We start from the raw sequence: 72,089 nt of genomic DNA, 5'->3' as shown, positions 1-72,089 counted from the left end.
CACTTTTCTTTTTACGTCATATAAATTCTGTTGAAAGAGACTGAGTCTTCACTTAGGTTTAATATCACCATAAAACCCACAGTTTTGGTTTGTATAGCAGTATAGCTAAAGTGGCAAATGTAATTGCAAGTTTGATTACTTAGTGTGGCTGGAGATAGATTTCCTTCTGGTTTGTGTGCAAAATAAAGACTCTTAGGATTTTACTGATCCCTCTTTGGGAAGAAATGCATCCAAACTCTAGAGGCTAGTCCTCCAAGAGAACTCAGCCACCTTAGTTTTCCTGACCTTTATAAAGCAGTGATTTGTTACCAGATGAGAGGCCTAAAAACAACAAGAGCACACAGGATCTCAGATTTAGGCTCTTTTGGTTGGGCACAAGGGGACTGGCTAAGCAAATCATCATCTGCCAGCATAGTGGAAAGAATAAACAGATGCACTGTAAAATTCTCGGGGCTTATTTCAAAAATATTTTCAGAAGTCTGATTATTCAAAGATGAATTTAGAGCAGCCCTGGATATAGTACCACATACCCTGAGTGTGACTCTCAGAGCTGTGGTCCTGCCCCAGCCTCATCAGCATCACTTGGGAGCTGATTTGAAATGCAAATTCTCAGTCCTCACTCCAGATAGACTGAATTAGCCCATGTGGGAGTGGAGCCCAGTGAGCCATCTGTGTTTTAATGATGCTTACTCAAATTTGAGAACCTCTGCCCACCATAAAATCCTCTTCTTTGATATGAGCTATACCCCAACAATACCTCTCCCCTCCAAAAAAAAAAAACAAACTAAATTATAGTGTTTGGGAATGCACTTGCATGATGAAACTATGAAAGAAAGTAAGGGAATAATTACTCTAAAGTCAGGATACTGGTCACTTCTAGGGAAGAGAGATGATGGGGGTTGTATAGGAAAAAGTACATGGAGGGCTTCTATGATGATGGTGTTACTCATTTAAAGGAGAGTGAACACACCCATTATATATGTATATAGCATGGGTTTTAGGAAGGCAGACAATGAAAATATAACTGGAGATCTGACACACTCAAATCCTTGCCCCCAGCACAGAGTAGCTATGTTGTTCTCTTCATAAAAGTAGAGTCTCAAGCAAATAAAACCCAGCATAGGTATATTGTGATAAAATATGGGGGTATTTTCTAACACTAACCACCAATTTTCCTACTTTCCAGACATCAACTGGATGTCCAACAATGCAATTAAGTTCTGAAACTAGCTACCTAGAGTTAGTGTCAGATTCCACAGATTTAAGGGTTCAGTCCCACAAGACCATCCCCCATTAGAATCTAGTCACAAATCCTGAGCCACTCGTGCTTCGGGTGTTTTCAAGACCTCCCTCCTCTTCATGTGCAGTAATTTGCTAGAATGGTTCATAGAACTCAGGGAAACATTTTATTCGTTTTCCAGTTTATTATTAGGATGTAACTCAGGAACAGCTGGATGGGAACGATGCATAGGGTAAAGCGCAGGAAACAGGCACAAAGCTCCCATGCCCTGTCTGGGTGCACCACACACTTTAATGTGTTCATCAACATGGAAGAGCTCATCAAACTTTGTTGTTCAAGTTTTTATAAGGCATAATCTCCAACCTCCCTTCCACTTCCTGGAAGACAGTGGATAAGACTAAAAGTTCCAACCATCCAATCGCTTGGTCTTTTTGGTAATCAGCCCCATCTTGAGACTATCTAGAAGCCTCACCCTATGCTACCTCATTAGCATAAACTCAGGTGTAATAGAACTGGGCTTATTATGAATAACTAAAGACACTGTTATCACTCAGAAAATTCCAAAGGTGTAAGAGCTCTGTGCCTGGAATAAAGGAACAAAGATGAAATATATTTCTTACTATACCACACAGAGAAAAAAGTCTGAGTGGGGCAATATGTTGGAAAGAATTTTCTCAGTTAAATGTGACAGAAACTCAACTTTGATGATGCCAATGAGTTCAGGGGACCCCAGGCTTCAAACAATGTTGCTTACATACTTTTGTACTCTTTCTCTCTTTCTCTCCCATCTCCTGCCTCTGCATCTCCTGGCATGTTGTCTGCATTTCTTTTATTGCATATGAACTTCCTCCATGTGTCAGCATGTGGGCAGAATACATAGAGTCAGATAATTCCTCACTTAAATGATTTATCATCTCAGCTTAGTAACCTCAGAAGAAAAAGAGCTTCTCTCTCTCAGTGTCCATAAGTAAAATTCCAGAGAAGGGCCCTAATTGCTTTGTGTGGGTCATAAGACTAACTTGCTACGGCCCTGGAGTTAAGATATTTTGACTGTCTGGTCATTGGCAATGTGTTTATACCAGTGGGTGGCTGGGGTACCTGGGATGAGACAAACACACCAAGATCACATGGAATGCTAGAGGATAGTTCTCCAAGGAAATAAACAAGAAAAGATTCCAGGTGGCTGAAACAATAATACATGGCTGCTACAAGTAGACTTGATGGGAACCTCATATGAGGGTGCTTTGTGCCAGGAACAGAGGACCGTGTAAAGTAGAGAGCTAAGTTAAACAAAAAATTGATTTTAGAAAAAATTATTTTTTATAATTAAGAATAAAAAGCGATTGAGCAAAAGGAGCTGCAGCATGGAAGACACAGATCTGAGTAACATCATAAACTGTGTTCCCCAGGGACAAAGGGGAAGCCATTTTTTTTTAGAGAGAAAGTTCCAGCCCAAGTTTCCAATTTTATGTGAATGAGGTTTCCAATTCCTGCAGTTCTGATTAGACAGGGCAGGTCTCAGTCTGTTGGTAGAAAGATGAAACTAAGGCTTCTCTGCAGTTGTTGATTCTGATGGTGTGAACAAGCGGGGGATATAGGGGAAGCCGAGTTCAGTCTGAGGTTCTTCCCAGTACACAGCAAATGGACACTAGATTCTTATTATTCATAAAGTTTAGGCTTTTGGTCAACAGTGGAGAGGCCCCTCAGTGGATAAATTCGTTCTCGGGTTTCACATCAAATGAATCTTTTTTTCGAGATCCACAAGTGAAGCAGCTCCAAAGACCAGATGTTATTTGAATTCAGCCATTTAAAAAAGACACATGTGTTCAGTAATGGGATGAAGAAAACTAGAGTGAATGTTTAAGGGTCAGCCTTGACCATTCACCTTGACTCATTTCTATCTCTCATCTAGCCTCTAAGTAATTCCTTGGCTTTCCTAGCTCATTGCTGCCTCAGCGGTATGGGGCTGTAGGGGCTCGGTCCTTTCTGCCGACACAGTAGAGAATTACAGATCAGCGAAGATTAGAAAAAGTAAGATTTATTGAAGTATGTTTTAAGATAGAAACGGGCTATACCAGAGAGGGCTGTAGCCTTGCAGAGATGGGGAGGTCTGTCTTATATCTGTACTCTGATAAGTGATTTCAAGGATTGTGTTAGCTGATCGGTGTGTGAGGTCATTTTGATTGACAGTTGGCTGTTAAATAACCTATTGTCAACTGTGCATGTACCTTCCCAGAATTCGATCTGTTATAATTAAATTTGTGAACATCTGGGTATATGTATGACATAATAGGAATGGAATAATGAGGCTAAAGTGAAAAGAAGGTCAGAGTACTCCTTACTGTGCAAGCATTTGTGGCTGGTCTATACTGGTTGCTATGCTATTTTCTTGTACTCCAGGATATAGCGGTATTGTTATTTTAAAAATGTTGTTTTTTTCTGGGAGGTCCTAGGGGTGGCCTTTGGTTTAGACTTTCAGTGTCGTCATTCCTATGGTTACAGAGCTGGGCCTTTGCTTCTGTCATTCATGGCTACTTCACTGCCTAACAGTATCTCCAGAAATAAAGATGCAGAAGACTGTTGCAGAATGGGCACTGGACTATTAGTCCAGTTCTAGTCCTGAACTAGGACTGGAGGGCCCTCAGTCCCAGCTTTGCCCTGACTTGATCAAGTTCACTCCCTTCCCAATTAACATGGCATTAGACCAGACAATATTTAAGTAGAGTATGGTAAAAACATGGGCAGGGCTGGGGGTGGAGAGAAATGAAAAGACAGAACACCTCTGAGGAAGCTGGATTTATTTATCATCACAAAGATATATTACAGATCTGCAACTTCATTGAAAAATAAAAATGACAGAATGAAAATATACTTGGTATTATTTTATATTGGCCCTATAATAAAGTTAACCTTTTCTTATATCTCTTAACTTCTTTAGTGAGAGAAGTGCAAGCTACTTTTCCTTATGGGCCAGGACAAAAAATAGCTTTGGGATAGAGAGAGTTGAGGTCCCTTAAGAGGACACATATCATTTAAACCAAAGAATACACGTAAGTAAAGGGTGAATAATCCAGATTATCTATGCAAAGGTGATATAGAAATACCCTTTATGTTTTGAGAGTTGGAGGTGGGGGGGTGGGAGGATGGGTGGAAATAATGCTGCTGGCCTGCCCTTTGGTAATCACTGGTGAGAAAGGACAAGATGGAGGAAGTTCTCTAAACAGTGATATCTATTCTGATTCAGAGCTTCAGGGGCCAGCTCTGGATACACAGAAACTAAAAGAGCTGGCTTAAAAGGGCAGCCACGTGGGGAGCCCTGGCAGAGCTGAGTGCAGAGGGAGGGCACGGCCTTTGGTGAAGAGCCCCTGTGGCCCTTGCATGCATTGGCAGGCACCTTGAGGGCTCCTCACAGTGTACAGGAAGCATTTTAAGATGGACCAACTGTTCTTCAACAGTGACACTGCGTGGCAGAGAGAAGTAAAGACAGCACTAGAACAATAGTCTCCTGTTTGGCTGAGGAAACCTGGCTAGCCAACAAAACTTGAACAACTTGAGAGGGTGCACCTCAGAAGAAGACTGACCTTTGTTGTTACTAGGCTAGGCTGGGACTATATTGGTGTATGGATACTGAAGGGGAGCAGAGTTTGCCACCCCAAAATATGTCTTTTGGGAGATATTGATTATTTTAAGCTGGTTATTTTTAAGAAACAAAGGACTCAGGAAGAACATTTGATCTCTCCCATCTAAAAAGATATAGATAGAGGACCTGCTTCAGGAAGGGAACTATTATCATAGATAACTATAGTTTAATCTGAACTAGATGTAATAGACAAGGAGGAACCAGCAAAGCCTATTTTATCAGTATCCCACTGTTAATGATGGCACAGCAAACATTTGTTTACTAAACATTTGTTTTCCATTTCCATGTGAATCCCCTTTGAAGTCCAAACTATTACACACACATAAGCACACACACTGCCCATTTTCTCCTTAGCTTAAGATAGCATATAAACCTCAACTGTCCAATTTGTCCTCAAGTCTCACATTCTTATGGAACTCTTGTATGTACATATGTAATTAAATTTGTCTATTTTTTTTTCTCGTGTTCATAACTCTCATGTCAATGTGTTTATTAGACCAACCAGAAGAACTAAGAGGAAAAAGAGGGGGACATTTTCCCTTCCCTACCATACTTTGAGTTGCTGGAGCAGTTCATAATGGTTAAATGCACTTTAAAATAAAGATTATAAATAGACCTAACTTATGTTTTTGAGAATCTATAACTACATCATTTTAACTTATAGGTTTTCCTGGAGTCCCTGAGCCTTGTACTCTAGATCACTGAACACAAGTGTTACTGTTGGGATGATGTAAAATTTGGTGTTGCTCCAATGTCATGGCAAAGGTCCTCAGTCCTTCTCTTCAGATCCATTAAAGAATTACAGATCAGCAAGATTTAGAAAAAGTGAGATATTTTGAAAGTACATTTAAGAAGGAGATGGCTCATGCCAAGGAAGGCTGCAGCCTTGTGAAATTTGGGAGATGAAAAAAAAAATAGAGTACGATCCAACACAGGGGTGATTTACCAGTGAAGAGCTGTAACCATGCAGAAGTGGGAAGGTCTGTTTATATTTGGGCCATCATGGGAGGATACAAAGGTAGTACTAGATTATCGGCACATACATGAAGTCACTTTGACTGACAGTTGGCTGCCATATAACCCTTTGCCTAATATGCATGTGCTTACCCAGCAATCAGTCTATCATAATTAGATTTATGAACTTTGGGGCATATGTATGATATTATAATGATGATATAATGAGGCTGAGGTTTGGGAAGGTGATGGTAGTACTTTCTGTGCATGTGTTTGTGGCTGGTTTAAGCCAGCAGTTTTTATGGTCTTTGTGCCTTGAGATAGAAGAGTAATCCATAATTATAAAATGGGTGCTTCTGAGAGGTCCTTAAGGGAAGTTTGTATGATTACAAAGTTGAGCCTTTACTCCTGTCGCTCATGCCTGCCTTACTACCTAACACAAGTATTGTTTCATTTCTTCTTTCTTTGCATGACGTATCAACTTGCTCTTTGAAAAGAAGGAAGAGGAAAGGGTGGGAGGACCCAATTTATTATTTCAAATGAGACTACACTAGGGTCATTTTCCTCTAAGGCATATTTCAGCTGAAATAGCTACAATTTTACATGGACTATGTAATATTTTAAGAATAACCTGGAAAAGTTATTCATGCTGTTGTGATAGGAAAAAAATTTCCTCTACCTTTTTAGTTTCTTTCAGTTGGTTTTGAATTAACAAATGGACATGAGACAGATTAACAAGAGAAAATAACCAAATTTAATTACATATGTATATGTGGGGACCCCACATACTTGAGAGAGTCAGAGATCCCATATATGAGAGATCCAGAGACAGAAAGGTACAATGAGGTATATATGATATCCTGAGCTAAGGAATGAGATTAGGCACCTGAGGCATCAATCAGAGGGAGGAGGGTTATTCGCAGATTGATAAGAACAGACGCTTGGTAATCAAATGTTTGCTCTGCCATATAAGTATATCTCTGATAATAATTGTTATTATGGGCAAGGACCCTAATTTAAATTCTTTTAGGTAGTTGAGGGGTGGGGCAGAAATTTCTCTTAGCTCACAGGGAGGTGATTGACTTTAACTTAAAATAAGCTACATACTACAGAGGCACATCTTAGGGTGACTCATTCAGAACCCCCACATATTCAGTATGGACTTTTGGTTGATTGAATGTTTCATCTTATTTCTAGCAGAATGCTATAGTATCAGATTCTCAAAGCACTTATAGATTTATTAGGAATACTACTGTATAAACTAGTTAAATGGGTATATTCATATGGCTTAAGGAGTCATTCATTCAAACAATGGGTAGTATGAGCCCCACTATGTGCCAGGCATTGGTCTGAGAATGGAAGATAGAGTAGTATAAAACAGAACATGGCCTCTGCCTCAAAGAGCCTGATTACCTAGAGAGAATTACAAGACATTAAAGAATAGAGAGGAGGAAAATCTGAGCCAGACTTAGTTGTCACCACAGATTTTGAAAGGCATAAAATCATAGATGAATGCCAACAACTAAACATAAAACCAGTCCATGAAATCAATAAATCATATGCAGTTAGTGATGCTTAGATGGTAAGTGTGTTGAGCTTTGGAGTCTACATTACTTGGGTTTGAATCCCAATTCCGCCACTTAGCAGCCACGTGTGATTTTGTGGATGTCATTAAGCTCCAAGTGCCTCAGCTTCCTCACTTGTGAATTGGAAAGAATACCTACCTCAGAGAGGTTTAAATTAGATAGTACTGGCAAAGTGTAATCCTAAACAGAATTGCTTAATAATTTGAGCTTTATCGTAATAATGTTAATGAGTCAAAAATTTGTAGACCAATAAGATGATGGATTGGTCATTTAATAAAGAGTTGCAGGTTTAAAACAGATGAGATTTACCATATTTCTCTAATTCTCTAGATCATGACCTTGGCTGCATATCAGAATCACCCAGGGAGTTTTAAAACAGATGTCCAGACTCTAGTCCCAGAGTTTGAGGCAGTCGGTCTGGAGTGTGCCTTGAGCTTCAGGATTTTTAACCATAAGTTAATGTGCAGCCAGGGTTGAGACCCACTGTTCTAACTAAATATGGGGAGTGAGCTGATCTGTTTTTGGGTCACAGGTAACCAAGGCAGTTGCTTATGACTTTCCCCTTCTACAGAACATGGGCTCTCCCTCAAGGAGACTGCCTGGCTAGAGAGAATTACAAGACATTCTGAGCTAGATGTCTTAAAGACAACCAGTGGGAGAGGGAGTCAATTCCACCAACTGTTGCTAAAAAAATGACTGAGGAATCTATAATTTTAACTCCATAAGGCATTTGTGAGTCTTTGCAGTACTAGGGCATGCTCCTCAGCCAGCAGCTGTGGGATGCTTGGAACAGCTGTAGTTAGAAAGGCGGATTCCAGAGATAGCTCTGCCATAGTCCAGCCAAGACTCTGGACAAATCAGTCTGCCTGTCCCATCTCGGTTTGTTTTCAGTGTGAGTTTATGGAGATGAGAATGTTTTCTTGCATGGCCCACAGAGCTGTTCTCATGTCAATGAGATCATGTCTGTAACAAACTTTGTAAACCATAAAATAATATGTGAATGAAATAAAATATCCAGCAGAAATTAGATATTTTTGAATATCTAATTTTAAAAAAAAGTATCAGCTTTTTGAAACTGTAAAAACTGCTGTTTTGTAAATTATAGCTTCTGCTGTACAGAGCTAAGTTTTCCAAAGCTATGATGATTGAGACCGTTTTCTATAGCAATTCTATAGACTAAGATTCATAAAGGCAATACTTCAGTGAACTCTATTTCTTATCCTAATCAATAATTTACGATAAACTCTTTGCAAAACACCATCTAGGGTGTGGACTTGCAGGGTAAAATGACTCATTTTTGTGGAGAAATAATTACCATAATGAGTTTTTGTAATGCAAATATAAAGCACAGGTTCTATACAATTTTACTGAAGATAAAAAGTAACAGGAATTCAAATTAAGGCTTCCAATTACTAATTAAATTGAGTGGTTTCTTTGTTCTGTTTTTGTTGTTGTTGTTGTTGTTTGTTTGTTTGTTTTTAGTAGAATCATTTCCCTCCTCGTTATGGTAATTTTAGAGAACGATTTCTTTTTGTTAAAGAACAAAATTCAACTGAGTAAACTTTAAAGTTCTTATTGGCTTTATTCAGGGATTTGTGAATCTGACAGAATCCAATCTAGCAGACAGAAAGGAGCTCCAAATTACATAACTCAAAAGTATTTTATAGACCAAAGTGAGCAGGAGCAAGGATGTGATATGGGGTGAAAGCTGATTGGTTATTGCAAGGTTACTTTCCTTATATGTAACCAATGGAAATCTTGGAGCTGGGTCAGGTAATTTGTGCCAAGCAGGCAAGCACCGATTTGTTGACTTAAGCCTTCCTTCTCTGGGAGAGCTGAGCATAGAAACTTAGTTAAAAGTTAAAAGTTTTGGTTTGCTGAGGTGCAGTTTAGCATGAGCAACTCTAACGTGGGCCCAATGTGGTTACTTTAACCCTTTCCTAAATCTGATTTGGACTGCCTAGTATGTGTGCATTATTGTGTGTTCTTTTGGATTTATATGTGAACAGTTGGATGTAGATGTGGAGTTTGTAGTAGGGACCATGAGAGAAACCTGCAGGCTGATCTCTTCATCTCATGCTGCAAAAAAAAAAAAGAGTTATATGAGAAAGGCAACTGTTCATCTAAGGAAAGGTTAAGGGTATACTGGGAGGGAGCCTAGAGCACAGACTTCACCTAGATCACAATGCCCAGTTTAAACCTCAGCTTCTATTCTTACCAGTTGTAAGACTTCATGCAAGTAATTTAACCTCTCAATGCCTCGGTTTCCTCTTCTGACAAATGGAGGTAATAGTAGGACCTACTTCATTAGGTTTTTATGAGGATTAAATAAGCTAATATTGGTAAAAAGCTTAAAACAGTGGCTGTAAAATAGTAAGTACCACATAACTGTTAAAATATATTTTTTAACCCAGGGTTATATCATCAGTAATTTACTATAAGATGTATTGGTATAGACTATAGGGGTGTAAATTAACTTTAATCTACATCTTAATGGTGAGAAATTGACAATGAAATATTGTATCTGAGAGACTACACCCTAAGCAGAGCTTCAAATATTGCTAGGTAAATCTGTACCAGAAGATAAGCTATTTGATTTATTTTTAAGAAGAAAAGAATAGCAAATGATGATAACAACAAAAAAGCAATTTATTAATAATATGCTTTCTACAATGTCATTTACTTAAAAGTACATTCATTCATTCATTCATTCATTCAACAAACATTTATTAAGAATCTACTACATGCCAAACACAGTGAGAGGCACTGATTTACATCTTTCTAAGATGGATGCAAAGCCTGCCCTGTGGGGCTCCAAGATGAGACCTGAAAGATGAGATGGCACCTGCCAGCCAAGGCAGGTGGAGATACAATTCCAGGCAATTGGAACAGCAAGGACAGGGCCTAGGGGCAGAACATACTCTACAACTGACAGACAGCTTGGATGGTTGGATAGTAGGAAGCAAGAGGATAACAAGCAACAGATGATTCTCTGGGCAGGTTTCACTTGATCTCCCTGAGGGATTGAACCTGCTGAACCTTGAAATTGCCTCCCCTTGATTTTCATGTTACTTCTACCCTTGGTTTTCTTCCATCTTATACTAGGTTGAATAGTGTCTTCCCTCCCCAAATTTATATCCACCTAAAACTCAGAATATGACTTAATTTGAAAATAGGGTCTTTGCAGGAGTAATTAGTTGATTATAGTAGTTAGACAGATTAGGGTAGGCCCTAAATCCAACAATTAATATTCTTATAAGAAGCCCATGTGAAAACAGAGACAAAGGCCATGTGAGGACAGAAGCAGAGATTGGAGTGATACAGCTCAAGCTGAGGGATGCCAAGGATTGCTGGCAACCACTGAAGCTGGAAGATAGGTGTGGAACAGATTGTCCCTCAGAACCTCCAAGGAACCAAACGTGCTGGCACCTTGATTTCAGACCTTTAGTCTCCTAAACTGTGAGACAATTTCTGTTGTTTTAAGCCACCCAGTTTGTAGTCTTTTTCCTAGTTTCTTCTTCTGAGCATACCCTTAGTGTGATCCAAACTTTCCATTCTTTGTTAATACTCTCTCCTTATACCCTCTCCCTGGCCTCTATTGGAAAACAGCCTTATTCTCCATCCAAGGCAAATTGGAGAGAAGTGTGGGAGTTAGCTAGGGCACTTTCCTCCTTTTCAGCTTCCACATTTGATTAGGAACTAAGTCGCATGGATACTGCACTCTTTTATAAAATTATTATTTTTTAGAACAATGAAGAAATAATACGTACATATGATTTTAAAAGCTATAGCATGCATGGGTAGATATACAGACCAATGGAACAGATGATATGTTTCAAAATAGACCCAAATATACATGAAAATTTAGTAAATTATAAACATGGTCACTAGAGAAATTATTAACTTAAAAAATGGTATAGAGACAACTGAATAGCCATTCCCAAAAATATAAAATTAGATCCCTATCTCATACCATAGACTAGAGAGAATTCCAAATGGATCAGTAATCTAAATGTAAAGAAAGTAAGGCATAAAACTACTAGAAGAAAATATAACTGGGTTTGGAAAGAACTTCTCAAAGCTGCTATAAAATAAGATCCTATGTGATAAATTTGACTTCATAAAAATAAAGGTGTTTCTCTTTGGCAAGATATTAAACATCATAAGCAAAGTCAAAAGGCAAATGACAAATAAATGGAAAATATTTGCAACTTATGTTTCAGACAAAAGACTAACTTCTTTAATATACTGAGTGCCTAAAAGTCAAAAAGAATAAAATGCCAAACCTGATAGTAAAATGGATAAAATCACAAATAGATGATTCACAGAAAGAGATATACAGATGATTCTTAAATATATAAAAAGATGTTGAAATGCACTCAGATAAGATAAATGCAAATTAAAACTATACAGAATGTCATTTCTCACCTATTGGATTGGGAATAATTCAAAAGCTTGATAAAACACTCTGTTGGCAAGGCTTTGAGAAAACAAGTATGGTCATGCAATGCTAGTGAGAATGCAAATGATACAGCCCTTGGTGAAGAGAACTAGCAATATTTAAAGATACAACCCCTGGTGAAGAGAACTAGGCAATATCTAATAATTACGTATTTACTTATGAAAACTACTTCTAGAAAACTGCCTTAAAGTAAATTGCCACAAATATGAAGAAATGCATGTACAATGTTGTTCATTACAATGTTACTTGTACTATTAACATAATGGAAACAATTCAAATAGCCAATAACAAATCAAACTGTAGTATAGTTACTTGATGGAATACCATGCAGTCATAACAAAAAAAATATAAAAGATTGCTATAAACTAATATGGAGTGATTTTTCAGAATGTATTATTAAGTGAAAAAATGATGTGCATATGGTAGATTACCATGTAAGAAATAAGGGAATATAAGAATATGTATATATATTTGCTTGTTTTTGCAAAAAAAAAAAAAAAGGAACTCAGGGAAGATAAAACAGAGACTAATGAAAATATCTGCTTATAGAGACTGTAGGAACACAATGGAGGAAAGGTATGAGAATGGCATTTCTTTGAATATACCTTTTTATATTGTTCTGACTTTCGAACCAAAAAAAGTGATCTATTAAAAAAAAGTAATAAAAAGATTTTAAAATCATACTCTAAGTTGAATATAAAAAGCAATTGAATCTCTGCATCAAATTATTATCAAGATTTCTTTGCAGTCTCTTTTGACCTTAGACTACATTTCACTAAGAATGTACAGAGGACCATGTTCAAAGTTACTTGAATTACTCTGTTCCATACTAAACACAGTACCCTGACTGCACATCCTTGGTGTACTTATAGTCTAAAGAAAAAAGAGACTGCAAAAAAATCTAAACTCTACTTCATAGATTTATGATAGTAATATTAGAGTTGTAATTCTAAAGCTATTTTATGTATGTTCTAGAGTAAAGCAAAAAAAGTAAATATTCTAATGTGATTAAGAGCCAAGATTTTAGGTATGTTCTTGGTTTTAGAAGCTACCTATTGAAGTTTTCCAGTGAAATTTCATGATATCTGAAACTTTCTTTTAAATGTTTCAGAAAGAAAAGCATTTTACAACCATAAAACAAAGGGAGTGAAACATGAGCAAATAATGAATCTAGTTGAAGGGTGAACAGTGATCATTGCATAATTCTATTTTCATTTTTTCTAAGTTCAAAATTTTTCAAGATAAAAAATTTTGGAATAAGTAATATATATTATTTAGCATTTTATAAAATATTTTTTCTATTTAACTCTAATTAGAATATACTATATCAGTAAAAATAAGCTAGATTTTGCTTCAGTAAGAAGCAGCATCAAAATATTAAGGGTTTAGAAAATCAAAGATTTGTTTCTTTTTTTATCTCTAAGATTTTAATGCTCAGTTTTGATAGACAATTATGTTTCCATCCGATTTTCTAATGTGTAGCAAAATGTACTAGCTTAAAAATGGGCATTCTTCAGCTTTCTTCTATACTTTTTTGCCTTTCAAAACTGAGCACTGGGTATTTTTGATATAAGTAATATGATATTATATGTACGTTTTAGGAATAAACTAAAACCATGATGTTTTAGTAACTCATAGTATACTTATAAAATGAAAAGTTTTCTATCAAACTACGCTCTTCACTGGGAAAAATAAATAAAAGAGACAAATGGGTCTACACAATGTAAAAATTAACTTTGGTAGATTTCAGTGTAGGACAGTCCAAAGCAAACATATTTGCCTTATTCTCCCAGAGCTGCTCATCTTCCGAGTTAAGATTTTAAAAATATTTTCAATTGAGATTATTATATTGACATTTGCTTCTCATTCTGTGTCAGAAGCATCTGGACCACTGATGGTAGGTGAGTTTGCCATAACACTTGCAGTGACTGCTGTGGCTGTCCACACGTGTCAGTTGTGTTTGTCACATGGTCTACATCCTTCTCAGATTCACCTTGGGCTAGTAACTCTTCACCGAGTTGTATTTCTTCTAGGAAGAATTCCTGAACAGCTTCAGCATTTTTAAGATCAGGTAACTTGGAAAGTCCAGCTCTCTTCTTGGCAAGCTTTTGTTTCTTTCTTTGTTCTCCGTTCTCACATCCTGTTCTTGAAGCTGGAGTCACTCGTCTCTTGTAGCTCCAGATGAAGAAAACCCTGCACACACCTGTGATGATGGTGCTGTTCAGGCCCACCATCCTTCTCCACCGAGAAGAGGAATGGGGTTGGCTGGCTGAGGGGGCCCGGGAGAAGCTGTTGGTCGCGAACCAACATAATCAACACAGAGCCCATGCAAGAGGAGAAAGAGAGCTATGAAGGATCTCTCACAAATAATGAAGTAAAATGCTTGACTGGAAATGACAGACACAACTAATTAATCATATGATTAATCCCACTCATCCCTAAGGAGAATCAGAGAATGAGAAGTATCTGATGAGTAGCATTAACAGCTATCACCTCGTTCATATGTTTTATACCACAGTAAACATTGATAGATGTGGGAGGTAATATAGTGTAGTGGTTAAGAGCACAGATTCTACAGCCAGATTACCAGCTAATCTTGAGTAAATTACTTAATTGCTTTGTGCCTCAGTTTCATCTGGTGTAAAAATTGGATCAAAATAGTAACCGGAGAAAGATTAGGTGATTTAATATAGTTAAAACACTTAGAACAGTGGCTGGAATATTACTGTTATCAACAGCTGTTATTTTATAGTATGGAATTCAGTATAATACACTAAAGAAATTTCTCAATGACCCTACTCCAAATCAAACAGTACAAAGATTTATAGTGAAAAGTTTTTTTTCTCTCACATCTGAGCCTCATAAACCAGTTTTCTCCCCAGATAATTGTTACTAGCTGTGGTATTAATGTATTTATTGCCACATTAATGAATTTATTTGGCCCTTCATTTCTCTGCTTATAATAAACATTTCCTTTGTCAGCTAACACACGATGTTAAACCTTTCCAGTAGAGGGTGCTGGAGGGACTCTGGAGGAAAAATGGGCTTCTCTTCCTGGTTCTCTTTGGCTTTCTGTTCTTGCACCTGTAGTGCTGGATCAGTGTGTGGGAGAGCCAATGACGGAGTTAACCGCAGCAAGTTTTGTGGATGCCCCCGCTGGTTTCCCCAGGCCTGCTTAGCGACACTCCTGTAAGCAGCTTCCTGCCAGCTTTCCAATGACTCCCATTGGTGGTCCAGCCAGCTTCCCATTAAGTTCAACAGTGCTCTCACTCCTAGTGAATTTCATCAGCACCCTGCAGCAAGTGATTTCTCTCTTCTAGCCTCAGATTTCCAGTTCCCCTGTGGAGAAATTTCCAGCTTGTCATCTTTAGCCCGTGACTCCCAGCCTATCAACTGTGGACCAGGTGTAACCTGAGGCAACTCAGCAAAATAATATACCATCCAGGAGTCTGCCCCTTCTCTAAGGAGGTCTGGGTCCAGCCTTGAGGAGCTCTGCCTTCCAAGTTCATTCGTCCTTGGATATTCTTTCTCAATCCTAGGGTATTCATCAGAGTCCTCTTATTCCCATTCAGTAAATAATTATTCTTCAGATTAAACTTTCACTATGCAAATTTTTGTATAATTTCCATCTTCTGAATGGACCCTGGCAGAAAGAACAGCTTCTTGTCGTAATCTTCCAGAGATATTCTATGCCTGTGAAAAGTGTGTATACCTCTTTTTTTCTATAAATAGTGATATTATGTACGATGTTTTTTGAACTCAACTATCAATGTATATCAGCACACATAGATTTACCTCATTTTAAACACTTGTACAGTATTCCATGAGTAGATATGCCATACTTTATTTAATCAGTTTCCTATTAATGGAGAGTTAGATTATTTCCAGTCTTTTCTCTCCACAAATACTACAGTAGTGTTCTTATTTGGTCAGCCCACATGCCCATGTGCAAGCATATCTTATCTGGAAAAGAGTCTACCTTCCTGGAAAAGAGTCTACCTTCTTAAATTCTCTCCAAACTATCTCCATGCCCAGTGCTGCCACCATGATATAGGCATTCTTCACTTTTTAAAATTTATTTTTTATTAATTAGAATTAAGAAAGCATTTCACATACATTTTAATTATTTAAAGAACAAGTAGAATCAGTGAAAAATATATCTTAAGGAAGATTATCATCAGACGCTTTAAGACAGCCATGCCTATGTATATATATATATATATATATATATATATATATATATATATATATATATATAAACTTTCTCTGTATGTTCTCAGAATACAAATTTCTTCTTGAAAATCCATTATACATGTTTAAAAAGTTAATAACATTTTCTTCATACTTGTGCCAAATTGGCCGCTAAAGTAGTAACAAAAATAAATGAAAATATTTTACTACTTTGTGAATTACTCAGATATAACTTGATTCAGCATTTCATTCTTGCAGCAGTTAACTGACTATATCAAGTGCTTTCCTCTGACATTTCCACTTCTTTTATTATATCTGTTTTCTTGATCATCGAAACATCTTTCACTTTCCCTTCCCCTATTCTCTATCCAATTTTTTTTCTTCTCCCCTTTTTTTGAAGTGAATTACATTAGGTAAAATTTTTATACAGTGAAATTCACATTTTGAAGGTACAGCTTTGACAAATGTATACAGCTGTGTAACCACCACCTCAATAAAAATATTTCCATCACCTCAGAAAGTTCTATGTGTCCCTTCGTAGTCAACTCCTCCCTCCAACCAGGCCCCGGTAACCACTGATTTGATTTCTATACCAATAGCTTTGTCTTTTTCAGAATGTCACATCGATGGAGTCATATATAGTACACAGTTTGCTTCTTTCAGTTAACATGAGGCTTTTGAGATTAATCCATGTTATAGTATCAATACTTTGTTCCTTTTTTATTGCATTTATAAATGTACAACTTATTTATGCGTTTATCAGTTCATGCTTCCAATTTTTCGTAATTATGAATAAAGCTGTTCTACACATTCCTGTAAAGGTGTTTGTGTGGACTCGTGTTTTTATTTTTCTCAACTAAATATCTAGCAATGGGAAGCTGGGTTGTATGGTACTATATTTAACTTTGTAAAAGGCTACCAAACTGTTTTCTGAAGTGGCTGTACCATTTTGTATTCCCACCAGCAATGAATGAGAATTTCTGTTGCTCTGCATCCTCACCAGCATTTGGCCTTCTGTATTTCTGATGAAATTACTGCGATGTCTGTGATTTCTTAGTTCCATACCTTTCAAACTCAGATTCATCCTTCAAATTGAAACCAGAATGAGCCTTAAAAGGCCTTCCATTCTTAAGTGCCTCTGACTTCCTCAGGATAAACTCTTCAGCCTGACTCACATATGACCTTTTATGTAAGCTCTGAGCTCCTTCCTCACCCACTCATCCAATCACATCCCTGTATCCCGCTCGGGCAGCCAGATACAGCCAGTATCTACTATCTCCAAGCTACAGCCACTCTTCCCTCACTCAATGCTTCTGTGCAGCTTCATGCAGTTGTTTGGGTGGGGCATTTATTTTTTACTTTGAATTCCTAAGATGAAAGTACCCTCTGAATTTTGGGTACTGTTGGCCTGCACGTGACTGAATGTCTACCAAAGTAATTGTTTTTCAAGTCTTTTTTATGAAAAGTTTCAAAAATTCAGAAGAAGTAGAAAAACTAGTGCAATGAACATCCAGATTCAATTAAACAATGGTTAACATATTGTTACATTTGCTTCATTTATTAGTCTACATTCATTCTTCTTCTCCTTCTTTGACACCCCCTCTTCCTCCTCCACCACTTCCTCTTCCTCTTTCTCTTTCTTTTGCTAAACCATTTCAGATTTCAGATTTTTGCTAAAACATTTGCTAAATCCATTTCAGGTGTATGCAGCTCCTAAAAATTAGAGCAAGCTTCTTCATAACTATACCATTACCACACCTAAAATAAATTAAAAACGGCTTTCTAATGTCTAATACTATCTGTACTTTTATTTTTTCAATTGTTCTCAAAATGTATTTCACGTATTGTTTTCCAAACCAAGATCCAATCAAGCTTCATACGTTGCATTTATCTACCAGTGAATATTTAACTTTGTTTGAGTCTCAATTTGCCCAGCTACCTGCTTCTATTTACCTAGATGACTTAGTTCTGTCTCCACAATTTCAAGGAATCCCCCATGAACTCCCAGCTCGATTCAAGTTCTCTGTGCCTTGCTGTGCTTTCAAGACACCTATGCTTAAGTCTATTGGTGATTAATATTTTGTATCACAAATTTTTAGTTGAACTTTTCTATTTTTACAATTAGATGTTAAGGAGTGTCTTGAGGGCAAGGAATGGGTGTCCTTTGCTTCCCTGCTAGGTAATTACTAAAAACACATTTAAAAAATAAGTGACAGAATATAGTTCCTTGGTCCTTCCCTGTGAAGAGCTGAATTAAATAAATGGACTCTGGAGGGTTTGGGATTGGTAGGTGAAAGAAGTACAAGGCAGATATGACAAGGGGCTGAGAAGCCATTCTAAATACAGAGTATTATTTAGGGAGCTTTGGATATGAATTATATACGCTTTCCCCTATCTCAAGAGGAAAAACTCTAGATGTTTGCCATTAGTTGTAGATGAACCTAGAATCCAGCAACACTATAGACATTTTGGGCCAGATAATTCTAGAGAAAGAATTATAAACACAAAAATCAAGTATACTGCATCCTAATGGCCCATTTCTGTTTATGCAGTGGCTCTTCTGATGCTTTTCTAATGGTTTTTTTAAGGAACTATCCACTACCAGTGGGTGTCTAGATTGAACCATGACCAGCACTTTATGCCCATGGCCAGTGGAAGAAATCACAATTTATTCACTGAACTCTCTGGATGAAATTTCTCTCTGAATATTAGCTTTTGCTGCAGTTGAATTTTTATCTTTGTGGCAAAGTTTTTGATAAACATCTTTTAGAAACTTCCTTCTTCTCCACTTCCCATCACCTGTGGGGTTAATTCTAGAATCATATATTAACTTGGATTTCAAAGGAACTCAGAGACTGCACATGAAGACTATTTTAGGTAGAGTGCTTCCTCCTGAGTCAACTTGTCCCCTGGTAGCAGGCATCCTGCGGATTTCCTCAGTTCTGCTGTTGAGAATGGGAAGCTGAGGCCAGGAGCTGCCATAAACACAGAAGCCCAGTGACTCTTTCCGGTTCCTGGACGATCAGCAAGAAAACCCAGATTTAGTAAGAATTCCTTGGCAAGAAAATTGGGAATTTACTGGACATAGATGGCTTCAGAAATGTTTTTTTTATGAGCACACATTTTTTTAGGAGGCAGGTTGAAAAAGAGTTTTTTTTAGGAATGAAATTAGGTAAATTTTTTAGTTGTTCAGGGAGACTTTATTAGATGTTTTTATTAATGAGATAACTAAAGGCAAGGAAATTCCTCACTTACTCTTTTGACAATTTTATCAAGTTTTACAGCCAGTCATTTCTTCTTCATTCACTTCTGTCACCCTTACTGAAGAGTCTTCCAAATGGCAATTGGTCCTGCATCTCCCCCCACCCAAGTATTCATAACCACATGAAAGCATCAGTAGAGACATCTTTTGGGACTTGACCAAGACTGGGAAATACTAGTCAGGCATGTTGCCCTTTCCTGACCTTGTCTTCACAGCAGACAGTAATATATCAGTAGTATATCTAGCTAAACTAGCCAAACTCTATATCTCTCCTGCTGAAACCAGTGTGTCTTCAAAATAATACTGTAGGCAGTCACTACTGAGAAATCAGAATATCCAAATTTAAAACCTATTTGCAATGGTTAATGCATAGAAGTGTAAGGGTGAACATGGTGGAAGAGTCCAAAAAGTATGAAAGTCTTAATCTCAAATTCCTGGATTCTACTTTTCAATCACTGAATTCTATCTTTCCAGCTATTTCTCTCTCTGCTACTCAAAATCAAATAATTCTTCAACCACAATGAGACACACAATCTACAAATCCAATCCCTTTTTTTCTAATTATTCCTCACATTTTATTATGTCCTTCCTTGCTTCCTTACTCAGATTAAGTTCCACAGTCTATCATTATAATCACTCTCTCACATATACTTTGAATTCTTTTGCTCCTCTCTTCATGGTTAAAAATAAACAAACAAAAATGAATTCTCAGAACTACAGTAAAGTGAAGCCATTATTAACCTCATTTTGCATGTGGAAAAAAATGGATCCAAGAAAAAATTTTAAACCTGCCAAGGAACTAGAAGTTAAGCCCAACTATTGGCATGGTTTAATCCACTATCATTCATGGTAAAGCTGGATTGTTGCAATGGCTTCAGAAATTATCTCTTTCTTTCACCCATACCTTTTGCAACCTATTCACAAAACAGAAGCTAGAGTGAGCCTTTTAACATATCACATCATTTTTCTACTAAAAATTAATTTCTGTTATTACTACTGTTCCTCTCCTCATTTGAATCTAGCTTTAGTGGTTTCCTTGCTTTGGCACACTGGCTGTTCTTTCTGCCTATAAGGATTTCTCCCAAGTTCTCTGCATGGCTCACAACCTCCATTTCCTTTAAATCTTTGCTCAAATGTCACCTTCTCAGTAAGGTCTTCCTTGATACCCTCTTTGAAATAACATTCTTGTCTTTATTCTCTGGCACTCCTAGTTGTCTTTTTCTGATTTATTTTAACTACATTTTGCCTGATAAGCTATATATTTTACTTACCCATTTTTTTTTTTATCATTAGTCTTCCTTATAGTAGAATGTAAGCTGCAAGAGAGCAAGGATTTTGGATTGTCTTGTTCACTGATCTCTTCTCAACTCTTAGAACAGTGCCTGGCATATAAGAGGTGTTCAGTAAATATTCAACTCAAAATGCCATTGCTCGCCTCATAATCCCAAGGTCTCTAATAAATATGATTTTATGTTGCTTCTTTGTCCTTAGTAGGGGGAGGTACTAATAACTAGACTTCGTTGATGCATTTTGCTCAAAAACACTACAGAAAAAAATCAAATCCATCAAGAGGTCCAAGAAACCTCTGGACCCATCACAGTGTAAGACTGCTAATTTTTAGGTTTGTTTCGTTTGAATCCAAAAGTGGCTTGAATATCTCAATTTTTAAAACATGTATAATACAATTTAAGATTATTTATATAAAATAAGTTTTTATTCTCTTGAATTAAAAATATATATGTTATAGAGTATTAATATTCTATGAAAGATAATAACAAATGAAATATAAATACTTCTGGGATCAACAGTTTAAGAGTTTATGATATAGAACTCTGGGTACTGAAATGAGTAAATGAGCAGACTTTACTCTTAATCTCTCTACTATTTTGAAAATTATATTCCTAAAACTATTCTTTTTCTATTAACTATGGCTCCCATTTATGGTCTACTTTTTCTAAGTATCACCTGACACTGTCTTTTGCACACATCATCTTGTTTAACCATCACATTATCTTTTCGAGGGAAGTACCATTTTTTTTTATTCCCATTTCACAGCTGAGACAGTTGAGACTTAAGAAAATTAAGTCAAACAGAGTTTTGAGGTTACTAGTAGAAAAGGTTGGCAATGAGGTTGAGCAAGGCTTGAATTCTTTACCACCATTGTCTACATCATCTTTAACATATTAATGCCAAGACTCCTTCCCATTATCCTCTCTCATATCATCATAATTAGAGGGAATCTGTGGCTCTTTAAATTTAGGGCAATAATTTGGAAGGGAGGATTCTCAAATCCTTGTTCCAAACTTACTATACACATAGTTTTAATCAAATTACCTAACTTTTCTTACCACCTTTTTCTAAGTAGTAAAAAGAATATGAGTTTATTTCTGTTATTATTTTTCAGAGAGATAGAGAAAATAGATATGAACTCTTGGAAGGAAAGCTGTACTAGTGTTGTAACAATTAACTCACCAATTATGATGTCTTGTTTTTCTCAACTACCAGCCTGTCCCTTTTTTTGTCCTTTTTGTGTCTCCAATTTAACAATGCTTAATAAATGTGAAATAGTGAGCACACAATAAAAAACACTGAGTAAAAGACAGAGATATAAAGTCAGGATATTTGAGCAAATGTACCATGTACCGTGCTCTAGTGTAAGTTCCCTTGGTGGTTTTCTCTTTATCCCCTTGTCCATTGTCGAATGAAATTTGCCAGACTCCACGCTAACCCCCATCCCAACGTCCTTCTTAAAAGGTGTTCAGGGTTAAATCTTCAGTGCTGTAATCCAAAGGAAAATGACTTATTTTAAAAGTAGTAAAAACACCACATTCCTTTGGCACAGGATGAAGACCAGTTCAGCTCTTCGGCAGTAGATCATTGTCTATTGTTCTCCAAACAGTAAACCACTATTTCACACAGAGAGATTGTGGGCTGCAGTTCTCTCCAAGTCCTGGACTCCTCATGAATATGAAGTAAAGGCTCTGTCTGACCCAGAAAGTAGCAGGTAATTTCAGAAAAAAAAAAAAAAAAGGACAGGTAGGAAGAAAAACAAGCTTTATGTAATTTTGCTCTTGAAATTTCCTGCAGGTTTTAAGCAGGGTAAAATGGGGTCTCGGAAATGTAGAAGCTGCCTAAGTCGTCTACTGATTCCGCTTGCACTTTGGAGCATAACTGTGAATATATTATTGTATTTCCCAAATGGGCAAATTTCCTATGCATCCAGCAATAAACTCACCAACTACGTGTGGTATTTTGAAGGAATCTGTTTCTCAGGTGTCATGGTAAGTGTGACTTTGGAAACTTCGGATCTCAGAAGCAGTAGTTTTACTAAGAATTGCTTTGTTCCTAGTAAAAATAATGAATAATAAAAAAACCATTCTACTAATCCTGGTTTGGGATTTGGAAGATGGCTGGGGGTACAGAGGCAGGTAGTCCCTTAGGACTTAGAGAGTAGCTTTGTTTTCTGTAAGCTTTCATTTACATAGCTTTAGCAAGCAATGCAAGAAATTAGTCCTAATGAAAGTCTGTGGGAATCTGGCCTTTAAAAATATTATGTCCTCATGAACTCTGTGTGTCGATTTAAGTTATTTAATCTCCAGCGGCATCGTTCTTTTCCAGAACAGACTTTCTACCTGCACTCACAATTTTTCTAGCTTGGTATTAAGACAGCATGGAAAAAGCAGAGACTTGGAGATCCAGACAAATTTTCATTCAAATGTAAGCTCTGTCATTTGTGCCATGAGACCTTGAGCAAGTTACTCTATTTCTTCAAGCCTCAGTGTCCTCACTTTGAAAATGGAAATAATGACATTTACTTTTCAGGGTAATTATAGTGATTAAATAAAATCTCATATATGAAGTACCCAGGATAGAGATTGACTTTTAGTAGGCAGCTAGAGACTGTTGTGATTATAAACACTTGTTGAAGCATGGGCCATATCATCATTCAATAGTCCGACATTCTACCCCTAGTAATGCAGAGTATTTTTGAAAACTAAATTAAATTATGCATGGTAAGAATCTATGATTGTTTTCCTGGTGACTTTGTGCTCTTTAAAAATAAGTAAATCATGTTGGCAACTCAGAGAAAAATACACTTTTCCTGATCATATCATTGCTAAAAACGACATATTGTACACTGTATGCTTACTATGCCACCAATAACTAAAAGATAATTTATTATAATTTACCTCTACATCTTTGTGAGTATTTAGTTATAATATTTGAATAGCTACCTTGGAAAACAGTTTTCATGTTATTATTTTGCATATTAAACTAGTAACCTTCAAAATAATAATACCCAGTGCTACTGAAGCTGCTATGTGATAGGTACATAATGAATGGTGGTGGTGCTATGAATAAATGCAAACCTTTTGGAGAAGATTTTGAAATGACATATTGAGATCCATGAGAACGCTTATATCTTTTGACTCAGTAATCCTAAATCCGAGAATTCATTCTGAGGAAATAATCCAAAATAATTAAAGAAATATATACACAGATTTTTGTGGCAGCATTATTTATAATAGCAATAAATAAAAGCATCCTAGCATAGAAACAGTCAAATGGTATATTTACTTCATATGGTGATGAAAATTGTAATTATAAAGATGTAATGATATAGAAAATAAATATTATTCTGTAAGTGAAAAAATATAACATAATTGTGAATAAATTATTATTGCAGCTATATAAATATATATATATTCACTTACAGAATAATATATATATAGGAAAAACTGGCGATAAATACATAAAAATGTGAGGGTGGTGGAATTAAAAGTAATTTTCCTACATTATTCTGGATCCCTCTGTACTGCAGTTACAATTTACAAGAAAAGAAAGAAAGAGAGAGAGAGAGAGAGAGAGAGAGAGAGGAAGGAAGGAAGGAAGGAAGGAAGGAAGAAGGAAGGAAGGAAGGAAGGAAGGAAGGAAGGAAGGAAGGAAGTTTCTGTTTCAACACAGGCTATGCCTGTGTTTCTCTTTTGCTACAGGACTCCAGGATCTAGGTCTATAATGTTATAGTATGATAATGAAACTGGTTACTGTACCTGGTTTACTGTGCCTTATCTCATCATAGTTTCCCTCAATATGTAATTTTAATAAAAGAAAGAGTTGTAAGGCATTACTGGGTTAAAATCTATTAAAATCTGTGTTAACTAATGGTGTTGAAAGGAGGGGAATATAGAACTTTTGCTTATGTTCCATGTAAAATTTACAACTGGGGGAAAAACAACTGTTTTTTATTTTTCATTGTCTATGATTTCTTGAAAAATGTTACTGCATCAAATCCTTTTAGGACAAAGAAGAAGAATATAGATAAATAATGAAATGGGTATATAAATAAATAAAGGCTGAAAGAATTGAGAAACTGGAAATGTTGACTGTGAACTTAGCTTCAAGACTCAGTACCGAACAGTGGGAGTGAAAGACAGGTGGAGAATTTGCCAGAAGCAATATATGGTCCCTATCTTCCCCAACTAGGAATTATAATGATCAATAAATTTATGTCTTTCCAGAACAAAAAAATAATTCTTCACTTAAGATACCAAAAAAAGAGAAGTTGAATATATTGAATTCTCCCATTTAGTTGGCTTGATACACACAAAACACTGGAAAATTTAAACATGAGATAGCTTAAATGCATGGGGAAATTGAATTTACTTGAATTAAGAGATGTAGTTTCAGATTAACCATGCTTCTCTCCTCCATTCTCAGTAGTAAATGAAGAGAGGTTGGCAAACTTCAAAGTCTGTGAATGGTTTTCCTTTGTCTTTCACAATTGCGTCATTGAGAAATGCAGGTTTGCTGCGCAGGGTGGTATTCCCTTGTCCATGTTATTTGCTCCTCTTTAATCATTAGCTTTTGATAACTGATCAACCATGATAATAATATCTAATAATTATCAATCACTATAAATCAAGCACCATGTTCAAAATTTGACATGCATTACCTCATAACAACCCAATGAGATGAGTTCTCAATACCATTTATAGGAAGGACTCTTGTGTGCACTCTGCTAGAAAGTGTCAGAGCTGGGATTCAAATCCAGATCTACCTGAACTAGAGTCTATGCTCAAATCATTGATTATGAGCATGAATGTAAACTAGTATCCTATTTCTGATATTTTCTCTCTTCCCTACTATAGATGCTTATTGTAGCAGCAGTACTTCTTGTACTAGAGAGTGATAACAACTATAAATGTTGCCAGAGTGAAAACTGCAGCAAAAAATACATGGTAAGAGCAATAGTTTTTTTTGAAGATGGTTGAGTGGGCCCCAGCTTTTTTTCCTCACAGTTAGAAAAATGAAAATATTAACATTATTGTACTCTTACCATGATATTTTTAGTTCAGAGCTCAAGAGCTTACGACAAAAATTATCTTCCATTTTGTTTACAGTCTTTTCTGCACCTTTATTCTGCTGATATTCTTCCAGAAATTCAGGATTTAAAAATACATGAAATTAGAAAATAATACTACTTTTTTCTAACTGGGTTTCTGTGAGTCTGTTTTTTTGTTCTTATTGACTCAATCGAGAAACAATTCACATATTAATAGATGGCATCCATTAAAAGTGTACAATTCCATGAATTTTGACAGCACCCTTGGAACCATCACAATCAAGATACAGAACTACAGAACGTGTCCATCACCCCCCAAAAATTAATTTTTGATCTGATCTTTTGTCATTATTGATTAGTTTATATTTTATATCAACAGAATCATGCAGTATTTGTCTTTTGTATGTGGCTTCTTTCATTCAGTATAATGATTTTTTGGATTCATCCATGTTATTGGGTATATGCAATACACATTTTCAAATGGAACTTTAAAAATAACTAAAATACAATCTAGAAAGAATAATACACCCAAATTTTCTAAGTCTGTGCTGAACCGACATGGGCTGGGTTCCTACATTTCCACCAGTTATCTTTCTCCTCATCACCATCATTGCCATTGTTTATTCATAATTGCATAGCACTTTGTGGTTTTTATAACTAGCCAGGTTATTATTAGTCTTATTTTATAGATGAGTCACCTGTGACTAAATGAGAACGTGTGATTTATTAACTAAGAAGAGCTTTACCAAAGGTCTGGTAGACATTCTTTGCAGCAGTGGTTCCACACCTTGGCTGCACATTGACATCATCTACAAGTTTGGAGTTGGAATTCTACCCCTAGAGTCACTAACTTAGTTGGTCTGAGGTACAGCCAGATTTTTATGTGACCCAAGATGCTTCTTTGATGAATGCCTTTGGAAGATTAAATTAGTTGCTTAATTTAGCACTGTTCCCTGAAGAAGAATTGAAAAATTAAAATACACTATGTGTGTGTTTGTGTTTTCTTAACCAACTGACACAGATATCCCCCAGTAGCTACTAGTAGTATACTTATGGAAAATCTTTCAAAATTGCTTAGGTGAAGCAATAGATTCAGGTAAATTTAAACTATGAAACTCAGGAAATTTCTAGTAAACAAATGTATGTCCCAATAAAAATCAATGTGTTTAATTTGCTTTAACTCCCTATTAGCATCTCTAGCACAGATGGATGCTAGAAACAGTCTAGAGTCTGAACAGGCTCTTATAATCAACACTGAATGACATGACAGACATCTCAATGGGAATAACAGGATTCCCTGGCTTCCCTGCTTTGCTCTTTCAAAGTAGGCTCTAGAATAGAAATGTCAACTCATATGTCCCTAGGAAGCAAATATCTGATGAAAATGATGATAGTTTTACTTTCTCCTTTCAAATTTGAATGCCCTTTCTTTCTTTCTTTCTTTCTTTCTTTCTTTCTTTCTTTCTTTCTTTCTTTCTTTCTTTTCTTTCTTTCCTTCCTTCTTCCTTCATTCCTTCCTTCCTTTATTCCCTTCCTTCCTTCTTCAGCTTCCTTCCTTCCTTCCTTCCTTCCTTCTCCTTCCTTCCTTCCTTCCTTCCTTCCCTTCCTTCCCTGCTGCCTTCCCTTCCCTCCCTCCCTCCTCCCTCCCTTCCTTCCTTCCTTCCTTCCTTCCTTCCTTCCTTCCTTCCTTCCTTCCTTTCTTTCTTTCTTTCTTTCTTTCTTTCTTTCTTTCTTTCTTTCTTTCTTTCTTTCTTTCTTTCTTTCTTTCTTCTTTTCTCTTTCTTTTTTGTCTGATGGCTGTAGATAGGACTTCCAATACTGTCTTGAACTGAGGTGGTAAAAGTGGACATCTTTGTCTTGTTCCTGATCTTAAGAAAAACACTTTTAGTTTTTCATCATTGAGTATGATGTTAGTTTTAGGTTTGTTTTACATGGCCTTTATTATGTTGAGGTATGTTCCCTTTATTTCCACTTTACTGAGAGTTTCTATCATAAGTAAATGCTAGATTTTTAAAATGCTTTTCTTTTGCATCTATTGATATGATCATATGATTTATACATTTCTTCCAGGTTGTCCAATTTGTTGGCATACAATTGTTCATAGTATTTTCTTATGCTCCTTTGTATTTCAATGGTGTCAGTTGTCACTTCTTTTTCATTTGTAATTTTATTTATTTGGAGCCTCTCTCTTTTTTTCTTGATGAGTCTGGTTAAAGGTTTACCAGATTTTAAAAAAATCTTTCAAAGAATCAACTCTTGATTTCATTGATCTTTAATATTTAATTTTTTAGATTCTATTTTGTTTATTTCCATTCCAATTTTTATTATTTCCTTTCTTCTATTCCCTTTGGGCTTTGTTTGTTGTTTTTTTCTAGTTATTTTAAGTGGAAGGTTAGATTGTTTATTTAAGATCATTCTTGTTTTTTTAGGTAGGCCTGTATTGCTATGAATTTCCCACTTAGAACTGCTTTGGCTGTGTCTCATAGATTTGGGGTCATTGTGTTTTCATTTTTATTTCTCTCAAAGTATCTTTTGATTTCATTTTTAACCCAATTATTATTCAGTAGCATGGTATTTGTGTATGTGTTTTTTTAATTTTCTTCTTGTAATTAGTTTCTAGTTTCATACTATTGTGATCAGAAAAGATGCTTAATATAATTTCAATCTTCTTAAATTTATTGAGACTTCTTCTGTGGTCTAACATGTATATTTTGCTGCTTTGGGGTAAAATGTTTAAAAAAAAACCAATTAAATGCAATGTGTCATTTAAGGCTGCTGTTTCTGGTTGATTTTCTGTCTATTTGATCACTCCCATGATGTTAGTGGAGTGTTAAATTTCCCTATATGACTGTATTATTGTCAATTTCTCCTTTTATTCATCAATATTTGCTTTATATATTTAAGTGCTCTTACATTGGGTGCATATATGTTTAACAGACTTAGATCCTCTTGTTGGATTGATCCTTTACCATTACGAAAGGCTTTATTTTGTTTCTTATAGCCTTTGTTTTAAAGTCTATTTTGTCTAATACAAATATTGCTACCCCAGCTTTTTTTATTTTCATTTGCATGAAATATCGTTTTCCATTCCTTAACTTTAATCTGTATGTGTCTTTCGATCTGAAGTAGGTATTTTGTAGGCAGCATATGTATGGTTCTTATTTTCTCCTCCATTCAGTTACCCTACATTTTTTGATTGGAGCATTTAACCATTTACATTTAAAGTGATTATTGATAGGTATGTAGTTATTGCTATTTTATTATTCACATTTTTAATCTTTTTCTTTTTCTTCTTCTTCTTCTTAAAGAACTCTTTTTAACATTTCTTATAATACTGGTTTGTGGCGAAGAACTCTTTTTGGTGTTTCTTGGTGTGGGTTTCTTTGGCTTCTTCTTGTTTGGGACTCTCTGCACTTCTTAGATTTGTATTTTCTATTTTGACATACAATAGACTTGTATGTCTATTTTCTCACCAGTTAGGAAAGTTTTCAGTCATTATTTCTTCAAATAGGTCTTCAATCCCTTGTTCTCTCTCTTCTCCTTCTGGGATTTCTATGATGCAAGTATTGATGTGCTTGATGTTGTCCCAGAGGTCCCTTAAACTATCTCTTTTTTTTTCCTGTTCTGATTGGATGTTTTCTCTTACCTTGTCTTCCAAATCACTGATTCAGTCCTCTGTTTCATCTAATCTACTGTTGAATCCCTCTAATGTAGTCTTTATTTCAATTATTGCATTCTTCATTTCTGACTGTCTTTTTCTTTATGTTTTGTGTTTCTTTGTATAAGTTCTCACTGATTTCATCTATTCTTTCTCTAAGTTCACTGAACATTTTTTCTTTTTCTATTTTATTTTTATTCATTGATTAATTTATTTTTAACATTTAATTTTTAATTTTCACCCTCCTCCTTTCCCCTTCCCTTCTGGTAACATCTAGTCCATTGTCCATGTCCATCAGTGTTTGTTTGCTTGTCATGTTCATTTGTTGCTTTTAGGTTTATATCCCACATATAAGTGATATGTGATTTTCAACCTTTTCTGTCTGGCTTATTTCGCTTAGTATGATTATTTCAAGGTTCACCCATGTTGTTGCAAATGATAGTATTTCATCTCTTCTTATGGCTGAGTAATATTCCACTGTATATATGTACCACAGCTTCTTTAGCCAATCATCTATCGTAGGACACTTCAGATGCTTCCATGTCTTGGCCACTGTGAATAATGTTGCTATGAACATTGGTGTGCAAATATCTTTTCGAATATGAGTTTTCAAGTCTTTGGGGGTAAATACCCAGTAGAGGGATTCCTGGATCATATGGTAGGTCAATTCTTAGTTTTTTGAGGAATCTCCATACCGCTTTCCATAGTGCCCATACCAATTTGCAGTCCCACCAGCAATGTATGAGGGTTCTTTTTTCTCTGCATCCTCTCCAACATTGTTATTACTTGTCCAGTTGATAGCCATTCTAACAGGTGTGAGATGGTATCTCATTGTGGTTTTGATTTACATTTCCCTAATAGCTAGCAATGTTGAGCATCTTTTCATATATTTGATGGCCATTTGTATGTCTTCTAGGGAGAAGTGTCTGTTCAGGTCTTCTGCCCATTTTTTGATTGGATTGTTTGTGTTTTTTGTTGTTATTGAGTTGTATGAGTTCTTTGTATATTTTGGATATTGAACCCTTATCAGAGGCATTGCTTACAAATATATCTTCCCATTTGGAGGGTTGTCTCTTTATCTGGTTGATGGTTTTTTTGCTGAGCAGAAGCATTTTAGTTTGATGTAGTCCCATTTATTTATTTTTGCTCTTACTTCTCTTGCCTTTGAGGTCAAATTCATAAAATCCTCTTTAAGTCCAAGGCCCTTGAGTTTAGTTTCTATGTTTTCTTCTGTTTCATGTCTTATATTCAGGTCCTTAATCCATTTAGAATTAATTTTGGTGTGTGGTGATAGACAACAGTCTAGTTTCATTCTTTTGCAGGTGGCTTTCCAGTTTTCCCAGCACCACTTATTGAAGAGGCTTTCCTTTCTCCACTGTATATTTTTGGTGTTTTTGTCAAAAATTATTTGCCCATATAAATATGGGGTTATTTCTGGACTCTCGATTCTGTTCCACTTGTCTGTGTGTCTATTTTTCTGTCAATACCATGCCGTTTTGAATACTGTCACTTTGTAGTATAATTTGGAGTTGGGGAGAGTGATGCCTCCAGCCTCGTTCTTTTTTCTCAGGATGCCTTTGGGTCTTTTGTGCTTCCATACAAATCTGATGATTTTTTGTTCCATTTCTTTAAAAAATCCCAATGAGATTTTGATGAGGATTCCATTAAATCTGTATAATGCTTTAGGTAATATGGTCATTTTAACTATGTTGATTTTTCCAATTCAAGACCACGGAATATCTTTCCATTTCTTTGTATCTTATTCGACTTCTTTTAATATGGGCTTATAGTTTTCATTATATAGGTCCTTCACATGTTTCATTAGATTTATTCCTAGGTATTTTATTTTTTTGTTGCAATTGCAAAAGGAATTATTTTTTCCACTTATTTTTATGACACTTCATTATTAAAGTATAGGAATGTTATGGATTTTTGAACATTGATTTTGTATCCAAAGACTTTACTGTATTTGCTTATTGTTTCTAGTAGTGTTCACGTGGAGTCTTTAGGGTTTTCTATTAGAGAATCATGTCATCGTCAAGTAGTGACAGTTTAACTTCTTCATTTCCTATTTGGATGCCTTTTATATCTTTCTCTTGCCTGATTGCACTTGCTAGGACCTCCAATGTTATATTGAATAGCAGTGGCAATAATGGACAGCCTTGTCTTGTTCTTGATCTTAGAGGGAAGGTTTTTAGTTTTTCACCATTAAGTATAATGTTGGCTGCAGGTTTGTCATATATGGCCTTTATTAAGTTAAGCTTTCTTTCTGTACCGATTTGGTTAAGTGTTTTGATCATAAATGGATGTTGTATCTTGTCAAAGGCTTTTTCTGCATCTATTGATATGATCATATGATTCTTATTTTTTAATTTGTTTATGTGGTGTATAACATTAATCTATTTGCATATGTTGAACCATCCCTAGGCACCTGGGATGAAATCCACTTGATCATGATAAATAATCTTATTAGTATGTTGCTGTATTCGGTTTGCTAGTATCTTATTTAGGATTTTTGCATCTGTGTTCATGAGAGATATTGGTCTGTAATTTTCTTTTTTGTGTTATCTTTACCAGGTTTTGGTTTCAAGGTAATAAAATGAGTTGGGAAGTATTGCCTCTTCTTCAATTTTTTTGGAAGAGTTTGAGGAGAATAAGTATTAAATCTTCTTTGAATGTTTAGTAGAATTCACTGGTGAAGCCATCTGATCCTGGACTTTTACTTTTTGGCAGATTTTTGATGATTGTTTCAATCCTCATACTGCTGATCGGTCTATTTAGATTTTCCAGTTATTCTTGATTCAGTCTAGGAAGGTTGTATTTTTCTAAGTACTGGTCCATTTCTCCTAGGTTATTAAATTTGATGTTATAAACTTTTTCATAGTATTCTTGTATGATCCTTTGTATTTCTACAGTGTCTGTCATAATTTTCCCTCTTTCACCCATGATTATGTTTATTTGTGTCTTTTCTCTTTTTTCTTTAGTGAGTCTAGCCAGGGATTTATCAATAATATTAACCTTCTCAAAGAACCAGCTCTTTGTTGCATTTATTTTTTCTATTGTTTTTTTATTTTTGTTTTCAATTTCATTTATTTCTGCTCTAATTTTGATTATTTCTTTCATTCTGCTGAATTTAGGTTGTATTTGTTCTTCCTTTTCTAGTTTTTTAAGATGAAGGATTAAGTTGTTTATTTGGGCTTGTTCTTATTTTTAGAAGTAGGCCTGTAATGATATGGACTTTCCTCTTATGACCGCTTTTGCCATGTCTTAAATGTTTTGATATGTTGAACTTCATTATCATTCGTTTCTATGTATCTCTTGATCTTCCTTTTTATTTCTTCTCTGGCCTAGGTATTCTTCAGTAGAATGTTGTTTAATCTCCATTTATTTGTGGTTCTTTCTGCTTTCTTTTTACAGTTGATCTCTAGTTTCAAAGCATTATGATCAGAGAATATGGTTGGTATGATTTCAACCCTCTTATATTTGTTGAGGCTATCTCTGTGTCCCAGTATGTGGTCGATCCTTGAGAATGTTCCATGTGCACTGGAGAAGAATGTATAAGCAGCTGTTTTGGGATGAAGGCTCTGTATATGTCGATTATGTCCAGTTGGTCTAATGTATCACTTAAGGATGTTATTTCCTTATTGATTTTCTGTTGGGGTGATCTGTCCATATCTGACAGTGGAGTATTTAGGTCCCCTACTATGAATATGTTTTGATCTGTTCTGGCCTTTAGTTCTGTTAGTAATTGCTTTATATATTTCAGGGCTCCCTGATTGGGAGCACAGATATTAAAAGTGTTATGTCTTCTTAGTGCATGATTCCATTTGTCGTTATGAAGTATCCCTCAGTATCTTTCTTTACCTTTTTGATTTTGAATTCTATTTCAATTAATATTAGTACTTCTACTCTCGCTTTTTTTTCTGAATGCCATTTGCTTGAAACATCATTTTCCACCCTTTCACTTTGAGTCTATATTTGTCTTTCGAACTGAGATGTGTCTCCTGGAGGCAGCATATGGTAGAGTTTTATTTTTTGATCCAATCCGCAACTCTGTACTTTTTTGTTGGTGAGTTCAGTCCATTTACATTTAAGGTGGTTACTGAAATATGAGGTCTTCTTATAGCCATTTTATCTTTTGCTTTCTGGTAGCTCAGTTTCTCCATTGCTTCCTTGTCCTTGTGTTTCTGTTTTCTTTATTTTGGTTGGCTTTTGTGAGTTTTCCTTCTAGTCCTTTTTGTTTTATGTTATATACTTTGGTTTTAAATCTTTGGCCTGTGGTTACCATTATGAATATGATAAGGATAGTTGTTTATATACAGTCATCCCTTTTCTTCTGCATGTGCCTTATCTCCATTCCCCTTTGCGAATTTGCATCTTTGAATCCTCCCCCTTTCAGTTCTTCTTGTCTCATTTTGTCCTTATGTATACTGAACTTTCATTACTATCTTGCTATAGCAAATCTCTTCTTATTTTAAGCTTATAATGCCTTGTTCCTAGTAAGGGTTGCACTCCTCTGCTTTTATCAACCTGCTAGTCACCTTACTCCTAATTACGCATTTTTTGTGTGTGTCATTTTGTTTTAGGTGAGCTGACCTCTTTCAGTATTTTCTGTAGTGCAGGCCTCATAGTGGAGAATTCCTTCAATTTTTGTATGTCTGGAAAGGTCTTAATTTCTGCTTCATATCTAAAGGAGAGCTTAGCTGGATACATTATTCTTGGCTGGTATTTCCTTTCATTTAATAGTTGAAATATTTGATTCCACTCTTTTCTGGCTTGTAAGGTTTATGTTGAGAAATCTGAAGATAATCTAATGGCTTTTTCTTTATAGGTTACCATCTTCTTTTCCCTGGCTGCCCTGAGAATTCTGTTTTTGTCATTGATTTTTGATAATTTTAATAAATGTGTCTTTGTGAAGGCCTTTTTGGATTGAGATAACTGGGTGTTCTATTGACTTCTCAAATTCCAAGCTCCAGCTCATTCCTTAGATTTGGGAAATTCTCATCAAGTATTTGTCTGAAAATGCTTTCTAATTCCTGTTCCTTTTCCTCTCCTTCAAGAATGCCCATTATTCTTATGTTTCCTCTCCTGATGGTATCAGCTCTTTCTCGTATTTCTCTTTCATTATTTTTCATTCTTCAATTTCTCTTTTCTTCTATCTGATTTATTTCTAGATTTCTGTCTTTGATATCACTGATCCTTTCCTCCACTTGGTCAACTCTATTTCCCAACCTTGCTATTTCATTTTTCAACTTTTGCATTGTGTTTTTTTTATTTCTAGAAGTTCTATTCGGTTCTTTTTGAGGATTTCAATTTCCTTGCTAAAGAACTCATTCTGCTCATTTAGTTGTTTTTTCAATTCCTGAAATTGTTGATATGATTCATTTTGGATCACACTGAGTTTTTTTCAGAAGTACCATTCTGAATTCTCTGTCAGTTAAATCACATATTTCTATGTCTGTAAGCTTATTTTCTGGAGATTTTTCTCTTTCTTTCTGAGATGCTTTGTCACCTTGGTTGTTCATGGTGTTTAATGAACTATTTCTCCACCTGGGCATTAATGGAAGTGAGTTCTGCTTTTTTTTTTTTTTTCAGAAAGAAGATTTATTATATAATGGTCCCTAGACTGTTGCAAATAAGGTATTCTTCTTTTGGTTTCCAGTAGGCGGCATCGAAGCCTCTTGAATCTCTGCTTTAAATAAAGAGTTAATAAAATCTTTTTTTCCTTACAGATGTTTAATCATGCTCACTAGTCTCAGTCTCAGTTCCTGTCAGTGTTAGTGACAGTTTAGGTAGCGTTTGCTCAGATTCGCCTGGGGCTCCGCGGCATTCCATCTCAAAGGGTATTGGCGGAGGGGCCCTCTGTGTTGGGGGTTGAAAGCTCGGTCAGCCTCAGTTTTGCAACTGCGGCTGGTAAAAATCAACTGTTGTTTCTCTACCGTCTCTGCTTTTCTGCCATCTCTGTTTCTCTGCATTCTGCTCTGATGATTGGTCATGCCGCCGGCCACTTGGAGCTCACAGCACTCTCAGACAGGCTGTTCAGGGAACTCGTCTCTCCTCCCTTCCCCCTCCTCTTACAGGGTACTCCAGCTGTAAGAGGCAGCTTCTCTGTTTCTCTCAGTCCACCGCCCGACACCTGGGGTTCTGACCTGTGGTAGCTCTTATACACAGATCCCATGCTTATACATGCTGGTGTGCAGTTTGGGTGTTTTTTGTTGAGTTTTAGGTATTCAGCTTATTGTTGTTTCAAGGGGAGAGACCTGAGAATGTCTCTTATGCCGCCATGTTTATTCCAATCCCTGAGCACCCTTATAACCTGTGTTGTAAACTCTGTATCTGATAGATTGCTTACCACCATTTCATTTAGTTCTTTTTCTGGAGTTTTGTCCTGCCCTTTTATTTGGGACATGTTTCTGTGCCTCTTCATTCTGGCTGCCTCCCTGTGTTTGTTAATATATATTAGGCAGATCTACTACATCTCCTGATCTTGGCAGGGTGGTCTTATGCAGAAGGTGTCCTTTGGGAACCAGTAACATAGTTTCCCTGGGCACCTAAGCCAGGTACTTTAGCGGTGTCCCTTGTTTGGTTTCTGTATGCCTTCCTTTTGTAGTTGAGCCTTGATTGATATTGGCACATCAGTGGGTAAGATTAACTCTCTGACTGACTGTCTGTGAGGGCTGGCTGTGATTATAGCTGATGAGCTGTTGTTGTGTGTGTGGGAGTGGGCTGACTCCACGAAGTGGAATTTGCTTTATTGGAGCTCTGGTGCTTGCTGAGTTCATCCTTTGGGTGTGTCACTTGTGCAGCTAATTGGGTGACGCTCTGGTATGATCTGAAGTCAGCCATCAAGTGTTTGTTCTAGGGATTCTTGACAGGGGCTCTGGGGCATGCTAAGGTCAGCCACTCCCTGTGCATAGCCCTAGGTCACCTGGTAAGAGGTACAAAGTGATCTGCAGTTGGTAGCTGCCTTTGCTGGGCTTGGAGGCACCACTAATGCCAGGCTTGGGGCCACTTAGCAAGAGGTACAGTAGGCATGGTGAGGCCGGCTTACTGCTGCTTGTTTGGGGTTTGTAGGCCTTTGAGACATTTGAGGAAAGTCCAAGGCCAGTCACTTGTGAGGAACCGCTGCTAAAAGAGGTTCTAGTTGGGTGGAATGGGGCCTCGGAGAATTACCAGGGTGAGACAAGCTGTGTTAGCCAAGTTAATGAAGACTCAGATTTGATGTCTGTCGGTGCCTGCAGGCTGGGCGTGGGAGGGCCCAATAAAGGAACAATGGCACCTGCCAGCACTTCTATCTGGGAAAGAACTGCCCCTCCAGACCTCACCCTGAAGCCAGACAATTAATTCCTTCCTCTATGTCCCTGGTGCTTTTTAAGCTGCTGTTCTTTCACTGGAGCTTAGGATGAGTGTTTGTGAATGAGTGAGTCTGTGCTCAGGTCCTTTAAGAGTGTACCTGTTTCCACAGCAGCCCTCTATCTCAACCAGATGGAATCTCCACTGATTTCCACAGCCAGATGTTGTGAGAACTCATTTTCTCAACACTGTCGCTTTGGGCTAGGGAGCCCAGTGTAGGGCAGGGACCCCTTGCTCCTTAGGTGGGGGATCTCTATAGCCAAGATATCCCTCTCAATTCTTAACCACCACAGGTGGTGTAGGACCAGACTATTTCATATCTCTGCCCCTCCTACCAGTCTCTATGAGACTACCTCTTTATAGCCTTGGCTATGGGAGTTCTGTTCAGCTAGTCTTCAGGTGTTTCTCAAGGTGGTTGTTCTATAATTTAGATGTAATTTTGAGGAAATGAGCACAGCATTTATCTACTTCACCATCTTGACTGAAACTGTGGTCTCAGCTTTTAAATTTATTATCAGCTGGCTACTGCAAGTTTCTGTTTAGCTGTCCTACTGTCATTTGAAATCAACACTTTTTAAACTAACTTAATTTTTCTCCCAAAGCAAATTATCATTTTTGGCATCCCTGTTTCTCTCTCTTTTTCATCCAAGTTTCAAACTCTGGAATTTTTTTTTTTTTTTTTTTTTAGTTTATTTCTAGCTGTTCATTTTCTCCTTAATATCTTTTTAACCAGTGAATGTCTTTGTCACTTGAACTTGAAGTTGTCTCTATACAGACTCTTTATTTCTGGGCTCTCTCACTTCTATCTGGTATACCATCACTGTCAAAGTAATTTTCCAAAATCATATATTGGTTAACGCCACATTCTTACTCAAAAATCAAATTCATGACTTGTCAGAAAAAAAGAACTTATTCAGGGCTAAGCAACATAAATTCAAAATGAACTTGGACCATCTTGTGCCAGAAAGCAAGGAAATTTTCAAAGAATAATAAGAATGTGTCAAAGGGCACAGGAATTAATTCAAAGGGATGTTCCCACTGGCCATATTTGGACCATCTCAGCATCTAAAAGAATAGTAACATATTGAATTAGAATATCTATGAATCTGCAATAATACAGGAAGAGAGTCAGAGGAGGAAGAGAGTCAGAGGAGAAAGAAATGGGAAATGGAAATTCCTTGGAAAAAATCATAACTTATAATGCAGAAGAAATGATAGCATTAGGAAACCAATACATTGCAACCAATTATTGTGATAATTCGTAACCTATGAATATTGAGATCAGCAGTTGATGCTAAATTCATCAGTTGAAATGTCTTTAGAGAACAGGATATGACACAGCTCAAAGTATCATCTCACAAATTATTTACTAATTGCAAAGTGGAAAATGTACATTTATAGATCTAAAGAAAATCATCATAACCAAGAGATTAAATTTAGCAACACCAGTAGCAGTGAGAGGCCCATAATGTACCCACATCAATCAAGTTTCTTGCCAAAAGTTTCAACTCAAGTCCAATTGTGAGGAAATAATTAGAAAAATCCAAAATATAGAAATTGTACAAGACAACTAGCTGATATTCTTCCAAACAATTTAACATCCTGAAAAACTAAACAAAACAAAAAAGCAGTGAGATTAGTGTAGATTAAAAGAAACTAAAGAGATGTAATCTTGTACATAAACTTTCATTAGATCCTATATAAAAAAATAAAAAAAAAACAGCTACAGAATAATAAATTTAATTTGGGGAGATATGAACTGATGTATGTAGGGGAAAAAATCATAATGTCTGCAACCTATGTTAAAATACTTCAACAACAAAAATGTGTAAATACACACACACACACACATACACATACACAAAGAGGAAGAGTACAAGCAAAAGTGGTAAATACAAAAATGAGCCTAGGTAAAAGGTATATAGAGATTCATTGTATTGTACTTTCAACATTTTTTGTAGATTTGAAATTATTTTAATAAGAAGTTAATTTGTGGAAAACCACTTGCCCTGAAGGAGGAAGTCCAGCCTCCTTGATCCAGCATTTAAGAACATTTTCCTCCCAGATCTGCCAACTCTGCACTCACTTTGCAAGCAACACAAGGGCTAGATTGTGTCCTATCAACTTTGTTTCCCTAGCATTAGCACCATGCCAGTCTGCCCTTCTGTAGGAATTTCCCCTCTGTAGGAATTTCCTCCTCTGCCCCTCTGTAGGAACTTTCCCTTAGATCTAACCAATTTACTTATTGTCATAATTCTGCTTGTGCTGATCTGCTTGTGAATATTGCTCATTCTCTTTATTCAAATTAAAACATCATCTTTCTTATCAATCCTTACTTAAATATAAATATGACCATCTAGGCTGACATCTGCTATTTTCCCTCATATTTCTATGTGTGAAGATATTCAAATATCATCTACATAAGAGAAAAGCAGGGATCATAGCTTATGATTCTTAGGGAACCTACCTTCCTAGAAAATAATGTCTTCAATAAATAAGTATAGATTAATTGTTCACATTTCTTCTTTGCATTATGTATAAGGTGATCATTATTTTGATATCAACCCTTCAGAAAAAAAAGGAAGAAATTTAGTAAATTAACTAGTTACCTCTATAGAATGCCAAACAAAAAGTCATTTAAACTTATTTTTAAGATCACGTGGGTTTGGATTAAATGTTCTATTTTTTATGTGGAGATATGGTATTATATAGAGTGGAGTAGGCTAGATGAGTAGGGGAAGGTACCTATCTGATCATTTATCCACAGTATCCCCTTGTCTCATTCTATAGCACTAACCTCTTTCTTCTATGTTTTATTTAGACACTGCTGTCGATTATCTTTTCTGCCCTTGGAATTGCTTTTTCTGGATACTGCCTGGTCATATCGACTTTGGGTCTTGTTCAAGGCCCATACTGCCGCACCCTCAATGGCTGGGAATATGCCTTTGAGGGCACTGCAGGACGGTAAGGGATAATTCCCCAAATCAAGGAGGTCATGGTTATACTCATTTTCCATGATCACTTCAGGGTTCCATGTGGCTGGTTTAGGTAGAATTTTCCTATTAGGTTACTGATATCCAGACCAATATATTCCTTCATGTATCTGTGTTCACATGTTTTTTTCCCCAAGTCTTTCACTGCCATGCATATTCACCAGTTTGAGGCTAACTTAGAGATATCCAAATGAAAGACATGTTTCTCTTATTTTTCAGCACAGGTTTTCATGGTTATTGTGGTATAGCAGCTGTTGGAGCCTGGGACTTGAGTGATTCTGGGAAGTCAGTCTTCTTTTGTGGCCACATTGGACATGTGGTCTATTACAGACGTGAAAGTGCTCAGCTGAGAAAAAATTACAGTGTCCTTGGATGGTGCAACCCAGGGCTACATGAGCAGGAGCTACACAGAGATAGAACAAGGCAGGGCAAGCAGCAAAGTGCAGTCTGCGATCTAGAGACATGGCTAGGTGTGGAAGTTTGTAGAATGAGCCAGGAGCTTATTTAGCATGTACTGAAGAAGAGTCTAGAGAAGCAGTCTTGCTAAAAAGGCTTGCAGTTCAGTCAGGTGTTGAGGGACCCAATCCTAGATCACAGAATGCCTCACGCTGGCATCATTCTGGGCTTATCGGCCTACCAACACTTGCAGAGGCAGCTCAGGAGGTAGCAGGACCCTACAGAGATACAGAAGAGGGCCATTAAGTCTCTCCTCGTTTTGTCCTGTGTTCAGAATTCTAATGGAATAAAATAAGGGTGTCTGTACCATTTCCTGGGGAAGTTACATTTTTTTCTCATCTCCCCATTTATTATTCAAGGCTCACACCTATTTGAGGTCTTACATGTTTACCTAGACCGCATGGCAGAACTGCTTCTGTGCCCATAGCCACCTTTATTCTGAAAGTTCAACAAGATGGTGCCTCCAGAGCTCTCTCTCAGGTCAGGAGAACTTAAAAAACAACCTCAGGCCCTTCTGAGGACTTGGAGGAGGCACTCCTATGGGATTGAAGGGCCTCAGGAAAGGAGACCTTAGTATATAAAGTCCCACTTGGTGCAAAGAAATCTTTTTTTACGCCATCAGCCCCTGAACTTTTCTCCACCCCAAAACCAAAGAAGCCTCACCTTTCATTGCAAGAATCTCAGGCTGCCTACATGCCTCTTCATTAATCCTTTAAACTTGTCTTCCCTTGATACTTGCATTCACCTGTTTCCAGCTTTTCTGTTTCTTCCAGACTCTGCTAGTGTACTTATGACTCTCTGTGGTTTACAGGAATAAATAGTACCATAGTCTGGGAGAAAAATTGAAACCCTACAAGTCATCTCTCTTTAAAGTATTAATGGTCTGTGCAAAGTATGTACTGGGAACAGTCTAGAGTAAGGATTTTGAAGATAATAGCTTCCCTGGTGGCTGAAATTGAATTAAGAGTATAAGGGTGCATGAAATTGGTCTAGGCAAATGGTAACAGGAAATTAGATCTGTATTGTGCTTTTCAGATTCCAAAGCAGTTTTATCTAACTCTCACTGACAGTCGTAATAACCTTAGGGTTGGATATTTTAAGCCTATTGTCTGGAGATCAGATAGGTAAAGTCTCTTGCCCAAGATCCTAGGATCCAGGGAGTGCTTAACCACTTGAGATCTAAGGGCCAATGGCAATACCAAGAAATTCTCAGAGTGCCTCTGAGTATCCCGGAACACAGAGAGTAGGAAATAGAGTTAAGGGAAGAGAATAAGAAAGAAATAGAGTGGGGAGAGAGAAAAACAAAGAGAAGAGAGAGGTGATGGTGGTGGTAGTGGTCACCAAAATGCAGAATTCACCCCATTCCACCACAGAGCCACTTGGCTGGTACCCAGGTTGCCTGTCTTAATTGCTGTTTTAAGAAAAAGCAACTTGCTGTGGATAAAATATTTATGGACAACTCTGCCCTGCAAATAGGTGTATTTGTTTTTGTTTGGAGAATTTTTTTAAGGATGCCACTTTTTCATTTTGATTTAGTTGAACAGAGAGCTTGTCAATCTTAGAAGAAATGCTAATGGCATGATAGACCTGAAAGTGAGCAAAAGTCAGTCAGGTTGATTCAGTGTAGTTTTAAAATTATCTTGGAAGTCGTTTAATTCTCTTAATCCTATGCTAAACTAGACTGATCAAACTTTTCAGTTTTTTTGCAGTTCCACTCCATAATCTAAAGCTTCTTAAGAGCTGAAGAACAAAACCATTCTAAAACTGCAGTCCTCATACTGTGGGCCCCAGACCAGCAGCATTACCAGCACCTGGAAACTTAGAAATGTAAAGTCTTGAGCCCCATCAAGACCTTTCGAATTAAAAATTCTGTGGGCCCAGCAATCTGCATTTTCACAAATTCTCCATAATCCTGATATATGCTCAAGTTTGAGAACTACTGTTCTAAAGGGTATTGGGAGAGATTTTAGAAATATATAGAAGAAATTTCTGTTTGATATTTTGCCAACTGTGTGGTTTTTAGATCAATCATAAGCTCAGCCATGTCCTTAACAGCCCAGGCTAACTTTTGGACTCCCATGGAATGGGCAGTCTGTCTTCTCTAGGTATTGACATGTGCTGCCTTTCATTGTTATTGAACTCTTCAATAAGTGTCTTGCTTCCTAATTAAATTAGATTGTCTTGGTGGTGGTCACTATGTTTATAATGAGCATAGTCCAGTACTATACATGCTATATTTTCAATATATGTATCTGAATGATTTTTAAAGTATATTAATTTATATTTAATAGTTATTTATTTTAATCATATATATTAATTTCCTGAACATATAAATAACTATAGCCTTCTTCCTTGGACTAAATGTGTAGTCTTGGCCATGGGTCTTGTTGACCATTTCCTTCTTCTTTCTTAGTTTCCTTACAGATTCCAGCATATGGATTCAGTGCCTTGAACCCGCACATGTAGTAGAATGGAATATCATTTTGTTTTCCATTCTCATAGCTCTCAGTGGGCTTCAGGTGATCATCTGCCTCATCAGAGTAGTCATTCAGTTATCCAAGATACTGTGTGGAACCTATTCAATCATCATCCAGGTAACAGACTCCCATTGGCACCTGTACCTTCTCCATTTTGCCTCCACTGCCCAGGATTCACTGAGTCTTGTTGACGGGCTTTTAGAATTCCATCATTTTCTTTTCATTCTTATTGCACTTGTCTTTATTCAACCTCTAATATCTCAATTTCCCCCCGTTATTTCAAAGTGTTTGTTGAATTGTCTATATGGATTGAATCAATGGAATAATTGTAAAATCTGTATTTTGTGTTATCTGATGAAAACGGCACTGTGTTTTGAATGAACAACATTTCAGTGTTCTGTGTAAAAACAACTCAAAGCAAATTTGAGAATTTCCCTGTTCATAAAATAATCAAAGGCTCAAAACCTTATCCCATTGAAATAATTTTTTTGAATGCTGTTGTATTTTGCTAATAATCCTTCTTTATACTGAGTCATTAGTGAGTGATATTTTAAAAGAGGAGGAATATGTCTTTATTTGAAACTATTTTTGCTTCATCTGCTAAAGTACTAACGTTAATTTAGTTATGGATGAAACTGATAAACCTATCCAGCAAGTCCAGAGTGAAGAGAAATCACATATGAGATGTCTTGTGACTTGTTTAACAACACATAATGTATAACACCTTTCCTAGCAATTTCAAATACATATTTTCTTATTCCATTATGTTCTGAATATGAACTATAAGTTTAAATTGCTACATGGATTATGAATTATTAATCAAGTCAAATTTACTACTTTACTCACTTCAGTTTTTCTTTTTTTTATAGCCTGGAATCATTTGAATAAGGACAAAAATGTTTTCCTTTATCAAGTTATGGTCATCTATCTAAGTCTCATATTTAGACTTGAGGGCAATATTCAAATGATGTTTTCTCCATTTGGTGTTTATTGTACCCATTCGTAAAATTTACAGTCCTCACTGGAAGTGCAAATTATGCCACCTTTCTATTTAGAATTTTTTCTAAGTAATATGTGTGAAGATCTTTAGAAATATTTATACCCTTTGATTAAACAAGTCAATTTTCAATAATTTATACTATGGAAATAAATAAGAATATAAAATAAAACTGTATGCAAGTGAATATGTTTCAACATTATTTAATATTTTGGAGAATTGGAAATACTCTACAAGTCTAAGTTTAGGGGAAGGATTAAATAAAGAGTTGTAATATTATGCAGTCATTACAAATAATGTTTTAAAGATTATGAATAGTGCTATGTGAAAAAGCAGATTACGAATTTATGTTTACAGTATAAGCATAACTACCTAAAACACAAAATAATCAAAATATGATATAAAAATTAAATCTGGAAGGTTTTACACCAAAATGTCAACTGTGGTTAATTTGGGTCATAGGTGACTCTTTTTCTTATTTTTTTTATATTTTCCAAGTTTTCCTTATTCTTTTACTATCAAAATATTTTTTTAAAAACTCATATTTTTACTATTAAAAATATTTGTTATTTTTCTAGCTTTTAAAGGTATATGCTTTTTTCAACCTTGAGTATCTACAAACATCATAGAATAACACTTAAATCAACATTCACTGGGGAAAGTGGTGAGATAGATAGCCTTTAAAGTTTTATATAAACTTACATAACCTAACTGAACTCTTGGCATTATTTTTTTACTTCTGATGATGAATGTAGTGGGTTACAAGAAACATCCTTGAAATAAATTAGCAGTTGAAGACATGCTCAATAGGTTAGAGAAAGTGACCATTTATCAGTTGATAACTGTCATGTGGAGTTATCACTACCTGTATTTATTTTTTAAAAGTATTTTAAGCAAAACGTTTATAATCTTTCTACCTATACTTACCCATGACCTCCTTCAGGATAGCAGCCACATCTTATATTTTCTCATCACCCATAGAGCCTAACACAAAATGGGCATAGTAGATACTCAGTGTTGGATATTCATGCCAGGTCCTTCTATTCTTCATGGCTGTTCTACTGAGTACCTGTATTCATCATAAGCCCACTGGGCCTTAACATTTCTGCCATTTCCCCATTGCTTTCCTCCATGGATGCTATCAACAATGCTGTGCCAATACCTGCTCTGTGACAAAGATGGGCAATAGTAGCCAGTAATCTAGGGAATGCCTCTCTCCTTGGGATCTGCTCAACGTACTGCCTTCTTTAAGAGAAGTTGTCCAGCCCAGAGCCTTTCCTGAAGTGAGCATCTTGAAAGCAAGCCATGTTGTATACTATGTGATCTGTATGCTCTGGACCCTGACAGAACTGGCACAGTCACTTATGCCATGGACTGCCTAGTGGCCTCTTTCTTAGCTTAGAGTGAAATATTGTCCAAATAAGATTGTTGGTCATTCTTGTTTGAGAATTTGAACTAGGAATCCAAAACTGAAGCAACCCAGGAATTGCCATAAAATAATAATAATTAAAACACAAAGAAGGAAGCCTACATACAGAGAATACACGATAACTCTATCAAGCCCATAAGCTCATCATGTCCAGTACACTTTTTTTTTTAGTTCTTCCAAAGACTCCTTGGTCATCTTGTAAATAGACTTCAGGCAGGTCAACCCTGCCAGTTTGTCAGACACATTTAGACTGTCTCAATCATGCTTAAATTCAATATGGCACCACACATTGAGTGGGCCCTGAATAGATGTCAGCTAAATGACTCCACCACAGGGTTGGAAACACTGTCTAAAAACAGGAACATCATCAAATGCAATACAGTAAATTATCTAAAAGTAAATTAAATATTAACACAGCCATCCAAAATTTAGTACTTAAATAGTATATGCCAATGATGCAATTTTAAGTAAAAGAGCTGGATACGAATTTATGTGTACAGTTTGAGCCCACATTTTTAAAATAACTATATAATTAATTACATGTAGACATATACAAATCTTCAGATACATAGAAAAAAGACTGGAAAATATCTAAATGTTAATAGTTAATAATTATTGACTAGTGATGAGATTATGGGTTACATTTCTATACATTGTTCTATATTTTCAAATCTTTTATTGAAAATGTATTACTTGAATAATTATAAAAATAAATATCATTTAAAAAGCAAATACCCTCTAATCTTTTCTGTAAAATCTATTTAAGGAGATTAAAGTATGAAAGAACTAGACGTGTGACAACACTTTTTCTTATCCTTTTTGGGACATACTCTTTCATTTTCTAATTTTCAGAGAGACCGAGTATTGACAGCTAATCATAATTGACAATGATTTCTATTTTATGCATTTATGTTCTTCTATTCATTCATTCTTTCTTATTTTCCTTGCTTCTCATTGTACTTTTCTTGACTTCTTAAATTAAATGCCTAGCTTATTAATTTCAACCTTTCTTCTTTTAACAAACATTTAAGACTATGTATTTGTTATTTAAGTACTTTCCTTATTATTCAGTTATAAATATTTTGTTTTTATTTATTTTTTTATTGATGAGTGTTTAAGTGTGTTTTAAATTTCCAAACATATGACTTTGTAATTTTAAAAATTGATTTCTAATTTAATTGTATTGTGATTATAGAATGTAGTATATATGATTCTGATAATTTGAAAGTTTTTAGGTCTTGTTTTATGGCTACTATTTGTAAATGTTCTATGTACTTAAAAAGTATATGTTTTCCCCAACTATTGGGTGTAGGCGTCTACATTTGTTCATTAGGTCAAGTTGTTAGTTTTGTTGTTCAGATCTTCAATATCTTTTTTTTTTGGTTGTTTGCTTGATTTAGGGTTTCTATGAGGATTAAATGAGAAAACAGTATTTGGTACATGAATGGGATTTATAAGAGGCTTCTTACATAGTGGTTTAAAGATACACTCTGGAGTCAAATTGATAAGATTCAAATTTTGGCACTGCCTTCTCAGCAGTGTTACCATTATCAGATTTACTCTCTCCGTGCCTCAGTTTCTGAATCTGTAAGTAGGAATAATAATAGAGTTGTTGGAAAAATTAAGTAAGTTAGCACACGTAAAGCTCTTAGAAGCAGTGTGACTTAAATCTGAACTCAAGTACAGTTGGAGCAGATTTGGGGTGGCTGAGACCTGAAACTGCCACAAATACAACAGAAAAGAAAGGAACTGGGGGATGATCATAGGGTCATAGTGACAGCATAGGGTTGGAAGTTTGGGGAAATAAAGAAGGCAAAGTAAGAGGTAGGCATTGCTAGGCTAATAAAAGTATAAGAGAGGCCAGCACTTCCTTTTGCACAAGCTTTGGTGACTGTGAGCATAATAGCCATAATAGTCGGGTTCCTAAAACTCCAGCTTCTGAAAAACTATAAGGAATAAGAGAAATTCAAGGTTACTATTATGAAAACCACAACTATTTATATTCAGAAGACTCTTGTCATTTCTGCTTCCTACTCTGTGACATAAAGCTAGGAATTAGGGACAAGATTCCAGTTCTGGAGGAACTAGGTTATCTGGTAGGAAACAAGAAGTCAAGACTGAATGTGTGTAATTGGGCAGGTAGGTCAGGATATACAAACCTGGCCACTAAAATATTTTTACTGGATGTGGTTCCTGGCTACCTAATTAAGAATCAATCTATGCCTGACCCAAAGAACATAACCAATTCAAATCAAATGCATTTTCTGGATTAAGATGACAACATACACATGCACAAACACATATACACACACACACACATCTAATTTCACTCCTGCCTAAAGTCACACTAAATTCACAGTGAAGATTTAAAAAAAAAAAAACATAAACCAATAAATAAGGAGATATTAGGGGAAGAGGCAATAGAAATAACATTTTGGAAGCTACAAAGCATACTGGTGAGACGGAGCTGACAACAACTCAAGAAACATAAAAATCCCAAGCTATCAGTGGGGGAAGCTAAAAGTCAACTTGATTTACACCTTGGAATCCTCAAAAGACTCCCAAATTGATAGCACCAGATATCTCTGGAAGTAGGAATAAAGAAAGGCCACTAAGACAAGTAGAATTGGGTTAGTCCCTATATCCTTTCTCCTCTCCAGGCCTCTGTGAAGTAGCAGATATCTGAAAGCTTATTCTCTAAAAAGGGTAAAATAGAGGGTCTCTGAACTGGAGTGAACTAGATTCACCAAATATACAGATACTGCATCAAAACCAAAGAGATTAAGTGACTGGCACATCCTGGATGTTGAATACTAAGGCATACAAGTCTCCAGTCTCTCTTAAACCCTTCAGATCTCAGAATGCTGGCAGTCAGAATTTTATCTTCCAAGCTAAAGCCTTTATCTAGAGAGTATGGCTAGTGCAAAAGGAAAAACTTAGATACTTCCTATGGTAAGTATCTTATGAATAAATAATAAGCCCCCTAAATGTCCATGACTTAATCCCTGGAGCCTGTGAATATGTTACCTTAAAATGAACTTTGTAGGTGTGATTAAATTAAGGTTCTTAAAATGGAAAGATTATACTGGATTATTCAGGTGAGTCTAATATAATTACAAGAGACATTATAAGGGAGAGGCAAGAGTATCAAATTCAGAGAGAAATTAAAGAACAGAAGAAGGAATCAGAGAGGAGAAAAGCTGCTATACCACTGGTTTTGAAGATGGAGGAAGCAGACCAATAAAGGAATGCAGGCAGCCTGCAGAAGGTGGAAAAGTTAAGGAAACAGGTTTTTGCCTGGAACCTCCAGAAGTACCTCAGGCCTGCTGAAATCTTGATTGTAGTCCAGTAGAACTGATTTTGGACTTCTGCTTTCCAGAACACTGTAAGATAATAAAATGGTGTTGCTTTATGTCACTAAATTTGTGGTTATTTGTGACAGTAGCAGTAAGAAACTGATGTAATCATAATCTAAATTCCTCAATAAATGGGCTTATAAATCACCCAACAGTGAAGTTCAGAGTCAATAAACCCTAAACACACACAGACACACACGCACGCACATACGCATACACGTACACAGACAAATGTGCATACACTATTTCCAATCAGCTCTATCCTCCATTCGTTATCATGAGCAGATAGACGAGGATCTCCAGACATCTGATTAAAGCCTTACATGAAAGACAGAGACCCAAAAAAATTTAAATGGAGGCCAATTTGGAGGAAATAAACATGGAGAAAAGAAAACTTAAAAAACACAGAAAGATATGAGAAGATTCTATGTTCATAAAAAAAGATGAGAATCTATTTTTTAAAAGAGACATTCATAGAACAAAAAAAGAACTCTTGGGAATTAAAAATAAGATAACATAAACAAACAACTCAGTATAAGATCTGGAAAATGAAATTGAGGTATCTCTCAGGACCTAGCACAAAAAGAATAAGAGATTTATTTTCTATTTTTTTTCCATTTACATTATTTTATTTTTATATTTTTAAATTTATTATAGTGACATTGGTTAACGAAATCCACTGTTTCAACTATACAATTCAACAGTAAGTCATATATATATATTGCAATGTGTGTTCACGGCCCATAGTTTGATTTCTTTTTGTCAACATATTATTTGACTCCTTTTACCCCATCTACCTCTCCCCTCCTCCCCACACTCTACTAACCACTAGTCTATTGTCCATGTCCATGAGTCTCTATTTGTTTGTCCTCTTTGTTGCTTTTAGATTTATATCCCACACACAAATGATAACATGTGGTTTTCAACTTTTTCTGTCTGGTTTATTTTGTTTAGCATGATTAACTCAAGATCCATCCATATTGTCACAAACGGCAGTTTTTAATATCTTCTTTTGGCTGAGTAATATTCCACTGTATATATGTACCATAGCTTCTTTATCCAATCATCTATCCTAGGACACTTTGGTTGCTTCAATATTCTGGCCACCGTGAATAATGCTGCTATGAACATCACTGTGCAAATACCTTTTTGGATATATGTTTTCAAGTCTTTGGGTTAAATACCCAGGAGAGGGATTGCTGGATCATATGGTAGATCAATTCTTAGGTTTTTGAGGAAACTCTAACTGTTTTCCATAGTGGCTGTACCAGTTTGCAGTCCACCAGCAGTGTATGAGGGGTCCGTTTTCTCCTCATCCTCTCCAACACTTGTTATTACTTGTCCTGTTGATAGCCATTCTAACAGGCGTGAAATTGTATTTCATTGTGACTTTGATTCTCATTTCCCTAATAGGTAGTGATATTGAGCATCCTTTCATGTTTGTTATCCATTTGTATGTCTTCTTGGGAGAAGTGTCTGTTCAGGTCCTCTGCCCATTTTTTGATTGGATTGTTTGTTTGTTTTTTTGCTGCTGTTGAGTTCTATGAGTACTTTATTTGGTGCATTGCTTGCAAATGTATTTTCTCATTCAGGTGGTTATCTCTTTGCCAAAGTTTCTTTGCTGTGCAGAAGCTTTTTAGTTTGATATAGTCCCATTCATTTATTTTTTCTTTTACTTCCCTTGCCTTTGAGGTCAAATTTATAAAATCCTCTTTAAGTTCAAGGTCCATGAGTTTAATTCCTAGGTTTTCTTCTTTGAAATTTATTTTTTCAGGTCTTATATTCAAGTCCTTTATTCATTTCTCATTAAAAAGTAGTTTCACTTTTTTGCAAGTGGCTTTCCAGTTTCCAAGCATCATTTATTGAAGAGTCTTTCCTTTCTCCACCGTATATTTTTTGCTCTTCTGTCAAAAATTATTTGCCCATATAAACATGGGATTACTTCCGAACTCTCGATTCTGTTCTACTGGTCTGTGTGTCTGTTTTGCTGCCAATACCATGCTGTTTTGATTATTGTTGCTTTGTAGTATAATTTAAATTCAGGCAGAATGATGCCTCCAGCCTTGTTCTTTTTCCTCAGGATGGCTTTGGTGATTCAGGGTCTTTTGTGCTTCTATACAAAACTGAAGATTTTTAATTCTATTTCTTTAAAAATGCTGATGGGATTTTGATGGGGGATTGCATTTAATTTGTATAATGCTTTAGGTAATAAGGTCATTTTAATGGTATTGATTCTTCCAATCCAAGAACACAGAATATCTTTCCATTTCTTTATATCTTCTTCAATTTCTTTTAATAGAGTTTGTAGTTTTCATTATATAGGTCTTTCACATATCTTGTTAGATTTATTCCTTTGTATTTTATTCTTTTTGTTGCAATTGCAAAGGAATTGTATTTTCCATTTTTTTTTCTGACACTTCATTACTAGAGTATAGGAACTCTATGAATTTTTGAACATTGATTTTGTATCCTGAAACTACTGTATTTTTTATTGTTTTTAGTTGTGTTCATGTGGAGTCTTTAGAGTTTTCTATATAGATAATAGTGACATCCACAAATAGTGACAGTTTAACTTCTTCATTTCCTATTTGGATGCCTTTTATTTCTTCCTCTTGTCTGACTGCACTTGCTAGGACCCCTAATGTTATATTAAATAACAGTGGTGATAGTGGACAGCTTTGTCTTGTTCCTGATCTGAGAGGGAAAGTTTTTAGTTTTTCACCATTAAGTATAATGTTGGCTGTGGGTTTGTCATATATGGCCTTTATTATGTTAAGCTACTTTCCTCCTATATGTATTTTATTAAGTGTTTTGATCACAAATGGATGCTGAATCTTGTCAAAGACTTTTTCTGCATCTATTGATATGATCATATGATTCTTATTTTTTAATTTGTTTATGTGGTGTATCACATTAATCTATTTGCATATGTTGAACCATCCCTATGCACCTGGGATGAAACCCACTTGATTGTGGTGTATAATCTTATTAATATGTTGCTGTATTCGGTTTGCTAGTATCTTACTTAGGATTTTTGCATCTGTGTTCATGAGAGATATTGGTCTGTAATTTTCTTTTTTGTGTTATCTTTACCAGGTTTTGGTTTCAAGGTAATAAAATGAGTTGGGAAGTATTGCCTCTTCTTCAATTTTTTTGGAAGAGTTTGAGGAGAATAAGTATTAAATCTTCTTTGAATGTTTGGTAGAATTCGCTGGTGAAACCATCTGATCCCGGACTTTTACTTTTTGGCAGGTTTTTGATGATAGTTTCAATTTTCATACTGCTGATCGGTCTATTTAGATTTTCCAGTTCTTCTTGATTCGGTATAGGAAGGGCGTATCTTTCTAAGAACTTGTTCATTTCTTCCAAGTTATTAAATTTGGTGCTATATGCTTTTTCATAATATTCTTGTATGATCCTTTGTATTTCTGTGGTTCTGTCATAATTTCTCCTCTTTCATTCTTGATTTTGTTTGTGTCTTTTCTCTTTTTTTCTTTAGTGAGTCTAGCCAAGGGTTTGTCAATTTTATTGACCTCAAAGAACCATTTCTTTGCTGCATTTATTTTTTCTATTGTTTTTTGTTCTCCATTTCATTTAAATCTGCTCTACTTTGATTATTTCTTTCCTTTTGCTGACTTTAGGTTGTATTTGTTCTTCCTTTTCTAGTTTTTTAAGATGAAGCATTAGGTTGTTTATTTGGGCTTGTTCTTATTTTTAGAGGTAGGCCTGTAATGATATGAACTTTCCTCTTATGATCACTTTTGCTGTGTTCCAAATGTTTTGATATGTTGTACTATCATCATTTGTTTCTTGCATCTCTTGATTTCTCTTTTTATTTCTTCTCTGACCCAGTCATTCTTCAGTAGTATGTTGTTTAATACTCATGTATTTCTGGTTCTTCTCGCTTTCTTTTTACAGTTGATCTCTAGTTTCAAAGCATTATGATATGGTTAGCATGACTTCAATCTCTCATATTTTTTGAGGTTATCTCTGTGTCCCAGTACGTGATCGATTCTTGAGAATGTTCCATGTACACTAGAGAAGAATGTATAAGCAGCCGTTTTGAGATGGAAAGCTCTGTATATGTCAATTGTGTCCAGTTGGTCTAATGTATCATTTAAAGATGTTATTTCCTTATTGATTTTCTGTTTGGTTGATCTGTCCATATCCGGCAATTGGATATTTAGGTCTCTTACTATGATAGTGTTTTGATCTGTTTCTCCCTTTAATTCTGTTAGTAATTGCTTTATACATTTCGAGGGTCCTTGATTTGGAGCATAGATATTAATAAGTGTTGTGTCTTCTTGGGTATGATTTCCTTTATCATTATGAAGTGTCCCTCAGTATCTTTGTTTACCTTTTTTTGTTTTGTCTATATTGTCCAATATCAGTACTGCTATTCCCACTTTTCTCTGAATGTCATTTGCTTGAAATATCATTTTGAATCCTTTCGTTTTGCATCTATATTTGTCCTTGGAACTGGGACGTGTCTCCTGGAGACAATATATGATAGGGTTTTAATTTTTGATCCAATCTGTAACTCTGTACATTTTTATTGGTGAGTTCAGTCCATTTACATTTAGGGCGATTATTGAAATATGAAGTTTTCCTGTAGCCATTTTATCTTTTGCTTTCTGGTAGCTTGGTGTTTCCTTTGCTTCCTTGTTCTGTGTTTCTGTTTTTTTATTTCGGTTGGGTTTTGTGGGTTTTCACTGTGGTCCTTCTTCTTTTTTTTTGTATTTCGGTTCTGAATCTTTGGCATGTGGTTACCATTACGAACATGTATATATACATGTGTGTGTATGTGTGTGTGTGTGTATATATATATATATATATATATATATATATATATGTGTGTGTGTGTGTGTGTGTGTGTATATATATACACACACACACGTATATATACACACACATATACATATATATCACATAAATATATGTCTATATATGACATATATATGTGTGTGTATGTGTGTGTGTGTGTCTATTTTCTTCTGTGCATGCCTTATCTCCATTTGGATATTTGAATCCTCTCTTTTTCAGTCATTGTTGTCTCAGTTTGACCCTATGTATGCTGAACATTACTTACTATCTTGCTATAGCAATTCTCTTCTTATTATTTAAGGTTATTATGTCTTGTTCTTAAAAAGGGTTGCACTACTCTGCTTTTATCTGCCTGCTAGTCGCCTCACTCTTAATTATGTATTTTTATTTTTTGTCATTTTGTTTTAGGTGAGTAATGCAAGCCTCGTATTGGAGAATACCTTCGATTTTTGTGCATCTAGAAAGGTCTTTATTTCTCCTTCATATTTAAAGAAGAGCTTTGCTGGACAAATTTTCTCTGGCTGGAAGTTCCTTTCATTTAGTAGGTTCAATATTTGATTCTACTCCTTTCTGGCTTGTAAGGTTTGTGCTGAGAAGTCTGATGATAATCTAATGGGTTTTTCTTTATAGGTCACTGTCTTTTTTCCCTGGCTGCCCTGAGAACTTTTTCTTTGTCATTGATTTTTGATAATTTTAGTATATGTGGCTTGATGAAGGTCTTTTGGGGTTGAGATAATTGGGCGTTCTGTCGCCTTCTTGAATTCCAAGCTCCAGCTCTTTCCTTAGACATGGGAAATTCTCATCAACTATTTGTCTGAAAATGCTTTCAAATCCCTGCTCCTTTTCCTCCCCTTCGAGAATGTCCATTATTCTTATGTTTCCTCCCCTGATGGTATCAGCTATTTCCTGTATTTCTCTTTCATTATTTTTCATTCTTTGGTTTCTCTCTTCTTTCTTCTGATTTATTTCTAGATTTCTGTCTTCGAGATCACTGATCCTTTCCTCCATTTGGTTGACTCTATTTCTCAAACTTACTATTTCATTCTTCATCTCCATTAGAATGTTCTTCATCTCAATTAGAAGTTCTGTTTGGTTGTTCTCCTGGCTAAAAACTCATTCTGCTGATCTGGTTGTTTTTTCAATTCCTGAAATTATTGATATGAACTATTTTGGATCTCACTGAGGTTTTTAGAAGTGCCATCCTGAATTCTCTGTCATTTAAGTCACGTATTTCTATGTCTTTAAGCTTATTTTCTGGAGATTTTTCTCTTTCTTTCTGAGATGCTTTGTCACATTGCTTGTTCGTGGCGTTTAATGGACTATTTCTCCACCTGCTCATTAATGGAAGTATATTCTGCTTTTTATTTCCAGAAAGAATATTTATTATATAAAGATCTCTCTTTAGCCTATCACTAAGATGGCATTTTTCTTTTGGTTTCCAGTAGGTGGCATCTAAGCCTCTTGGATCTCTGCTGTATATAAAGTCTTAATAATGTTTTTTTTTTCCTTATAAATATTCAATCATGCTTGTTACCTTCAGTCTCAGTCCCTGTCTGCGTTAGCCATAGTTTTGGTAGCATTTGCTGAGATTCCCTTGGGGCTCCCCAGTGTTCAGTCTTGAAGGTTATGGGGCAGGGGCCCTCTTGGTTGGGAGATGGGGGCTTTAGCTCAGCTTTACTTTTTGCTACCATGGCTGGTAATAATCAATTGTTGTTTCTCTGCCATCCTCACTTCTCTGCCATCTCCATGTCTCTGCTTTCTGCCCTTATCCCTGGGCACTGCCTCTGTGTGGAGCTCATATCTCTCTCAGGCAAGGCTGTTCAGGGAACCCACAGAAACTTCTCCCCTCTCCCTCCTCCTGTAGGGAGTTCTGCCTGTGAGAAGCAGCTTTTTGTTTCTCCATCTACTGCCTGACTCCTGTAATTCTGACCTGTGGTTCTTATAGACAGTTCCCTTGCTCAGACATGCTGCTGTATAGGTTGGGTGTTTTTTGCTGAGTTTTAGATGTTCAGCTTTTTGTTCTTTCAAGGAGAGAAATCTGGGGACATCTCTTACTCTGCCATGTTTCTGACATCACTCCAAGTTCTCACTTCTAGAGTCCTCAGGTCAAGGGCTGAAATATTCTGATGAGTAAGTTCTCAAAAAAAAAAATCCCCTTTCCTAGAAGCTACTGGAGAATGCACTCCACCAAAATGAAATAATTCTTCTTTCTCAAAGAAGAGGAACAAGTAGGATTCAGGAAACAGGAGATATGACAGAAGAGAGAAGTAAGGGGAATTCCCAGAAAGAAGGAAAAGAATGTCTCAGAGTAACACCTGTTTACCAGATGTAGAGCAACCAGTCCATTGGAGCAGTATAACTTGAAAGACAGATATGTCAAGGAAAGTCATCACCAAGAGCCCTGCTGCCAATGTACCATCATCCTTTTAATTTTAGGACAGTATGCCTATGAAAGATTTTATACGTATTTTGTTTTGTTTAACCATATGCTGATGATGTTCTTGCTTTCCCTTCCATTTACCTCTGTTTGGATTAGCTAAGGACACATTTCACTCCCCATAAGGGCTCCTCTATTAACTTCTGAGACCTGAAGGTGGGCCTTGGGAGCCAGACTGTGACCTAGAGTTTGTTCAGTTTATCTTCTCACAGGAACTTTCCTCCAACAGTGGCACAGTTACTTCTAACACAAACAGGTTTATGCTTGCTATTATTATTTTTTTAAATAGTATATTGTTTAGGGATAGATATCCAAGTAAAGCAGTAAAATGATACAGAAAAGAACAATTTATAGGAGATAAACAGTGTTCATCAAGGTAAATTCCAGTGTCACCTAGCTACTTTTGGATTTCATACAAAATGTTTTATTGGAAGTCTTGGGGAAATCTAGTTCAAGGAAAGCTTCAAACACAGTGGCCCAAAAACTTGCATTAATATTGAGATTTTGGGGCCTTTATCACATTCTCCAAAATTTGTAAGCTAGCTTGTGTATAACCCAGGTCTGGTCCTGCATGGGCATCCATGTGCCCTCAAATGTTTGAGCACCTATAGGAAATCTGGTAGTCACTCTATTCACTAGGGTTATTAATATATTTGAGTGATTCTAAAAATATTTAGAAAAAATTATTTTTATCTGTAGACAAACTTGAGAGTCTGAGCTCTTTAGAGAGCAACTCAATACAACTTCTGGACTCTTCCTCCTTCCTTTTATCTTCAATGAGACTCTGGCTCTCTGCTTCCAGGACAACTGTTTCTAATTTAAGGATACAACAGAAGGCACCCAATGGAAGTTGGAGCTCCATTAGGCTGGGAGTTGAGGTTTCTTCTTCAGACTAAGGACACAGAACCCTGTTGAATGAGTATGTACCATTGAGCTCTCTTGGTCTCATGACATGAGGCCTCAGGGAAGATAAAGCTATTCTTGAATCACCTAGAAAAAAAGACCCTAGACATGAGGAGCCTGGGAAATGAGCAAGATGTGGATGCTTTCACTCTAGGGGGCAGGATGATGTACACTGGCTGAGTCCTACAGTTGTAGGGAATCTATCAGGTACACCACGGTGTGAATCTCTACAAGTACAGATGCTATATGTCATGTATGAGTCTTTCACTGGTTTTTCGAAACTGGAAAAGGAGGTTTCTAGGAGACTTTTGGTGTTTTTGGATATGACAGAGCAAGTCTTTCTGTTATGCCTCTGAGCGATGGGCCTCCTCCTCCTCACCTACTCTGGAAGATAGACCAAGCCTGAGGGGTAGCGTCAGGAAGATTGAAGAGAAACACGTTGCAAGAATCCTAGAGGTAGTTCCTTGTATCTTGTGTCAGTATTTACAATACTTTAAAAACCCTAAAGATGAGTTCCTTTGGACCTGAAGATCTAAGATAATAGCCAGGGGGAAAGATTAAGACAGACTCGAAGACTTTAGTAGCTTAGGTGAGGTTAACCTTTATTAATTACCAGGTTTTGGGATTTCAATGATCAGAGATAGGGTTTGATTACTTTTGTTAATAAGACTGTGAGTGAATAATACTGAAATCATTGAGTGAAGTATGTCAGGGAATAAAATAGTAAATCTCAAAGCATGACCTTTGAGATTACTTATGTCACATGCTTCTTGATGTGATGCAATGGGAAATACATGAATTTAATTGTGATGTTCTTGCCAAAAAATGTTTAGCTTGAACTTAATAATGAAGAAACAATCAGGCAATCTAGATTGTGAGACAGGCCACAAAACATCTGGCAGTGCTCTTCAAAAATGATGTAAATGTAATAAAAGACACCCAAAACAGTCAATAAATTGTTCCAGAATAAAGAAGAGTTAAGAGACATGAAAACCAAATGCAAGTATGTTCCTTAATTGGATTCTGGGTCAGAAGAAAAGAAGAAAAGTTATAAAGGACATTATTGAGATAATTGAGGAAATTTGATTATAGACTGTATATTAAGTTTTTGGTTAAATTGAGTGTGATAATGATATTGTGATAATGTATGAGCATATCCTTATTGTTAAAAGATGTATGCTGAAGTATTAAGAGTAACATGTCATGAAGTATTAGAAATGATATATCTATAAAGTGCTTTTAAATAATTTAGAGAAAAAGTAAATATATACATAGAGAGAGATAAAGTAATGTGGCAAAATGTTAATTATTGGTGAATTCAAGTAAATAGAATACAAGTAAGCATTCAGTGTATTATTATTTAACTTTTTCTCTAGTTCGAAATTTCAAACTAAAAAATGGTCTGGGGGTGCAAACAGAGAGTCTTTAAAAGACAAAAATAAATGAAATACATGTGAATCAAAGATTTGAAAATGTGGTTATTAAAACTGCTTTCATAAAAGTATAAAACAGCTATTATTATGGTGTGATGTGTTTTAAGCATTATGATACTGAAAGACCAAATCTAAGGAGAAGAAAAACCATGTTTTTTAAAAGAATAATCCATAATAAAGAATTGATTCAATGAACCTATTAAGTCAAATATCCAGCTGGTGCATAAATTCTTTGGAAGTGTTCTTTCAGAATTATTTCTACTTTTCTACTTAAATCTTATTTTTTAAAGAGTCAACATTCAAGATAAAAGTTCTCAAAACTATTACACATGTTAAAACATTTTTTAGTTGTAAGATTTGCATCTGCATTATCTTCTACCATTCTTATTATAAATATAAATATATGGGAATCTAGTAATTGTTTAAAGTGACCATTTATGACATTAGTCTCCATTTAAACATTTCTTCTCATGCAGCACAAATATCTCTCTCTATTCATTGTATCAATATATTTGTTACTCTCCTGCTGCAAATAGAATGCAAAGTAAATGTAAATGATGCAAATAAATGCAAATAATGCAGGACTTGAAATTCATTAAAAGTAATGGGAAACTACTCAATCACTCAGAATTTTGACAAATAAGAATCTAGCTGAGTTAGACTAGTAAAAATTTAAAGAAAACAAAGTCAAAAAGTATGACAGATTTCGGATGTCAAAAGAATGATTTGAATATTATAGATTAAGAGATGTCCTAGGGTGCCTTCTAATGTTTAGGCAAAATAACCCTATATGTGAAGGTGTTGAAAAAATAAAAAATGAAATAAGGGACTCCATGTGTGCTTTCTGAAATCTTTGTCATTCAAATCCAAGTGACCCTTGATTTATTTTTGATTCATTCTGAGATTTGGTGTAGACTTAATAAGCCTGATTAAAATTGTGTTAAATATTAGATTGAACCATGTGAAACTGTCATTTTTATAAATCAAAAAATAATCTTATTTTCTTAATTGGTTTCATTTCTAACAATAGAGTCAATAAATATTTCATTTCCAATTTCAAAAGAGTTTGTTTTAAGTGGCCATTTTTTCAGCAATAATTATTTTCCTTTATTTTATCTACATTTGGGGTTACAATGGCATTTAGAGGCAGAGGAGGACTCCACCCACCATTCAGACCATTGGTTCAATGGGAGAAAAGTCATCCTGAGGTCCAAAGCATTAATTAAAAATTAATTTTTGCAATCAGTCTATTTTTTTCGCTGATAACATGCCAAAGAGTCGTGAGTGTGACATACAGTAATTGTTTTAATAAGAAACACACGAGAAAATGCATATCCAAATGAGTGTAAATATTGCCAATGTCTTTGCTCTGGAGGTTACACAGACATTTTCATAGTAGGGCCATGATTCCAAACAGGTATCAGGTCTCCCCTGGAATTGCTCTGAAATTCCGTGGCAAAATTTTTTTTTACTCTCTTTGGAAATGGCATCTTCAGGCACTGAAGATAGACTGATTTTAGTAATCAATAAGTAAACAAGCAGAACAATATATTTAAGGATACCTACAAGAAATGAGGTTTGTGGTTTTGTCTGGCCATATTTTACTTGTGGCCACCCACAGGCCCTCTTTATTCATTATGCTGTCCAATTTCATAAATGTCATTACTCACTTAGCAATTGGAATAAGGCTAGGCTCATAGAATCTCATCATAAGTACTTGCTAAACATTGAATGCATGAATGAAGACATGCATGTCATTCAAACATACAGTGACATGGAAATAGCTCGTAGCTGGTAACCAAAAAAGGCAACACCTTTTTTTCCCCTCCAATACAATTTTCTTTTTTGATCTTGCCATTTTATATCCCAGTATTTCTTGCTGGTTGAATATCTCTAGACAGTATTGAGCTCCCCCTGTCCTTCTTTCACAAGAATGTTATGGCTCAAACGATTCCAAGACCCACGGAGCCAATTGAAATTAATTATGAGCCTTTATTAGCTGGCTGGCAACTGACTCTCTACCACACAGGGTTAGAGGAGATCAGCTCCGAGCTTCCAGAGGAGGCAGCTTATAAAGCCTCCAACTACATCCTTGAATAAGCAGATTACAAGAAACAGAAGTTAGCCGTTAATGTTTTGTACAAAGATAAATGTATCCAGGGAACTCTCAGATCAAATAGGGCCTAGTAGACAGTTTTATCATCTGCACTTTGGAATGTTGTGCTTCTCCTGGGGCTGGCGCCTGGAGATATCACCTCCCTGTAACTGAATTATTGCTCTCCCTGGGGGCTGGCACCTGGAGATACCGCCTCCCTGAAACTAGAGAATTTCCACTTTTACAAAGAATACTGACTACTCCTAAAGCAGGAGTTGGGGCTGTGCCAGTTTTGATTAATTTGGATGTTTAAAATTGTTGTTTTCTTTGAAGAATATTGATTTACAAAATCATTTTTTGCTGATCCTTAAAGATACTAGAGGAAACTGGATAGGCAGGACTAGATAGTATTGTATTTTCATGGTAAAAAAGAGAAAAAAAAAAAGAGAGAGAGAGAAAAGAAAAAGTCTTCTCATGCACAGTTGTATCTTATTTGCACCTGAAAATAGGAATTAATAACATTATGAAGGACCTGCAAAGTGATGTCCACAGAGCTACTACTTCCTGGTTCCAGCAAGTTGTTATCTGATAATGTAAAATCCAACAGTAAAGTATGTAAAATAGTGAAGCAGAGTGACATGTAATTTTGTGAATCTGAAAGGATCCTTAAAAATAATCTAGCGGAGGGATCTTTGGAAACATGGCAGAGTGAGAGATGTCCCCAGATCTCTCCCCTTGAAACAACAATAAGCTGAACATCTAAAACTCAACAAAAAATACCCAAACTGCACACTGGCACATTTGAGCATCGGATCTGAGCATAAGAGCTACCACAGGTCACAACCCCAGGTTTCGGGCAGTGGACCAGGAACAATAAAGAAGCTGCCTTTCACAGCCGCTAGAGCTCCCTGCAGGAGGAGGGGAAGGACAGAAGGAGCGGTGAGTTCATGCAGTGAGTTCCCCAAACAGCTCTGCCTGGGAAAGCTGTAGGGCCCAGACATCAGGGCAGAAAGCAGAGAAGTGGGATGGGACCGCAGAGGAACAATAGCTGATTTTTGCCGGCCACAGTTGCAAAACCCAGGCTAAGCAGCAGCCCCCAACCCCCAACCCAGAGGGCCCCTCCCCCCATACCCTCCTAGACCAATTACCGCGGAGCCTCAGGGGAATCTGAGCAAATGCTGTGGAGACTGTCGCTGACTCTGACAGGGACTGAAACTGAGGGTAGTGAGAGTGATTAAATATCTACAAGAAAATTTAAAAAGCATTATTAAGACTTTATATAAAGCGAGGATCCAAGAGGCTTAGACACCACCTACTGGAAACCAAAAGAAAAGCGCCTTCTTTGCAACAGGCTAAAGAAAAATAATCTAGCACAATTTGTAATAAAGAGGAAAATGTATAATGTACAGAGAAGATAATATGCTTTCCCATTGCCGCACATAAATTAAGAACATGGGCTCTGGAGCCAGAATGCCTGAGTGTCCAAACACTGGCTCTGTCTCTAACCAGCTGTATGACCCTGGTCAGGAGTCTTATCTTCCTTCTGCTTTAGTTGCCTTGCTCTAGAAGCACTGAACACATAGAAAGCTCTCCCAAGATGGCTTTGATTACATTATCGATTCTACTTTTGTTTTCCCAGGCCAAACAGCCAGGTCCAGGGTATCCTGTGATGTAATCATTCAGCAAATAACTATTAGGACCATACTTTATACCAAAAACTGTTCTAGGTGCTGCGGATACATCAATAAACAAAGCCAACAAAATTTCTGCCCTTATGGAGCTTATATTTTAGTAAGGAGAGACAGACAATAAATTATAAACATGTTAAATAAGAAAATATTACAGTAAATTAGAAGATGATGAGTGCTGTGGACAAAAGAAAAAATAGAAAGGATCCCAAGTGTTGAAGAGAAGAGAGGTGGAGCAGATGGTTATATTAAATCAGGTGATATTAAGTCAAGGTAGACCTCATTAAATGGGTAATATTTAAGACTTGAAGACGGCCAAGAAGAGAACTATCAGGATCTCTCAGGGAAGAGCATTCGGGCAAAAGGAAGAGAGTGCAAGGGCCTCATGTTGCAAGTGTAGCTGGTATGTTCAAGGAAGAGCAAGGAGTAGAACCAGGCTGGATCTAAGTGAGTAGAGAAGAGTAGAAATGAGAAAAAAGAGGTGATGGAAGGTAAGATCAGTAAGGAGCTTTGAAAGCCATAGAAAGAACTATGGATTTTACTCTGTAAGAAACATGGAGATATTGCAAGGCTTTGGTAGAAGACCAAACTGATGAGATTTATATTTTTAAAGGGTCACTCAGGCTGCTATGTTAAGAATTGACTAAAGAGAGGCAAGGACAGAAGCAAGGAAACTATTTAAGAGGTTTTTACAGTACTCTAAAAGGGCATGATGGTGGCTTAAACCAGGGAAATACCAATAGAGGTAGTGAGAAGTGCCAGGATTTTAGATGTATTTTGAACAGATGACAGAATGGATATGAAATGTGAGAGAAGAGCTAAGGATAAATCTAAGATTTTTTTTCCTGGCTATTAGAAGATTGGATGTGTCATTAACTGAAATGAGGAAGGCTGTAATTGAAATGGCTTTGGGGGAGATGAACACAAACATTTCAGTTTTATAATTCTTATCCCTGTTTTTTTTTTTTATAAGTCAGATATTTTTCCTCTTCTGACTTCTTTCAAAATTTTCTCTTTGTCTTTGTCTTTGTCTGTAGTTTGAATATGATATGCTTAGGTATAGGGTTTTTGTTTTTGTTTTCAGGGTTTTGTTGAGGGGAGGTATTTATTCTGCCATTTAGTATTCGCTGAGCTTCTTGGATCTGTAGTTTGGTGTCTGTCATTAATTATGGAAAGTTCTTAGCCATTATTACTTCAAATATTTATTTTACTCTATTTTTTATTCTCCTTCTGATATACAATTTTGTATATGTTACATCTTTAGAAATTATCCTACAGGTCTTAGATGTTCTTTTTGTTTGTACTTTTTTTTTTTTTCCTCTCTTTGCATTTCTGTTTTGGAAGTTTCTATTGACTCATATTCAAGCTCACTGATTCTCTCCCTGGCCGTGTCCAGTCTAATTAAACAGAGCTTGCTTTTCTTTTCCTCACTGGTCCTCACTATCTCCCCACTACTCCTTTCTATGCCTTGTCTTATGGGCATCTGGTCCTTCACAGAGTTTACCTCATATCGTGAAAGCTTGCAATTTATATAGTCTTAACCTGAGAAGGACACATGGCTCCAGCTCAAACGTACTAATCTGCCCCAGCTACTAGTTGTTCTACTTATTTGAACTCTTCTAATGTGGTTGATAGTTTGTTAGACATTGCTTAGATTACAAGGATGGGAGTTTAGTAGTAAGAGAATATATCCAGCTTCAAGGCCTGAGTTTAAATTCTGGCAATAATACCTACTTGCTTTGGCAAGTTGTTTAAAACCCCCAAGTTCCAGTTTTCTCATCTATTAAAAGAATTTAATAAACTTTCCTTTTAGGATTTACTGACACAATTAAGAATAATGTTTAAAAAGTGGCTAAGGAACATCTGATTTTCAATAAATGGTGGTTATTGGTAAAAGTAATAGAAATAGATGTAAAAGTTGCTAGCATATTCCTTATTGTCTTTAAATACTTCATCTTTCCCACACATCATTTCTATCTCATTGGTCTGCCTTATCGAAAGGTATAATAAGAGCCATGCATGCTGAGCAAAACTTAGTATTTGTAAATAACATAGAAGTATGCACACTTAAACTATTGAAACCAATTAATAAGATTATATGGAGAAATATTTGACTTGAAATCTCATGATTTATATTTGACTCCATAACTTGGAAGTATGCGTCCTATGGCAAGTTGCTAAACCTTCTGAGCTTTAGATTCCTCATCTATTAAACAGGTATAAGGGGTGGGAAAAGAGGAGAGAGTTTTAAAGATTACATAGAGTAATTTTTCTTTTATAAGATATTTTATATGTTGTAAAACTTTTTACAAACCTAAGGTTCTATTATCATTAGGTCCCTATCCATACTTTCATGTGCTCTATTTATTTCTTAAAAGCTTATTATGAGTCATGTAGTGAAAAAAACAGGAAAGAATTCAAATTTTCCTGTGTTTGAGTTCACATTTTTGGACCAAATTCAACAGAGTTTAACTAAGTAAATTGCATTATGTTCTTGGGCTAAAAACCAAGAATGTAGTCAAATAATGGTGACCAACTTCAAATACTACTATATGAAAGACAAGTATTGATCTACTGAGGGTATGCAGGAAGGGAAGGACAGGACTGCAAAAATTATTTCTATCTTGACAAGCCATAAAATATACCACAATCTAAAATAAAGTGCCCCCCTCCCCCCCCAAAAAAAATTGTCGCCAGTTTTACTAGTCATTTGAGAAGAAAACAAACAACAAATATTTATCAACACCATTTTTGTTTTCTGGGGAGAGGATGCTAACTTTCTTTGAATGCCTACTCTCTATCATGCTGGAAGCTAGGTCCTCACAGGAACCCTGAGCTTTAATTATTATTACTTTCATGTAACAGATATGAGGACTCAGATTCAGAATAATTATGCAACTCATCCCAACTCACACAGCTAGTACATTTGTAGAGTGAGAATTGGAGATAGATCTGTTTGATTTGAGTACACTAGACTTTTTTGCATTTACTGGGATACTTACCAAGGGGAAAAAATGCCAGCTAATGGGGTCTTCGGTTATCCTCATTCTAGAGTAAAATTAATGGTCCTGAGAAGATGAGGAAGGGAGTCATAGAATTTCTGGATAAAGGGACATTTGAAAGCTCACTTAAAGAATCCTGCCCCCAGCCTAATGTGTGGATTCTACAGAAGCAAGTCTAGGCCACAGTGACAGGGAAGGTTATAAGGTTCTTTCAGATATAGATTGAAATTTATGAGACTCTAGCTTCCATCTCTTCTAACCCTGTTGAATCTCCTCAAGTCCAGACAGCACATCTCTAACCCCTCTTTCGTGAGACCCATCGTGTCTGACCTGGGTCTTCTCTCCAACCCTTTCAACAGTTCCCCAAAGGTTGCAGGAATATGAATCTCTTCCTCTTGGTTGTCCAGTGGGCAGTTTCTCCATGCACCCTATTACTCCAGGCCTAACTCTTCTAAATTCCTCTCAATATTTGTGGTTACATTAAACTCTGCTAAAGCAGCAGGCTGTTTACCCAGCTTCCTCTTTAAACTCACCAAAGAAATCACAAATGTGCAAAACTTTGTGATATAACAGTTTTAAGTTTTGACTTGTGTAGAATTTAGCAACTCTTGCTAATAAAAAAGATTTATAGCCTCATTATTTTTTAATGAAAAAGGGAAAAATGCAAATATTTTTTAAAATCAAGTAATATAGGAATGTGTTCTTGTAAAAAAATTTTTAAATATAGTAATCCTCTCTCTCTCAGAGCTGTATTTATTTTTATATGTACTATTTTGGACATTACCTTAAGTGTATATGTCAGATATCTGTATGTACACCCAGGAAAAATATACTTTAATTTTGTGTTTTAAAAAAATAAATGAGGTACATTCATAATAGAAAAAATATGCTGGAATTAAAGTGAGAGAAGTAGACTTTTGGGTAGTGGGTAGTGATATATAAAGGTCTCTAAGATCTGTAGTTGAAGAATAAAAGCAAGCTGCAAAACAAGATGCCATATCATTGCCTACCTTAATATCTCTAACTGTGGGTTTCTAAACCTAAATCAGAATACCGCTATGGCTGTTGAAAGACACTGTGGCTTTCAAATTGTAAAGTCTCAAGCAATACCTAATAATTATTACAGATATGATACAGTGATCAATTGCAAATAAAGACTCCAGCTCCTTTCCTCACTTTTTTTTACTGCGGCAAAGACACTCTATTTATTCCAAAAAAAAAAAATTAACGTTTATTTCTTGACATCTAGGAGGTACACACAGAATTTAAAAAGTGACCTGTAATCTATAGGAATTATAATCTATTGCAGGTAGAGAAAATACCACATAAAAAGTTAAACGACCGTGTGTGATTAATTGCCAGGCCTGGATACAGCTGGTGAGTTCAGAAAGACAGGATATCTGCAGGTTAAAACGGTCAGGGAAGGTTCCAATGAGGAGAAGTGTCAGCTGAGGCTTGAAGAATGGGAAGAATTTAGATAAGCTATAGAAGGGAGAGGGAACGGAGGGAATATCGGGCTGGGGAATGGGTGTGCGTGCAATGGTATCTGTGTTTTTTCTCCTTTTCTGCATTGAAAAATAATGAGGCTATAAGTCAACAGCTGCTAAATTCTACACAGGTCAAAACTTCTAGACTGTCATATCACAAAGCCCACTCTAACAATGGAGGGAAGGGAGGTACACAGTACTTGTTAAATATTGGCTGTGTACCAGGGTCTTTATGTGTCTCCAAGCTCCTCTACAACATGGGCTCTCATTTAATTTTCACAACTTCCTAACTGGAGAAGTAATATTATTATCATTTTATAAATTGAAGAAATTTAGTGCCACAATCACACACAAGTGATAGCTGGTAAGAGGCAGAATTAAGATTAAAACCCAGAGCTTCTGATTCCAGAGCTCATAGATTCTCTTCCAGACTATGCTGTGTTCTTGATATGACAACTTTTCAGAGGGAAGGGATTCTGTAAGGGAATTATGGAGACAAATTTGGAAAACCATATTAGGAGCTAGATTATGGATAGTTTTAGATGTTAATTTGAGAAGAACTTGAAGAAAGTCATAAATGACAACAAATTTAAATTGTTATTTGGGGATTAACTTATTGAAAGTAACATTTGAAGAAGAATCTGACTATAGTATATAGGTGGACTAGAATGGTAAGAAAATTAAGGCTAGAGAATAATTCGTATAATCTAGGAATAGATAATAATTGTCAGTGGATGATGGAAGATCTGAGTAGCCAATCTATCTAGTTATTCAAAAGCGCTCTAAACTGGGAGTGTACACCTGGCTAAGAACCAGTATTCTCTATGGGATGTGCAATATTTCACTTGGCCTGACTAATGAAAACTTAAGTACATTTGGAATGAAAATGGCATGTATGTAGCTGAAGAACATACTGAACTCTTATGCAACCTTGATTTATGTAAATGGACATAATAAAAGAAGAAAGTCTAGATTATAAAAGGAAAGCAAGCATCATTCAGTTAGTCTCTTCAGGCTCAGAGTTTGAAAATGAAGGCCCTTTTACCAATGACCTTTCTGTTTTTTATCAGTTCTCCAGGTTGGGCAAAAGATAGGCACTACTACATAGGCATTAAAGAAACCACTTGGAACTATACTCCTACTGGTAAAAATATGCTCAATGGGAAGCCTATTTCAGAAGATCAGTAAGTGAAAAAGTCACTATTAGAAGCAAAATGTTGGTAATTATTATTCATTGATAGAATGCTGATGAAGAATTTCCCATGATTGACTCTTTAAGGGCACATTTGCTATGAAAACAACTTTCTTTGGTCTTTTAGAATAAGAATAATATGGAAGACAGGTATTAATATAAATCAGAAATTGCTCCTTCCTGGGATTATTGCCACTTGTCCTTATGACACATGATTTCAGGGATCATCTTTGTTTATTGGCGAATTTGTGCAAGTGGTGCTCAAGATGTAAAACAACACTTTCCTAACTGATATTGAGTGTATATCAGAGATTGTAAAATTGCAGCTATCTTCTTGACTTCTCTTTTCAGACAATAGGGAGGGGGACATCTAGAGATTACGTGTGGGGTTCTGATTTACTGTTTGTTGGCCCAAATGCTCCCAGTTCTACCAACAAATCCTCAAATGTTTTAAACGAGTAAATGATTTTAAGTAATAGGAACTGATCTAATGCTTGAGAGCTAAAGTAACCTTAAAGTGGGGTGAAAAACCCTTTTGTAGTTCGATATAACAAATTTGGTAAGTCTTTTAAACCAAAATGCCACATATATTACTTGCTACCTTTGTATTTGATCTCTTCACCACAGACTCCAACGTTCTCCTAGCCAGCAACACTTTTTTTTACAACTTTCACATTTTCTTCAGTGTCTGAGTTTCGTGTATCAAAATTAGGTTGTAAAGCTTCATATTTCTAATTTCTGTTGATTCTACATTTTTTTTTCTTTCCAGTCAAAATTTGTTAAAGTTCTCTCTTTTTTTGTTTGCTTATTTTTTATAGAGAGTTTCAGTCCCAGATGTATCTACAATGCCACCAAGATAGGATAGGATCTGTTTATAAAAAGGCTTTGTATTTTCAGTATACTGATGACACATTTCAAAGAATCATTAAAAACCATCCTAGTTGGGATTTTTAGGCCCAATAGTTAAAGCAGAGACTGGAGATTTTATTTATGTACATGTAAAAAAATTTGCTTCAAGAATGTATAGTTTCCATCCTCATGAACTCTCTTACACTAAAGAAAACAAAGGTAAGTGGATCCTCTTTCCTTATATTACTGAGCTTTTGTTTATAGATAGCATGAACCTAATACTTCAGAGAAAGCAAGGTAACCATGAATTGGGTATCATTATGAAGTAGGAGTAGTCTGGGGTGAATGCAGACTCTTACTTCTAATGTCTTTAATGTTTATATCCAACACAGTCTTTTTTCACTTTTTCATCTTTAATGAGTGATCACCCTTGTGCAATTCCTGGGAAAGAAAACACACTTTTATTCACCAAAAAAAATTTTTTTTTTTTGTAGGAAATACTCATAAGCTAAATGTTAGTTGGCAGAAATACTGTTTTGCCTCCCTCTAATTTCATTTCCTCATAGATGAGGATTAGCCTCTTGGAAAACATCAGTGTCAAGAGAAACACTAATTTCCAGACAGTATCTTCTCTCCTACACGTTTACACTCACAGCTGCCTGATGGTGATGGGGGAAAAAGGGAAGAGAAAGCCAACAAACAGGGTTTTGTGTTCAGCATGGAGTGGGAAGGTCCCAAAAGGTGTGTAAAGATGAGAAGTCGGCTATATTTGAAAGTGTTCTATTGAATGGATGAATTTCATGCATAGTTATCAGAATTTAGTCTCAAGAGGTAGAAATCTGACGTGAAATTCTAGAAGAATAAAGAAAGAAGAGCAAGGTCCCTGAGATTCAGAACTGAGGTAATAGCTCGGGGTCATGTATCCATGCAAAGTGACACTTTGGGGCTCCAGTGGGCTACCTGGAGGTGACATGGATGCCCTTTGATGGCATGGGTCCCAAGTCTGAATTTGCAGTGAAGAAAATATGGAGGGCAGCTCAGGAGCCTAGATCTTTGTATTCAAGATATAAGGACATAGTAGGTGCACAATAAATATTTGTGGAGTCCATCAATAAAGGTGATTATTGTCTGTTAATATACTGCCTATCTCATTCCATTTGGAACTAGAAAGTGTACAAGCTAGGCATTCAGGTGGAAGCCAACTAAGGGGGAATCCAGGCTAGGGAGACAAGGGGCAGGAAGGATAAGGGGAGAAGCGCACATCTTACTCTGAAATACAAATTAACATACATTCATTGCTTAATGGAGAAAACATGAGTCATATTCAAAATAGTGTTGTCAGTGGTTACTGTGACCACAGCGCTGATTACGTTTTCCAGGTGTTCTCTATCCTGATAATACTACAGGCCTGCGAAAGGAAGATGACCATCTGGAGCCAGGGATTCGGTATACTTACAAGTGGTATTTGCAGGAAAAGCAGGGGCCTGGCCCCAATGACAATAACTGCATGACAAGAATTTACCATTCCCATGTAGACACTCCCAGAGATGTGGCTTCAGGACTTGTTAGACCAATTCTGACTTGTAAAAGAGATAACACGTTTTTAAAATCTCATTGTAGCAATTGAGTTAACCAGAATATGTAGGGTCTTCCTAACCCGCTGAGTGGAGTTTTGCTGTCAAATGAGCTCTCTTTTCCTGCTTTGACCATGATCCTCTAGTAAAAAAAGTAAAAAGTTGCCACCTTGAACTCTGAGCACTAAATGGCGATTTTGAGTACATCTCATTTCTAGTCCAATAACGCAGATTGATCACTAGATGGTAGTCAAACCCAGTAAAATTCACTGTAGCCATCCTCATACAAAATTACTGTCTCCTTTCTCTCTCCTACAGAGTGTTGAATCAGCTTGGTGGGAGGAAATAGGAAGATGAGAGGCTGTCTATCTGTTTCTTGCCTGGTTGGTTCCTTAGGATTCTTTCTGTCTGTGGAGGTGCAAGATTTTACTTTTATATTTTAAGTCGAATTAGAATTACCAGCTTATTTTATAGCAAAAATAATTATTGCAAAGAGGAAGTTTTGCTGTTTTATTGTTATTGTCGTTTGTTTGTCTCAAGTACACTGGATGGAGACACTGAAAAAAATATTGACAGGTTTTATGTTCTGATGTTCTCTGGAACTGATGAAAACAAGAGCTGGTATACTGAGGACAATATTAAAATGTATACTGAATCTGGCCAAATTAATGCTAGCGATTTGCAGTTCATGGAGAGCAATCGCATGTTCTGTAAGATTTTAAAAGCTTTCTTATTTGTAATATACTGTAAGTCTAACTTCTGTGATTCTATTTAGTGATTTTCCTCTGTTCAAGTTTGTTAAATTGAGTTTATGTTTTTCAGTTTTTCACTTGGGGCAAGCTGGTTGATATGCAATGCATCTAGTAAATTCTGCTGGTTCCCAAATTTTCCTAGGAAGTAAAATTAAGTAGATGCATTTGTTTTTTAACATCTGATATTGATCGAAAGTTGATCGTAGAAACATAGGAAAGAAGTCATTTTAAGGTAATAAAATATTATGAAAGAACAAAGATATAACTGATCAGTTATTTTATGAAAACATGTTTCTACACAGAATTTTTCAGAAAAGATGCTCCTGTTGTCTCAGTCAGCTTTATCCTTGCTCTCTTCTTTCATTAACTTAGCTTTTTTTTGTTCCTTGCCCCTTTCACTGCTTCCTGCCTTTCAGCTTACTTTTCCTCCTCTTACGTCAAAATCTTTGTGCTCCTATCACTTCTAATCATACACAATGTTTATGGCCTCCTTTTTTGTGAAACATAAATCAACTCTTGTCATAGATTATGCATGAGAACAATATTGTTATGGTTAACACCTTAATTTGTCACTTTTTTATGCATGTGCAAATATTTCTCTTGGGAAACTACCAAGAAGTGAAAATATATAATGAAAGGATTTTTAATTTTAACATATGCTGCCAGGTTGCCTTCTAAAAAGTCTATGCTAATTTACACTTCCACTAGCAGTGCTCTGAAATCAAAACACAGGACTGATGCCCTCATGAACATATATTTGCTTTGATTTTCCTCCTGCCTGCCATCAGTTAATCTAATAAACCAACTAAGTCATTAGTGACTAATGGTTGTAATTTTATACCCATGAAGAAAGACATTTTTGGCCAAATAAGACTCTCAAATTCTTCTCAATAGGCAGTTGCCATCTTCGGCTATAAGTTGGTCCAAAGCTGGTTGTCATTCCCAAGTAATATATGTTCCTCTAACATTCATCTTTGCATCCTGGTTTTTGTACTTGTTTCATACATTTTATGTTTTTACACAGATTCCATAAATACAATAACTCAAATTTCTCTAAGAAATTTGCAATATCATTGGCTAAAAGAAAAACTATATATGGGCTATGAAAAATGTTTTAATGTTGTAATAACATTCTCTACTGGGCTTACTGTTTTTCAGAGAGTATGAAGGCCTTTTTCAATGTAAGGAATTGCCAAAAATCTTCAGCAGATATTACTAGGATACATGTTACACATTACTATATTGCTGCTATAGATTTCTTCACTAACAAATCTTTAACAGCAAATGAAAGGTAATGATTCAGTGATTAAAGATTTATGATTAAATAAAGATAACTGAACTTTTTTATAATGTAGCTACTCCTAAAAAGGACTTAGGCATCTTATTTTGAAAAAAGAAATATACTGATAAAATAAAGGTAGAAAAATAATTATATCAATAATTGGAAAAAATTGAG

General features: G+C 36.0%; 2 protein-coding genes across 2 annotated transcripts; one reads left to right on the top strand and one right to left on the bottom strand.

Annotated features, from left to right (window-relative positions):
* Positions 1-13,726: 13,726 nt before the first annotated feature.
* On the bottom strand, positions 13,727-14,116 carry LOC120596617 (mitochondrial import receptor subunit TOM20 homolog). Its single transcript, XM_039855113.1, has one exon. The coding sequence runs from the start codon at positions 14,114-14,116 to the stop codon at positions 13,727-13,729; it is 390 nt and encodes a 129-aa protein (XP_039711047.1).
* Positions 14,117-22,224: 8,108 nt separating this feature from the next.
* Positions 22,225-44,120, top strand: TM4SF18 (transmembrane 4 L six family member 18). The gene is made up of 6 exons (XM_039855047.1): positions 22,225-22,339; positions 22,423-22,616; positions 25,485-25,574; positions 39,511-39,653; positions 42,552-42,732; positions 43,485-44,120. Exons 2-6 carry the CDS (start codon positions 22,440-22,442, stop codon positions 43,497-43,499), a joined length of 606 nt encoding a protein of 201 aa, XP_039710981.1. The 5' UTR covers positions 22,225-22,339; positions 22,423-22,439; the 3' UTR covers positions 43,500-44,120.
* The last annotated feature ends 27,969 nt before the right edge of the window (positions 44,121-72,089 follow it).

The sequence above is a fragment of the Pteropus medius genome, unplaced genomic scaffold (assembly GCF_902729225.1).
Source record: "Pteropus medius unplaced genomic scaffold, Ma_sr-lr_union100, whole genome shotgun sequence".
In the NCBI taxonomy this organism is placed as follows: Eukaryota; Metazoa; Chordata; class Mammalia; order Chiroptera; family Pteropodidae; genus Pteropus; species Pteropus medius.
Note: the sequence above shows the minus strand (reverse complement) of the source record. Positions and strands in the feature narration are given on the sequence as shown.

What these genes read in the sequence shown, in the direction of transcription:
- LOC120596617 (XM_039855113.1), bottom strand. Translation starts at nt 14,116, where the DNA reads ATGGTGGGCCTGAACAGCACCATCATCACAGGTGTGTGCAGGGTTTTC.
- TM4SF18 (XM_039855047.1), top strand. Translation starts at nt 22,440, where the DNA reads ATGGGGTCTCGGAAATGTAGAAGCTGCCTAAGTCGTCTACTGATTCCG. An exon ending in ACTGCAGCAAAAAATACATG is followed by an intron (nt 25,575 to 39,510) that starts GTAAGAGCAATA and finishes TGTTTTATTTAG; the next exon opens with ACACTGCTGTCGATTATCTT. An exon ending in TTTGAGGGCACTGCAGGACG is followed by an intron (nt 39,654 to 42,551) that starts GTAAGGGATAAT and finishes CTTCTTTCTTAG; the next exon opens with TTTCCTTACAGATTCCAGCA.